The sequence below is a fragment of the Delphinus delphis genome, chromosome 15 (assembly GCF_949987515.2).
Source record: "Delphinus delphis chromosome 15, mDelDel1.2, whole genome shotgun sequence".
Taxonomy (NCBI): domain Eukaryota; kingdom Metazoa; phylum Chordata; class Mammalia; order Artiodactyla; family Delphinidae; genus Delphinus; species Delphinus delphis.
This window is the reverse complement of record NC_082697.1, coordinates 72,131,975-72,194,885: the sequence shown is the minus strand read 5'-3', so window position 1 is coordinate 72,194,885 and position 62,911 is coordinate 72,131,975. Positions and strand designations below refer to the sequence as shown.

At 50.1% G+C, this 62,911-nt stretch overlaps 3 protein-coding genes across 6 annotated transcripts; 2 read left to right on the top strand and 1 right to left on the bottom strand.

The window, feature by feature from the left end:
- The first annotated feature begins 467 nt into the window (after positions 1-467).
- ZNF764 (zinc finger protein 764) lies at positions 468-6,375 on the top strand. Of its 2 annotated transcripts, none has more exons than XM_060032082.1 (3): positions 468-2,141; positions 2,290-2,403; positions 3,195-6,375. In XM_060032082.1, exons 1-3 carry the CDS (start codon positions 1,946-1,948, stop codon positions 4,109-4,111), a joined length of 1,227 nt encoding a protein of 408 aa, XP_059888065.1. In that variant the 5' UTR covers positions 468-1,945; the 3' UTR covers positions 4,112-6,375. The 2 variants fall into 2 exon arrangements, with proteins under 2 accessions (XP_059888065.1, XP_059888066.1); XM_060032083.1 differs by having other exon boundaries at positions 471-2,141; positions 3,198-6,375.
- A 3,710-nt stretch (positions 6,376-10,085) lies between these two features.
- Positions 10,086-12,559, top strand: ZNF768 (zinc finger protein 768). Its single transcript, XM_060032081.1, has 2 exons — positions 10,086-10,350; positions 10,642-12,559. Exons 1-2 carry the CDS (start codon positions 10,263-10,265, stop codon positions 12,237-12,239), a joined length of 1,686 nt encoding a protein of 561 aa, XP_059888064.1. The 5' UTR covers positions 10,086-10,262; the 3' UTR covers positions 12,240-12,559.
- Positions 12,560-17,547: 4,988 nt separating this feature from the next.
- ITGAL (integrin subunit alpha L) lies at positions 17,548-58,767 on the bottom strand. Of its 3 annotated transcripts, none has more exons than XM_060032078.1 (31): positions 58,672-58,767; positions 57,739-57,841; positions 57,017-57,111; positions 56,840-56,907; positions 54,723-54,840; positions 54,468-54,598; positions 52,959-53,104; positions 49,327-49,459; positions 49,017-49,167; positions 45,471-45,544; positions 45,257-45,389; positions 40,818-40,969; positions 40,345-40,482; positions 39,751-39,948; positions 39,477-39,607; positions 37,362-37,522; positions 37,105-37,256; positions 35,185-35,274; positions 32,794-32,850; positions 32,628-32,698; positions 32,159-32,300; positions 30,148-30,258; positions 29,662-29,741; positions 29,460-29,546; positions 27,958-28,033; positions 22,991-23,104; positions 22,694-22,750; positions 22,504-22,602; positions 21,996-22,091; positions 20,895-21,005; positions 17,548-18,924 (listed from the first exon to the last, which is right to left on the bottom strand). In XM_060032078.1, the coding sequence occupies exons 1-31, from the start codon at positions 58,724-58,726 to the stop codon at positions 18,751-18,753; spliced, it is 3,504 nt and encodes a 1,167-aa protein (XP_059888061.1). In that variant the 5' UTR covers positions 58,727-58,767; the 3' UTR covers positions 17,548-18,750. The 3 variants fall into 3 exon arrangements, with proteins under 3 accessions (XP_059888061.1, XP_059888062.1, XP_059888063.1); XM_060032079.1 differs by having other exon boundaries at positions 32,794-32,847; XM_060032080.1 differs by lacking the exon at positions 54,468-54,598 and having other exon boundaries at positions 52,959-53,097.
- Positions 58,768-62,911: the final 4,144 nt, after the last annotated feature.

Here is a 62,911-nt window from a genome sequence, read left to right as displayed (position 1 = left end):
CTTCAACTTGGCCCAGTGCGCTCTGTTTTGTGTTGTTTTCTTTGACCACACCATGCAGCTTGCAGGATCCTAGTTCCCCAACCAGGGATCGAACCTGTACCCGCTGCAGTGGAAGCACAGAGACCCAACCACTGGACCTCCAGGGAAGTCCCGGCGCAGTGCACTCTGGAGAGGGACCCTTTACTTGCAGCTAGTGCAGTACCTCTCATGCTACTTGCTGACTTACACAGGCAAGCAGGCCTACTACTGTCCCCAGTGGCAGGTGCTTCAGCCAGAGGCCACTAATAGACCCACCAGCTTGGTACCATGGCCCTCAGGGTCTGACCCAGGAGTGCAGACTCTGCCCAGGGTTCTTCTCCAGGAGAGTCCAGACCCCTCTGCGAGCTTTCAGCACTACCCAGGGCTCTTCCAGTGTGTGATAGGGATGGGCACTGACAGGTGACAAAAAGCCATTACTCTTAATGGAAATTTTCTAATTTCTTTTGTGTCCTTCAGGGGGCTTGAGAGGCTAAGAGAACTTGCTGAGGTTGAGCCCCTGGGCAACTCTGCACCCTTAGTCCTTACGCTCCACGGACCACCCTGCAACAAGCCTCTCTCCTTGGCCAGGCTGACCCCTCCCAAGTTTTAAGTCTTCCCCTTCCCTCCTGCTGAGATCAACTCTTTACTTGCCCAGCTCCCCTAGGGAGAAGCAGCCACTGGGTACAGGATGTCAGGTGGAAGCCTCAGGGGGGCCTTTGGAAGGAGGCAAACAGACAAGAGCTCCAGAGCAGACACCAGAGCTGCTGAAGATGTGAAGTGCATGTCCATGAAGTGTGTGAAATGCTGTGACTGATTTAAGTGGCCAAAGGAAAAATATCAAGGCTTCTTAGGGCAGGGTATTTATGAAGGCTTGTGGGAAGCACAGACTAGACAGTCAATAAATGTGTCCGGTGAGAGAGAGGGTTTGGAGGTAGAGATGATGGAGAGAGTTGGTGCCATTTGCTAAGACAAAGACCCCAGGAGGGGCAGGTTATGGGAAGAAAGGGATGAGTTCAGTTTGAGCCACGCAGAGTCCGAGGTGCTTGTGGGCCATCCATGCCGGGGCAAGGTGGCAGGTGGCTCTGTGATCAGGAGCTCAGGAGCCAAGCTTGAGCTAGAGGTAAAGAGATGTTCGGGAGACGTCCTGTAGGGCATGTCGGGGGAGCGTAAGCTTACAGAAAGAGGGTCCTTCCGACCTTTTTAGACCTCACCCTACTCTTCCCCAGTCGCCCCCACGATCTCCTGAAACAGAAGCTCCCATAATTTCAGGCTTATCAAGCTTCCAGTAGAGAAGGTTCTTTTACTCGCTCCATTTTTTTTTTTACCCTCAACATTGGGGGAAGCCTGCTGTCACCCAGTGATGGCCAGCGGCGAAATTGAACGTCTGAATTAACAGCGCGGAGCGGCCTGGGGTCTGGGCTGGAGGTCGCTGTTCCAAACCTGGGCGGGGCCGCGGCTGCGCCTCCAGCGCGACGGGCGCGGGGACCCGGCGGGGAAGCCGGGCCGCCGCGCCTCCGGAGCCGGGCGCCAAGCTCTGGGGAACGCCGCCTCCGGGCTGGTGGCAGCGCCTCCTCGGGCGCCTGTAGCCGCTGCAGCCATGTTGGCTGAGGGCTCGAAGACAAAGCCACCTGGAGACACCGGGGCGGCGTCATCTGGGCACGATGGCGCGGGAGCGAAGTTCGCGGGGCCGCGTTGCCGCCATCTCTTAGGAAGGCATCTTCCAGTTCTGGTTCTCGGTGCACCTTCAGCCACCCGCTCTTAGTGTTCAGCCTTCCCCGTGGGCCCTCGAGGGGCCGTCCCTGGTCTCCCGGCCTCACGACGGCGCCCCGACCCTCGGGCCGGGCCACGGAGCGTTCTGGATCGCGGAGGCTCCGCGGACCCCGGCGGGTAGGGTTGGCGCTGGCCCGCCGCCGGGGTGGCACTTACGATGGCGCCGCCCCCGGCCCCGCTCCCCGCGCGGGAACCTAACGGGGCCGGGCGCCAGTGGGGGACACCCGAGTCCCTGAGCTTCGCGGACGTGGCCGTGTACTTCTCCCCGGAGGAGTGGGGGTGTCTGCGGCCCGCGCAGAGGGCCCTGTACCGGGACGTGATGCGGGAGACCTACGGCCACCTGGGCGCGCTCGGTGAGGCTCCACCTGCTCGCCTGCGCCCACAACCCCGTCCACCCCGCCCAACCTCTGGGTCCTGCACGTGGAGTGGGAGGCCCCAGAAAGTCGCGACCCTGGGCGGCGGCTTCCCCCGCAGCGTGGGCTTTGCGTTCTTCTCCCCTAGGCTTCCGAGGCACCAAGCCAGCCCTCATCTCCTGGGTGGAGGAAGAGGCCGAACTGTGGGGTCCAGATGCCCGGGATCCTGAGACGGGAGAGTGTCTTAGAGAAGCAGACACAGGTGAAGTAGTGGTTACTTTGTCCCGTGGGGACTTCCTCTGGGTCTGACCCATCCTGCTACCCTCTGCCAACTCCTTACCTGCTCATCAGTTTCCTCCCTGAATTGCTTTCCCAGCTAAGGTTGTTATGCCTGGTCCCTGCCTAGCTCTGGATTCAGCCTAGAAAGGGGCTGTGAGTGTGACCCTGGCATACCTGCCTCTCCACTCCCAGCTCCGCGGTATCTGAGCCCCTCACATCTAGTTGGTCTCTAAGCTCCTTGGAGCTCCGCGTCACCTCGTCTGCTGTTTGCCTGCTCTCTAGCTCCTCTGCCACCTCCTCTGTTTTAGTTTACTTCCTTTTTGTTGTATTTTTGTAGCAGCCTCCTTTCTCTTGGCTTGCACGGCTTTCTTCCTCCACTTATCCTGTCCAGCTGTTGCACAGTGCCCAGCCCCTCTGAACTTGTCAATGCCAGTCACCTTCATGCCTCTCTTTGTGCTGCATCCTTACCATCCACTCATCCTCCGTGATCAAGCTAAATTGTTATCCCTCTGACCTTCATTTCCCCAGCCCTGGGGTAGAATGTACTGTGCCTCTGTTCCTTCCCTCTCTCTGTCTCTGCAGCTTTTCTTACCATCCTGTGCAGCTGAGGAAAATGTGTCACTCCTAGCTTCCCTGCCTGTACCAAGCTGAGGCCCAGAGGCAGCTGTGGGTCCAGAAGGTGCTTGTATCTAAGAGGCTTCTCTGTCCCCATGTGGGCTGTGGGAATCAGGGACCAGGATAAGCCAGGGTCTGAGCTCTCCCCTTATCTCCCAGCAGGTTCCAGAGACAAGGAAGAGAAAGGACAAAGAGAAGGGACCGAGGCACTGGGGAAGATCCTTTCTGTGGACGCTCAGCCTCCCGGGCTGACGGCTCTCAAACCCTTTTCTGCTGGGTTTTCTTATGGTTGGGAGCAGCCATCGAAGGTGCCTCGCCGGGGTCGCCCACCACTCTGTGCCCATCCCCCGGTCCCCAGGGCAGACCAGAGGCACGGTTGCTACATGTGCGGGAAGAGTTTCGCTTGGCGGTCCACCCTGGTGGAGCATCTGTACACCCACACGGGCGAGAAGCCCTTCAGTTGCCCTGACTGTGGCAAGGGCTTCAGCCAGGCCTCCTCTCTGAGCAAGCACCGGGCCATCCACCGAGGGGAGCGGCCCCACCGCTGCCCAGACTGTGACCGGGCCTTCACCCAGCGCTCCGCCCTCACCACCCACCTCCGGGTCCACACGGGCGAGAAGCCCTACAGCTGTGCTGACTGCGGCCGCTGCTTCAGCCAGAGCTCCGCCCTGTACCAGCACCAGCGGGTCCATAGCGGCGAGACCCCCTTCCCGTGCCCCGACTGTGGCCGCGCCTTCGCCCACGCCTCAGACCTCCGGCGCCACGTGCGCACCCACACGGGCGAGAAGCCCTATCCATGCCCAGATTGCGGGCGCTGCTTCCGGCAGAGCTCCGAGATGGCAGCCCACCGGCGCACCCACAGTGGCGAGCGCCCCTACGCCTGCCCGCAATGCGGCAGGTGCTTCGGCCAGAAGTCAGCCATGGCCAAGCACCAGTGGGTCCATCGGCCCGGGGCGGGGCGGCGCAGGGGCCGGGGTGCCAGTGGGTTGCCTGTACCCCTGGCCTCTGGCCGAGGGGACCTGGACCCACCCGTGGGCTTCCAGCACTACCCAGAGATATTCCAGGAGTGTGGGTGATGGCCTCAACAGTGACAAGGCAAAGGGTGAAGATCTAGACATTGTTTGAGGCCCAGGGTGGCCTCAGGGGCCTGAAACTCTGGCAGCCCCGGGGAGGCCACAGAATTCCCAGCCAGAGTTGGACCTGGGGGAGGAGGACTGTTTCATCTTAGGCCCTCACGAGCTTCATCTGCTGATACCTTGTTCCCTACTGTCCCAGACTCTAGAAGCCCCCTTTGCTGAGTTAGGGCTGAGGTTAGAACCCCCACTAGACTTTCACTGTGGGGAAGAAAAGGCTGTTTCTAAGAGGATTGAGGTGGAGAACTTTGTTTTACCCACTGACTTTACTGCAGAAGTTAAAAACTGATGGCTGGGTACTGAATGTGGTCTGTAGCAGCCTTTAATTTTTTTTTTTAGCCCAGCCAGCATTTTTAAATGTTGTGAATTATTGGTTAAGATTTAAAAATCAGGATATTTCACACAGAAAACCAGGTTTCTGGCCTCTCTTGAAAAATCCGAAGATTTGCCAACTCCACCTGAGCTCCCACAAAACCACAATTGGTGAGAGCTGAGGGGCAGTTGTCCCTTTGGATGGAGACCAGGCTCTCCAGTTCAGCATGCCTGCCACTCCTTGTCACCTCCTGACCAGTGTCAGCTGGCACTCATCATGGCTCGCCAACATCTCTGGCAAAGCAGGCCCTCTCCATCTGGCATTTTTCTACTCATTTACATGACCTGTTGGGTTCCTGTAGTCATTTGAGTTTGCAAACTGTAGTCTACAGCATTCAATTGTTCTTGAATCAGGGATTCAGGTAGAGAGCATATTTGTAAAAGGGTGGCAGGAGAGAAGTAAAAGGAGGCTTTATGTTAGATCTTGGCTCGTATTGCATTTTATGGTTTACAAAGTACTGTCTTGTCCATCAACTCATTTCACCCTCATAATTGCATATGGAAGGAAGCATCTTGCTTGGAGAGGACAGCCCATCAGGAAGAGGCAGTCAGGACTGAATGTTTTGCCCCAAATGGAGTGGTGTCTCCACCTCAGCACCACTCAGCTGACCTGCACTTCCTGTTTTTGAAGGGCAGGGGCCTGAGAGACCCCTCTAGTACTCCTTGGGCCTCCCTCGGAGAGCCCTATGGCTCAGGCTTTGCTATTCTAGGCCCAGCCAGGAGGGCCTCATCACATTTTTGAACTGGAAGAGATCTTAGCTTTTCCATCCTTTTGCATCTGGGGACACTGAGACTGGGGAAAGCTGAGCAACCTGTCCAAGGTCACACACAGAGTGAGATGCTAGGATTCTTTGTTTCCTGCTGTCTTTACCATACCACTCCTGAGTTCCTTGTCAGTGTCTCAGCCAGGGTTCTGGAAGCATCTCCCCCCTCCCTGAGATGACACCCAGGCACTGACCTAGACTAGGGACAGAGCAGCCCAGTGTTAGTGAAGCCCAGGTACAAGATGAGTGACAAAACAGCCACATAGCCAACAAGGCAAGGGAGAAAGCAGCCTTAGATGAGAGTTCCAGGGCCAACAAAAGCAGAGCTCGCATCTTCACTCTCTTCAGGACCTCCATCACCAGCAGAGGGGGACAAGGCCAGGAACATTTGGGGTTAGTAGCCAGAGGGAACTGTACTATTCTATATTCCCAAGCTCTGCACAGAATCCCTCCCCCATCACCCTGTGACTCCATCATCCATCTACCACTCATTCCTTTGTGGTCAGAGTCCAGCCTTGTCCAGGTGATGGAAGCAGCCAGCCATGTGCAGACCCTTTCTTGCCTCTGGTCAGGATGACCCTTCCCCTCAAGTAGAAGTAGCAAAGACTTATGTCCTCGGTGGCCTGTGTGCACTTCCCTTCTGAGAACTCAGCCCTGTGTCTGGCCTTAGGAAGAAACCAGATTTGTCAACCTAAAGAAACTTCTATAGGAAGAGGTACAAAACTTGGGGAAAAGACACTTCAGGTAAAGTGATGGACTGACTTGATTCCAACCTAATCTTCCAATCTGACCCCACCAAGATCTCTCTGAGACTAAACTTCACCAGGAGGATTGGCTCATATGCCACCTGTCACAGGGGGAATGTGGGAGTAAGGAGAGGCACCTTGGCAGTAGTAGCTACCTTTGTACCAGCTTTTATTCCCCTAGAGAAGCCAGTGTCCAACCCATCCTTCCCCTGCCCCTCAGCACTGCCTGGGGGAAACTCAGCCTGCAATACCACTTCTCAGGTCAGCCTCAAAGCCAGATCTGGACCCTGTCTGAGCTTGCCAATTAAAGGTATAATTACTACTTTCTCTGAGTGCGCTTAAGTTTTCAAGACTTGCGTAGGGCCCCCAAACCAGAACCAACTCCTCTGCTTCCTGCCCTCGTGACCCAATTTCCCCCTCACTTAATATTTGAGTATCATGGCACGCTTAAGCCTCAGCCTCACCCCCTTCTTGGCTCCTCACTCCTTGGCACGGATACTTCCCCTAAAGGTAAGGCTCCCTTTTCTCTCCACTACCACAGGTTTTTGAGGCTCAGCTCTTGAAGCAATTTAAGCCAGGAAGAGGGTTTTCCTAGGGCTTCATTGGTGCATCAGGAGAAATGCTTGTCTGCATCAGTGAAAACATGAGCCCCATCCACATGGCCAGAGTGAGAGGTCAAGGCCATGACCACATGGCCCCTTCCTAGTTTGTCCAAGCCATGTAAAGGATAAGTATTGATCTGAGCTCCAAAGACCCCTAAATTTGGGGGGAATATTTGTTTATGTGTATCTTTCTAGGAACAGTGCATGCAAAGACATTTATGACTCAGAAGCTAAAACCTGCTCTAGGCCAATATTTTTCAAAGTAAGGCCTTTCTGCCACAGAATCACATGCAGTTATCTCTTCAAAATGCAGCTAGCTCCCTGGGCCCTGTCCCTAGTTTATTGTATCTCCAGCAATGGAATCTTATGGCTGCTAAAGTTTGAGAGAACCACTGCTCTGAACGTAAAAATGTTATTTTCTAGCTGCTCTTAGCATTAGAAGAGTAGGGGTTGGTGTCAGGGCCTGTTCCAAATGTGTCAGGCCAGCTGATGACTTCGCCATACACAAAGACTCGCATTTCCTTTGTTCTTCGCAAAGGGGCCTGTGTCATGATTGGTCTCTTTCTGGGTACCTCAAAGCTTCTTGAATATACCTGGGCATCTCTTGTAGCATCTGACAGAAGCCCTCTTAGAGGGCTTGTCCTTTGCATGCAGGGAGGAAGCAGATCACACAGAAGCCCCTCTCACACAGAGCCTTTGTCAGGACTCTCTTGGGTGTGGGCCAAGTTGGTTGGACCATGAACTGTGGCTGCACACTGCCCCAGTGCTGCTGCACATTGAGGGATGATGCTGTGGACAAAGTGGCTGCCCAACTCAGGACATGCACTTGGTCAAGTCGGAACCCTCATCAGAGTCTTCCCTGTGCTTAGAGCCTATCCCTGCTATGGGCATGTGGCCGGCAGAGGCTGGCTGCCTCTCGAAGGTCCATTGCATAGAGAGGATAGGTGCTGGAGGAGGCTGCCTGGAAGTCAGCCAGGTACTAGTGAGACTGAATTTCCACATGGAAATACTGGTGCCAGAGCAGACTGAAGCCCTGGCCCAACTTCTGCTATTCGTGGGGCTTGTGGCCCACGCTATGAAGAGTGCAGGCAGGGACCATGTCAGAGCTGGGGCTGGAGGACTCGCCACATACTTTGCAGGGGACGGCTGCTCTCCTGTGGGAATTTTCTGGTGGGTAAGCAGGTAGGAGGTCAGAGAAAAGTGTCTCATGAAGGAGACTTTTGTCTCTCATTTGTGTGCTTTGGGGATGACCAGGAGGTGGCCCAGGTCCAGCTCTGCCCATAATCACTGCAGTTGTAGGGTGTTCTGCCTGTGTGGGCCCTCTAGTGCTGGACCCTGTGAGCCATTCTTCATGAAGGTTTTAGGACAGACAGTGGGATGGGAGAGAGGCATGGAGCTGGAAGCTGATCTTCTGGAGGGCAGAAAAGGACTCCTGCTTTATTTGTAGGAAGGTATCTCTATCTGTCATTCTGTCTGTAAGCCTCTACTGAGAACTGAGATCGCGTCTCTCCAGCCTTTTCTCCTTTGGAATTCTCCAAATTCTTGTTCTCATCTCCTTTCAGGAGAATGGAAGATGCCATCTTTCCTCCTAAGTAGTTTCCTCCTTTCCTTTGTCTGGTAAGGCAACAAGAAAACACAATCTATGGTTCCTGCATCACTCCCACAGAGAGAATTTGGTTCACTAATTGTCAAGAACACTACCAGGGCTTCCCTGGTGGCGCAGTGGTTGAGAGTCCACCTGCCGATGCAGGGGACACGGGTTCGTGCCCCGGTCCGGGAGGATCACACATGCCGCGGAGCGGCGGGACCCGTGAGCCATGGTCGCTGGGCCTGCGCGTCCGGAGCCTGTGCTCCGCAACGGGAGAGGCCACAACAGTAAGAGGCCCGCGTACCGGGAAAAAAAAAGAAGAAAGAACACTACCAACTAGTTTCAGCAGCAAGGGTAGTAGAAGGACAAGAACTGGATCCTATTAAATTGTCTTTCCAGGGTCACTTTTCCTTTGATTCAAAGCTGCACCTAGGGCAGTGTTTCTCAGGTTCCCTTCCTCTACAAGCCTCTATCCAAGTCAGACAGGACTGGAGAGTGGTTCTCTCCTATCCACTTCCACTCCTGAGAAAATCCAGGAACCAGGGACAAAGGCTCCAAGGGATTGAGTTAAACTCAGTCTTTGGGGAAGGTGGAGGGGAGAGGCAGGGTAACAGAAGAGGAAACAACCTTCTTTCTGCGGCAGGATCCCCCCCGACTGGCCACTTCGGCACCTGGAACCTGTGGGAAGAAGGAAAGTGCTGGGAAAGAGAGTGCGAGAAGAGACTGGGGAGTCAAGGGTGTCTTCCTCAGATGCCTTGTCTTTCATTCTTCAGAAAGATAAAACCTAATGAAGGGTAAATGAGGGCGGGAAAATGTCTGAAAGCACAGGCTCGACAAGAAGGGAGACGCCAGGGACGTCCCTCCCACTCCTCCCGCTAGCACTTCTGAAGCACAGAAGAGGTGGAACCGGCCTGCACACCCTGCAACCAATCAGAAAGGTGCCTCGCGTTCCCTGGCGACCATTAACGCCTAGCAGTTGGTGTAGTGGGAGGAGGCGGGACGGTGAAAGCACGCGCTGCACCGACCAATCGGTGAGTTCCCTGGGAGGGAGGGGCGGTGCCTCTGGAAACTGGAGGCAGGCCTGTTTCCTTGGCAACGATCCTAGCCCGCCCAGAAGGGGGAAGGGTGAGATTAGGAGAAACAGCGAGCGGAGGGGGCCAGGAGGACTGGGGGTGGGCGCGCCGGTGTGGGGGAGTGGAGTTCGAGGTGGGGGGTTCGAGACTCAGGAGCCTCGATGAGCCTAAGGGGCGGGGTGGGGTCCCGAGGCGCGGCCAGAGCTGACCCCAAGGCCCGGGAGGGGAGGGGAGCTAGACACCGCCCCCGCTGGCACCGGGAAGCGTCGCTCCTTCTCGCTGACCTTGGTCTCGCTTGTTGCCTCGCCCTTGGCCACAGGCACTGACGGACGCAGGGCCGGGAGACGGACGTATAGGCCCCCGGGAGGACAGGACCTAGGACATAGGCATACAAACTGCCCCAGCTTCTCCCGCCGGCTCCAGGGCGCCCAGTCCTCGCCTACCTCGACGCCGGGGCCATCCAGCCCAGGGTTAATGCCAACGAGTTTCCACCTCCAGTCGCTCCTAGAGAGGCCGCGGCGCTAGCCAGCGGGGGAAACTGGCCGCGGACGGACACTTCCTGTGCGGAGGGAGGGGGACGGCCAGCCGCAGCCCACCCGGGGGCTGGGAGGCCAGACGTCGGGGTCCCGGGCGGGGAGCGGTATCCGGGGGCGGCAAGGGGAGTCGTGAAGTCTCTCATCTCCGAGGTCACGACGTGTGGGGGCCTGTGAGGACCCCAGGGCAAGCCGAGACCTTGTGGGTGGGGGCGGGGCCGCGGATAGGGGAGGGGCCCAGCGGGCCGGAGAGGCCCAGGGTCAAGACGTCCGGCCTCAGGGGCCAGGGCTGGACAGCCGGGTCCCCTGGGTGGCGCTAAGCGGGCGGGCGGCGAGGGCCCGGGTCTCGGGGCACTCAGACCGGGTCTCAGGATCGTCCGCCATCGCCACTGCCGCCGCACTGGGAGCCGGCGGGGATGGAACGGGAGGCGTCGCCGTGGGGCCTCGAGCCCCGGGATGTGCAAAGTCCTGACGAAATGGGGAGCCCCGAAGGGTCTCTCAAAGGTGAGGGAGGGAGCGCCCCTCCGAGGAGCGTGACTGGGAGCGGGAGAGGGGGTTGTAGTGGGTGGGAGGGGAAGAGAGCCGGGGGCTTGGACACCTGGGACTTGGAGGGGGCGGGGGCGAGGACCCGGTGTCCTGGGTTTGCTGAGGGGGAGGTGGGAATTTCAGCACTTGCCCGAGGGCCAGCGACCCTGCTTGAGGAGGAGGGAAAGGTTTGTGGCAACTAATGGTGGGACCCAGTGACCTTCCAGGCCCCACACAATCTGGGTTTTCTGTAATTCTCTGATCCTGCAGGCAACATGAGTGAGAATGAGGAAGAGGAAATTTCTCAGCAAGAAGGCACTGGGGACTATGAGGTGGAAGAGATACCTTTTGGGCTTGAACCCCAGAGCCCTGGGTTTGGGCTACAAAGCCCAGAGTTTGAACCCCAAAGCCCCAGGTTTGAGCCTGAGAGTCCAGGTTTTGAGTCCCGAAGCCCTGGTTTTGTACCCCCAAGCCCTGAGTTTGCACCCAGAAGCCCTGAATCAGATTCTCAGAGCCCTGAGTTTGAACCCCAAAGCCCTAGGTATGAGCCCCAAAGCCCTGGATATGAACCCAAGAGCCCTGGATATGAACCCCGGAGCCCTGGGTATGAACCCCGGAGCCCTGGATATGAATCTCAGAGCTCCAGGTATGAATCCCAGAGCCCGGGGTATGAACCGCAGAACCCTGGATTTGAACCCCAGAATCCTGAGTTCAAAACCCAGAGCCCTGAATTTGAAGCTCAAAGTTCCAAATTCCAGGAAGGTGCAGAGATTCTTCTGAATCCTGAGGAAAAGAATCCCTTGAGCATCCCCTTGGGAGTCCACCCTTTGGACTCTTTCACCCAGGGGTTTGGGGAGCAACCCACTGGGGGCCTGCCCCTAGGGCCCCCTTTTGAGATGCCCACAGGGGCCCTGCTGGCTACACCCCAGTTTGAGATGCTCCAGAATCCCCTGGGCCTGACGGGGACCCTTCGTGGTCCAGGCCGACGGGGTGGCCGGGCCAGGGGTGGGCAGGGCCCGAGGCCTAACATCTGCGGCATCTGTGGGAAGAGTTTTGGGCGGGGCTCCACCCTGATCCAGCACCAGCGCATCCACACAGGTGAAAAACCCTATAAATGTGAGGTCTGTAGCAAGGCCTTCTCCCAGAGCTCTGACCTCATCAAACACCAGCGCACGCACACGGGCGAGCGGCCCTACAAGTGTCCCCGTTGCGGCAAGGCCTTCGCTGACAGCTCTTACCTGCTTCGCCACCAGCGCACGCACTCTGGTCAGAAGCCCTACAAGTGCCCACACTGCGGCAAGGCCTTCGGCGACAGCTCCTACCTCCTGCGGCACCAGCGCACCCACAGCCATGAGCGGCCCTACAGCTGCCCCGAGTGTGGCAAGTGCTACAGCCAGAACTCATCCCTGCGTAGTCACCAGAGGGTGCACACCGGGCAGAGGCCCTTCAGCTGTGGCATCTGTGGCAAGAGCTTCTCCCAGCGCTCGGCGCTTATCCCCCACGCCCGCAGCCATGCCCGCGAGAAGCCCTTCAAGTGCCCTGAGTGCGGCAAGCGCTTTGGCCAGAGCTCGGTGCTGGCCATCCACGCCCGTACCCACCTGCCGGGTCGCACCTACAGCTGCCCCGACTGCGGCAAGACCTTCAATCGCTCCTCCACGCTGATTCAGCACCAGCGCTCCCACACGGGCGAGCGGCCCTACAGGTGCGCCGTGTGTGGCAAGGGCTTCTGCCGCTCCTCCACGCTGCTGCAGCATCACCGGGTCCACAGCGGAGAGCGGCCCTACAAGTGCGATGACTGTGGAAAGGCCTTCTCTCAGAGCTCCGACCTCATCCGCCACCAGCGGACCCACGCGGCCGGCCGGCGCTGACCCGTCGGGGTGGGGAGGTGGTGGGCAGAAGAGAAGGGGACAGGGAGCTAGAGAAACCTTGAGAGAGAATAGGGGAAACGCTGGAGGAGGGAGGAGTCGAGGGTTCTAGGAGAGGGGGCCGGGATGGAGGAAGCGACATGACACGGAGACTTATGGGAAATGGGCTATGAAGAGGGGTTGGAGGGAGGCCAAGCTGGTAGCCGGAGGCTCTGGGAGAGATCCAGAAAGAGGTCAGCAGAGAGCTGGCCTCAGCAGCAGCATGCCCCTTGGTGGAAGCCTGGCTTGGCAAAGTGCTAGGTGGGGGTGGGGGGAGGGGGTTTGGGTTACTTAATTAGAATGGGTAGCTTAGATTGGTAGCTACTGAGACCCTCGTTGAGTCAGGAAGGGGTGAGGGTAGGCGGGGCGGGGAGTGGGGCCCCGAAGCTTGGCCTGGCTTCTGAGTGCAAACCCCAGCCTCCCTTGTCTTCCTCAGGCTTTGGAGCCCCTGAATTTGAGTTCAATAAAAACCTTTATGTGGTAAAAGAGACTCGTCCTTAAAATGTGTGCACGGATAGTGCCCTGGGCAGTGGGAGGTACTAGGTCATCACTACAGCCAGTGAAGCTGTAAGCCCTTGTCTGGGAAGTGCTTTTATATTAAGTGTTTCACTTGAATCTTATAAACTGAGGCTCAGGAGACATGACTTACCCATATCTGTGCAAGTTCACGTCCTGTGCTTTGAATGCTGCACAAGCACAAAGGGAGTCCAGTGTAGGTGTGAGAAAACCCTCAGCCTTGTGGAGGTCCCTATTCCCAAACACGGAGGGTCTGTCCTTGGGCCAGAAAACAGACCCTGATTCTCATATCCAGACCTAGTGCCTGCATTCCAGCTCTCTCAGGCTCCCAGCAGCCAGCTGGGCTGTCCCCTCCCCGCTGCCAGCTGGAACCTCTAGCCACCCCTCTGTGCACACTGACTGACCGGAATTACAGGGATTGTCTGCAGTTCCAACCCCACCCATAGGGGGAGCATACTGGACCCAGTACGAAGGTTGGACAACTTCAGCCTTTAAGACCCACTAGGCTGGTCCTTTTTAGGACCATGTTGTTACTACCCCATCTCTATCCTACTTTCACATCTGAGCCTCAGCCTCCTAACACTTGGCTTCTCAGGAAATGATGGGGAGTTGGTGCCCGCAGCGAGTCTGGGGGAATTCTGGAGTGTGCCCTGTCGTGAACTTAGCTAAGGAGGACAGGCCACACCTCAGGGAATTACTCAGCTGCAGGGCACATCTTGAGATGAACATCTGCTAAGTTCCCTATGAAGGAGACGTTCAGACCATGTCTGCCTGGCTCCACCTGCCCCCAGCAGCTCAGCCTCACAGGCGGGTGGGGAGTCATCGCTCCACAGGCCTCTTGGGCCTCAGGATCCTGACATCACCCTCGGCCCCGCGCCCATCCTCAGGCCTTATAACTTGTCAGGGGCAAATAACCTCTCTAAGCACATTTCAATCCAGCCTCTCATGATCTAGCAACTCTGGAAAGGTGCCCTAGAGATCATGTAGTTCAGTACGGTTTGGTGTGTTTAGTGGTTTTCAAAGATTAAATTATTTTGGATGTAGAACATTACTTTTCAAGGGAAATCTCACAGTCTTTTAAAGACCTTTGTAAACTTTATGCACATTTTTGTACAGCCACCCTACCACACATAATTTCAAATATTAAAAAACTCCAACTCCCGCATTTAATATAGTTCATATATGTAACTATATATGACGAACAGAACTGCACTTGACTACCTGACATATTACATTTGTAGACATTTACTACAACATTTATTTCAATTATACAATTTAATCTCCTTATTTTGTTTTTTTAAATTTATTTATTTATTTATTTTTGGCTGCGTTGGGTCTTCACTGCTGTGTGTGGGCTTTTTTAGTTGCAGCGAGCAAGGGCTAGGCTTCCTTGCAGTGCGTGGGCTTCTCACTGCGGTGGCTTCTCTTGTTGCGGAGCACAGGCTCTAGGTGCATGGGCTTCAGTAGCTGTGGCTCTTGGGCTCTAGATCACAGACTCAGTAGTTGTGGTGCATGGGCTTAGTTGCTCCGAGGCACATGAGATCTTCCCGGACCAGGGCTCAAACCCGTGTCCCCTGCATTAGCAGGTGGATTCTTAACCAGTGGGCCACCAGGGACGCCCTAATCTCCTTATTTTGGAGTTGAAATTTTCTTCGGCTCTCAACTGTAGGCACTTGAAAGCTAGAAGGACCTGGGTACAGTGCCTGTGGTGCTTAATTGATAAAGTAGCCTTGGTATTTGGGGTTTTTTGGCCACACCATGTGGCTTGCAGGATCTTAGTTCCCTGACCAGGGATTGAACCCACGTTCTCAGCAGCGAAAGCACAGAGTCCTAACCACTGGACCGCCAGGGAATCCCAGTAACCTTGGTATTTAATATTGGTTCAAATGAGGGTGGGAACTTAGCTGCTCAGCCTCTACCCCTCTCTTCATGACAGCTCCTTAGGTACCTTCAGGTGCCAGGTGGAGCAGACCAAACCCAGAAAGGACATGTGTGTTCCCCAAGGTTGAGGTGGAAGGGCTAATGGAAGAGCTCCAGCACCAAGTCTCTTGACTTGTGGTCAGCCTGCTGCTTTTACTACACCCTTCTCCTGCACAATAGACCAACCATTTCTGTCTACCACCATTAGCACTTACACGCTAGGAACAGTGCTAAGCAGTTTACACGTGTTATTTAACGCTCAGAGCGACTCTGAGGTATAGACTGCTATTATTCCTGTTTAACAGATGAAGAAATGAATCCCAGAGAGGTTAAGGAAATTGCCCCACATGACACAGCTAGGAAGCAGCAGAGCCTGGTTTCCATCCTAGGGCTGACTGGGTTTTGACCATTTTCCTAACGATACTAAGATGTTATTTACTTTTTTTTTTTTCGGTATGCGGGCCTCTCACTGCTGTGGCCTCTCCCGTTGCGGAGCACAGGCTCCGGACGCTCAGGCTCAGCGGCCATGGCTCACGGGCCCAGCCGCTCCGTGGCATGTGGGATCTTCCCGGACTGGGGCACGAACCCATGTCCCCTGCATCGGCAGGCGGACTCTCAACCACTGTGCCACCAGGGAAGCCCTTATAGCTTTTTGTTTTGTTTTGTTTTGTTATTTACTTTTTTTCACTCTGTTTCTCCCATAAAGAACTGTTTTCTAGAAGCTGCACGACATGTGATGACATATGTCATCACTCTGATGGCTTGCGTGGAATGTAGGCATGGATGTTCTTATGTTTTAAGTTTTTCTCCGGTTTAATTTCTAATTGGGTAAAACCAATAGGTTTAACCCATATACATTTAGGGCCACTGAATCAAACATTTATTGAACAATACCTTTGTGCCAGCCCTGGTGAGGGGTCGGTGTTGGTAATGCACGTGAGGCCTGAGTCCTGCCTTCCAGAATCTCCTAGTCTTGAGAGAGGGGCCCACAGAGTCAGCATCACGTGCCCCGATGAGCCATAAACAAAGTGGTGATGAATTGGGTCCTTTGTCCAGGAACCAAGGGGATGAGAAAAGCTTGGAAGTATCAATACTTTGAAGTAGAAAGATTTTAAAGGATAGAAAACAGGTGGAAACAACAAGGACCTACTGTATAGCATAGGGAACTATATTTGATATCCTGTAATAAACCATAATGGAGAAGAGTTCAAAAGAAAAGGAAACAGGTGGAGGTGGACAGGCTGGCAAGGGGAACAGCACGTGTGAAGGCACAGAGGCAGGAAGGATGCATAGGTGTTTGAAGACAGTGCTCTTTTTTTTTTTTCTTCTTTGTTTTTCCTTTTTTGGCTGCACAGCACGGCATGCAGGATCTTAGTTCCCCGACCAGGATCGAACCCGTGCCCCCTGCAGTGAAAGCATGGAGTCCTAACCACTAGACTGCCAGGGAACTACCACAAAGACAGTACTCTTGAGCGAGTTGGAAGAGAGATTCCTTGGCGTGATGATAGCAGGTCTGTTCCTGAAATGAACCTCCCAGATTTTCTGTGTTTTGTTGCCAGCCTTGATGAAAATATTCGCTTTTTCCTCGTGTCACAGAATCTCGCTTCCTCAGAGAGACTTTCCCGCCCACCTATGTAAAAGGGCCCTCTCCATCACCCCCTACCCCTTGTCCCTCTTCACTTTCTTTACGGCCCTATCACTACCTGGAATCACATTTCTACTTTTTCGCTCTGTTTTCCCACTGAAGTGAAGCTTCCCGAGGCCAGGGACTTGTCTGTCATGTTCACAAGCAGGTCCTCAGACACAGCACAGGGCCTGACACAGAGTGCTCAAGAAATCCTGCAGGAATGAATAACTTATGAATGAATAACTTATGCTTCATGAGGCTTACAGATCATTTCATGTACTTTTAGCAGTTCAGTGATACTCCTGATGGTCAAAACATTTTTTTCCCCTCTCTAGGAAAATAAGCCTCACTTCTTCCTTCCTGATGTCTTGCTTTGGAGCCAGCCCCATGGTTCCTTGGAGGCTGGACCAGAAGTGGGTGATGAGGTTGGAGAGGCCGGTAGGCTTTGAAAGCCTGTGTGCCCAGCTCAGGAATGTCCACTTACTCCGCTGTAGGCAGAAGGGAGCCATCAAAGGTCACTGCTTGGGGGACCAAATGTTGCTTCTCACCTCCCACTGCTGGACAGGAGCTGACCTTAGAGTTACTCAATACTCCCCTGGTGTCCTACTGACCACAAGAGGGCAGCAGTGACTAGTCCCCTCTGTTCCTTCTAAGGCAGGGGTGGGGGGGGTGGGGGGAGGTGGTTTCAGGGTCAAGGCCCAACAACCATTTCTTTAAAAAAAGGGGGAGGGCATAAATCGACTATACCTCAATTAAAAAAAAAATTTAAAGCGGGAGTATCAGAGAAGGTCTATTCTCACAGCTTAATAAATTGTCAATGCCTCCCTAACCTTTCCTCATTTTCTGTGTCTCTCTCGCTGCTTCCTTTGAATGAACTGACAACGTCCTGTACATGTCAGTTTCTGAGGGTCATCACGGCAAATAGAAAAAGGAGAAGGAGAAGGAGAAGGGAGAAAGGAAAGAAAAAAAGATTTGACTGTTTTGGTCCCACTTAGTGGGAGGGTTGAGAAGGAAATGTTCTTTTTTCTTTGGCCACGCCAGGTGGCTTGTGGGATCCTAGCTCCCCGCTCAGGGATCGAACCTGGCTCCTTGGCAGTGAAAACTCCAAGTTCTGACCACTGGAATTCCCATTTAATTCCAGGAAATTTTCATTTAATTGAGCCAGGCTGGAATGTCGCACCAGCACAAAAACATCACAAAATTGGGCAGAATTCTTAATTTATTTGGTAAATATGTACAGGTGCTGTGCTTGGCACTGGGAGCCAGGTAAACGGACATAGTTTCCATCCTTGATGGTGGGGGCCACAGTGGGATGTGATGGAGTACCGGGGTGGGGCTGTGGAGGGAGGGGGCAGGCGCCTGGGGCAGACTGAGCCTTGTTGGATGGGGTTGCCCTGGGGCCCATCAAGCTTTTTTCTCTATCTTCCCACAGGCACCCTCACAATTCAGTGAAATTGTCTCAAGTACTTACTATGTGTCTGGTTCTGTGATACCACCAGGGGTCCCAAGGTGAACAAGAAGTATGATCCTTACCCCGCTGGAGTCCACTGTTTAATTTAAGTAAATCACTTAACAATTAACGAATATAAGCAGTGCTATGCAGGACAAGTGCGGGCTAGTGTAAGCGTGTATAATATGGGAACCAAACTGAGTTGGGGTTGGGGGGTTGCCCTGCAGAAGTTATGTGTGAACTGAGATCTGAAGGCTGAGAGAGGGTTAGGCAGGAAAAGGAGGCAGGAGGAATGTTCCAGGAAGTGAGAAGAGTCTGGGTGAAGGAAGGAGCTGGGCAAGTGAAAAGGCTGGTTAACTGGCGCTTAGAAAGGGAGGCGGGCTGTCTCGAGAAGAGGCTGGGAAGGGAACAGCCCAGTTTTGCAGACGTTGGAAGGCCTATTAAGGAACCTGACTGTTAGCCAAAGGGCAAGGGGTTTCCAGGAGCAATGTAGTGACACAGATGAGATTTGCTCTCTGGTAGGAGAATTGAAAGCTGACTGCATTCCAGGCAGGAGAGGATGCAACGCAAGTTTCTGGGGGCTTGAGGCCTCTGCGGACATCCAAGGGCAGGTGGGTATGAGGGCCTGGAGTGTCGCTAGGTCCTGCGATGACTGTTTCTCCAAAATTTAGATCAGATGTTCTCTTCCAGGGAAGGAAACTCACAGGGGCCGGTGGGAGCCAGGACCACATGATAATTACAAGGCCTCACCTCTGTGGCCTTCCTGGCCCATCCCTCAAAGGATCCTCACCATAAGCCTGCAAAGGAGGCAGGCAGGAATGGGCCCATGTTCAAGATAGGGAAAGTGAGGCTCACGGAGGGGCAGTGACTTGCCCAACGACACATGGTGAAATTCAGGTAGAGGCAGGCTGGCACCAGGCATCCCGAGTCCAGTCCTGGGCCTTCTGCATCCAGCCTGCACCTCAGTCCCTGCCACCTCCATCCTGGGCCTCCTTCTCGTGGAGGGGCTCCAGGCAGCCCGGGTCCTTGGCTTCTTCCCCAGACGCCGGCTGCCCAGCATCTTCTCCAGTGGTTTCATTTGAAGCATCTACGGTCGCCTCCATCCTCTCCTTCAGGTTCCGTTTGAAGAAACCAACCTGTAGGAAGACAAGACTTGAGTAAACAAAGAGTCCACACAGCCCTTTGGACCCTTCGGCCCCTGCAAAACATGAAAGTACCGTTTATAGGGATAAGTCACACATGCCACAGACAGGTGGCATCTGCTCTGGGGATGGGGCGAGGGGATCTGCCACACCTGCTTCTTGGCAGTATGTTAAAAAGCTGTACGTTTAATAGTTCATTCCTGAGGCTCATCAAAATGTCATGTACCATTATTGCGGGTGGGTGATTTGACAATATCTAGTAATACTAACAGCAAAAGCCTGCACTTATATAGGGCTTATTAGTAGGGGCCATGCACTCTCTGGTGAAAGCTCAAAAGATATATATTCTTTGGCTCAGTAATACCAGCTCTAGGAATTGATTCTAAAAAACATCTGGACAAGTGTGCAGAGATGTTGGTAACAAGAGCCTTTTGGGACTTCCCTGGTGGCACAGTGGTTAAGAATCCGCCTGTCAATGCAGGGGACACGGGTTCGAGCCCTGGTCCGGGAAGATCCCACATGCTGCAGAGCAACTAAACCCGTGCGCCACAACTACTGAAGCCCGTGTGCCTAGAGCCCGTGGTCCACAAGAGAAGCCACCGCAATGAGAAGCCCGTGCACCGCAACGAAGAGTAGCCCCCGCTCACCGCAACTAGAGAAAGCCTGCGCGCAGCAACGAAGACACAACGCAGCCAAAAAAAAACTAAATAAATAATAATAATAAAAAAAGCGCCTTTTGGCACACAGTTTGAAAAAAAGGTCAATTCCAAACAATCTAAACATTCGTCAATAAGGATCTTGTTAAATAAAAGGTGAGGCATCCAGACAGTAGAAAACCACCCGGGTTAAAAAGCAAGAGGCAGGGACTTCCCTGGTGGTGCAGTGGTTAAGAATCTGTCTGCCAATGCAGGGGACATGGGTTTGAGCCCTGGTCCAGGAAGATCCCACATGCCGTGGAGCAACTAAGCCAGTGCGCCACAACTACTGAGCCTTTGCGCCTAGAGCCCGTGCTCTGCAACAAGAGAAGCCACTGCAATGAGAAGCACGCCCACCACAACAGAGTAACCCCAGCTCGCCGCAACTAGAGAAAGCCCATGCGCAGCAATGAAGACCCAACGCAGCCAAGAAAATAAATAAGTTTTTTAAAAAAATTATAAAAACAAAACTAAAGAGCAAGAGGCAAATCTGTTTGTGCTCAGACAGAAAAACATCAAGATATAATATCCAGGGGGAAGTACAAGCTCCCAAGCAGTATATACAGTAATGTTTTGTATACATCCACACATCCACTGGCTTTTCTCTCTCTCTCATGCTCACACATTCACATATATGTTAACAATAAAATTAGAACATGGAGGAATATAAACAAAATGGTTGTTAATGACAACCCTCTGGGGTTGCAATAGGGAGAAACTTTGATTTTCTATGTTTTCTTTTCTGGAATATTTGAGTTTTTCACGTGGAACAGCTGCCCTCCAGCACTCTTTATCTGGCTAACTTCTACTCATCCTTCAAATCCCAACTCAAAGGCCACCTCTCTTGAGATTCCTTTCTGGACTCCCCCCAACCTCAGTTAGGTCCCTGTATCATAGGCCCAGAGCACATAGTATAGCCCCCATCATGTTCATGTCTGTGTCCCCCACGGACTGTGAGCATCTCAAAGCCATGGACCATGTGTGTGTTCTGTGCCCCTGTATCCCAGTGCCTGGCCCTCGATATGTGGGACAGTCCTTCTCCTTCCTCTCCCTGGGTACCCAGGTCTGGCTCTGCCAGTGCTTGTTGAGGGATGCCGGTAAAGTCTTGCTTGCCCTTTGGGTCTCAGTAGCCTTATCTGTAGAAGGAGGAGTAGGCTGAGGCCCCTTCTGGCTTTAAAGCCCCCTCATCTTGGTATTCTGCTCCCTGACTCCTGCCAATTCCACTCTCCCCAGCCTGGCTGGGTGCCCGTTCCTCGCAGAAGCTCCTACCTTGTACAGAGCTAAGAAAATCAGTAGCAGCAACAAGAGTCCCCCGATGCTGCTCAGCACGTAGAGATAGACCATTTCCTTCTCATATACAACGTCGACCTTCATGATGACCTGTGGGGAGAGGAGAGGTGGGGAGTGCAGGGAAGAAGCCGTTCCCACCCCTGACATTTCTTGTGAATCTGGCCTCAATCCCTAGGTCTCCGCATTTCCCATCTGGACTGTGTCACGCACGACATGGGGCTTGGGCCAGACCCCCTCTCCAGTACACCTTGCATTGCAGCCACCAGAATGAACAGGCAAATATGCACCACGGCCCCCTTAAACCCTTAAGAGTCTTCCCTTAGCCCCGGGATGAAATGCCAGAACCCCAGCTCAGCACGCAGTGCCTTTCAGAATCTGGCTTCTGCTTACTTTTTCAGCTGCCCCTTCCCTTCTCCTGCTCTGAGCTTCCTGCTCTTAAACCCATCTCGCCCACTCTCTCAACGCCAGGCTCTGCACGTGCTGGGTCCCTCCCATCACGCCCTGCGTGTGGGGTGGGGGCCCCTTGGCTGAGTTGCCATCAAACCCATCTTGACCTTGTGGTCTGCTTGTGCCAAGGCTGATGGCTCTGGCTGTGGGGAGGTTCTTTTTGTTTCTTTTTAATTTATTTATTTTTGGCTGCACTGTGTCTTCGTGGCTGCGCACGGGCTTTCTCTAGTTGCAACCAGCGGGGGCTACTCTTCGTTGCGGTGCGCGGGCTTCTCATTGTGGTAGCTTCTCTTGTTGCGGAGCACGGGCTCTAGGTGCATGGGCTTCAGTAGTTGTGGCTCACGGGCTCTAGAGCGCAGGCTCAATAGTCGTGGCGCACGGGCTTAGTTGCTCCGCGGCATGTGGGATCTTCCCGGACCAGGGCTCGAACCCGTGTGCCCTGCGTTGGCAGGCGGATTCTTAACCACTGTGCCGCCAGGGAAGCCCTGTGGGGAGGTTCTTACAGCACTAAAGCCCAAACCTCCTCTGTGGCTGCCCACACTCCCAGCTCCAGCTCTCCTAGCTCTGCCCTGGGTTCCTCCCATTCCTCTGCTGCCCTCTGTTCCCGGGTCTCCTGAGGAGGTAGAGAGATACCTGGGCCAGGGAGGCGTTGCTGCCGTAGAGGTGAAAGTGCTTGCTGCTGCTGAAGGAGATGGAGAGGGAGCTGCAGAGGCTGAACATGGAGGAGGCCTGTGGGAGGGAGGGGCGGGGGTGGGACGTCAGGCCAGAGGGAACAAGGACCCAGACCCCACTGACTTCTGCCCCCCAGTACAACTCAAGGGGCAGAGGCAGAGGAAAATGGGTCCTAGTGGGTGCGCCATCTCTACCCCATTCTCTCCTGGAGCATTCTAACGTGCCGTTTGCCATTGTTGGGAGGACATTTTTCCTATAAAGAACACCTAGGAATTATCTGTAGGCCCCTGAAAACTGTCCTGCGAATTTTAAACAAATCGTGGTGGTCCTCTTTCATCTGCAACTGTGTAAACATTGGGGCTATTTCCTCAAGACAGAACAAAAAATGCAAGGAGGCTCTCTGGGGGGGAAGCCCACGCCCCACCCCTCGAGGCCCACCCAGAACCACTTGGAGTCTGTTGCCAGCTACCTTGATCTCCCCCACCAGCTCCACCGTCCCGATCACTTGGACGAGGATCTCCTGCCTGAAGACCACTGGGCAGCGGAACTCGGCTCCAAGTGAGCAAGGCTGCGGGAAGGACAGCGGGGGGTCAGGGAGGTTTCCTCCCACCTGCCCCCTGGCCAGCCCCCACCCCAGTTTCTGAGGTCACGGCCCACACCTCAGCCACATCAGATGGACTCTCCAGTTCCTCACGGTGGCAGGTGACAGGAGGCTCCTGGGAAGGATGAGGCGAGGTCTTCAGTTAGTCCAGAGCTGAGAGGGGAGGCCCGCCCCTTGAGGCCAGACCTGCATTCTTCCCCACTCTCAGATACCACCTTGCATCCCAGTTCTTCCCCACCGGCCCCTGGCAGATTCAATCATGCTCACTCTTGTCCCCACACATCTCCCCCCACCCCCACATCATGAGCTCACCCCCAGAGACCTGCACGCCCTTCCCTCTGAGGCCCACACTCACCGTCTGCACGCTCCACTTGTGCGTGATGGGCCCCTCGCCGTGAGGCTGTGGTACCCTAACCAAGGCCTCCAGGGCGGGCACATTGTGGTCATAGACAGAAGGCTGGATCCTCACCTGGTACAGAGGACAAGGGGCTGCAGAGCCCTGAATGCTACCCCAATGGCCACCCCAGATCCAATCCTCCTTGGCTGGGACCCAAGGGCCCGCTCTTCATTAGGCAGTGGGCAATGGTCAACCATAACCTTACAGCCTGGGGTCCACGCGCTTCTCTGCTTCCTCCATGTGGCTAACCCTTGCCCATCCTGCAAGGTACTGCTCAAACATCATCCTGAAGGTTTGGCTGACTCTCCCACAGCACCCTCGTTCCCCAGCAAGATGGCAAAGCATCTGCTTGTGTGCGTTTATCCCCCCTAGACTGTGAGCTGTGAGAGGGCAGGAGCTGTGGCTCATTTCACCTGCAATTCCCTACGGCCTTGACACACTACCCAGCACATAACCAGCCTCGCAAAAAGTAGTTTTTTGAATGAGTGAAAGAAGGAAGGACATTTAACAAGGATAGATGCAAAAATTATTTGGGAAAAACATTTTGGCAAGTACACTGAATTTATTTAAGAAACATTTCCTGGGGGTTCCCTGGTAGCTTACTGGTTAGGATTCCAGGCTTTCACTGCTGTGACCTGGGTTCAATCCCTGGTCGGGGAACTGAAATCACACAAGCTGTGCGGCGCAGCCAAGATTTTCTTTAAAAAAGCATTTCCTAAGTGCCTTTTATAAAAAAGATCTGTCTGTGCTAGGGCTGGAAGACCCAGAAATGTAGAAGGTGACACAGGAGTAGCACCAATGAATCACAGGTCAAGCAGGGAAATACATATCCAGTTTGTGGGGTTCTATCATTTATTCATTCAACAAACATTTGTGGACACTTTAAAAGCATCAGTTAAGTTAAATTTAAATGGCCTAATGTTAAAGGCAGCATTTGAATTTAGCTGTAAAAGGTAGAGAGGGGATTAACAGATGAAGATGGGGGAAGCCAGCGGGAAGAGAAAATGCAGGGAATTAGGAGAGCACCAGGTGAGTGTGATGTGGCGGAGGGTAGGGTGCCTGGGAAGGAGAGATAGGAGATAAAACTGGGAAGGAGACTTGGGATGAGATTCTGGTGTCCAGAGGCTGGAGGGCCAGAAGTTAGGGACCAACGACTAAGCAATGGGCAGTCCTGGAAGGCAGCCAAGGGGAAGATGGCTCCAGGGGGTTGCACCCACTGCAGGCATGGAATGGAAAGAAGTTGGGAGCCTGTGCCATAGTCCAGCTGCAAGAAGGTGAGGAACTCAGTCCGAGCAGTAGTGAGGTCAGAAGAGAGAAAAGGATATAGACAACAGGACCTGAGGAGACAGTGGAACCAAGTACAGAGGAAGGAGACGTTCACCCAGACTTGGAAGTTTTGCTTGAGGAAAAGGTGGTGCTTTTAAAGGATTCTAAGCAAACCAAAGGAGATGCTGGCTTACAGGAAGATGATAAATTTGGTTTCGAACATCCTGAGACCAAAGCTTCAAGAGGAGCAACTGTACTCCTAGTTACATATCCAGGAGAAACAAAACATATGTCCACACAAAAACCTGTACAGGAATGTTCTAGCAGCATTATCCATGATAGCCCAAAATGGAAATAACCCAAATGTCCATAGACTGAAGAATGGATAAATCAAGTATGGCCTGTCTTACAAAGGAATATTATTTCGCAAAAAAAAAGAGAATGAAATACTGACCCATGCTACAACATGGATGAACCTTGAAAATACTATGCTAAGTGAAAGAATCCAGTAACAAAAGACCACATGTTGTAGGATTCCTTTTATATGTAATGTCTGGGATAGGCAAATCTATAGAGACAAAAGTAGTGGCTGCCAGGTGCTGGGGGAGGGAGGAAGGGGGTGTGACTGCAAACAGGTACTGGGTTTCTTTCTGGAGTAATAAAAACGTTCTAAAATTAGATTATGGTGATGCACAGCTTTGTGAATATACTAAAAGCCATTGAATTGTATACTTTAAATGGGTAAATTGGTATGTGAATTCTACCTCAATGAAGCCATTAAAAGACAACAACAACAACAAAAGATGCTAGGAAGACATCCCAGAGGACATCAGTGACCAGCTGCAGGCACAGGTGCATTGGAGGAGCAAGAGGGACACAATTCCAAGTTGTCATTTGGAAGGGGAACACTTACCCTGGAAGTGAGACACACCTAGTGTAGACAGACACAACAGAACAATCAGTAGCGCAAGCCCAGAGCCCTGAATCTGCTAGGAAGCAATAGCAATGGTGACAAAGCAGAGGACGGAGGGTTAGAACACGTAGGTGGTAACAATCCCCACTAGATGAACACTTAGCATGCTAGGCCTCGTCTGAGTCCCACTAAATGCATGATCTCATTTAGTTCTTTCAATATTCCTATGTGGTGGGCAGTACTATCATCCCCATTTTACAGATGAGAGAACTGAGGCTCAGGGAGATTCACTAATTTGTCTGAAGCTATCAAGTAGTAGAGCTGGCATTTTAACCCAGGCTGTGACTTCAGAGACTGGAACCACTCTGTTCTATCACCTTCCTTGGATGATGGAGAAAACAACAATGCTAAAAACAGCCAATATTGACAGATACCGTTTGTGTCAGCACTGTGCTAAGTTCTTAAACTGCATTTTCTGGGAATTCCCTGGTGGTCCAGTGGTTAGGACTCTGCGCTTTCACTGTCGAGGGCGCGGGTGCATGGCCAAAAAAAAAAAAATTAAATTAAATTGCATTTTCTCATTTGTGCCTCCTGACAACCCCATAAGGTAGGTGTTATTATCCCCGTTTTACCGAGGCTCAGAGAGGTTAAGTAAGCTGCCTAAGGTCACACAGCTTTAAGTGGCAGAGCTTCAAAAAGATCTAGGGTCTGGCTGAAGCCTATGTTCCTAACCAGCCATGGGAGCAGAAGACCACGAGGAAGGAGATCCGGTGGCCCAGCTGGCCAGCTCTCACTGGGTTTCCATGCCTATGTAGCCCACAGTAAACCTTAGTTATTAGAGCTGACCTCCTTGAGGCAAACAGGGCCTGACTAATGGGACAGCTTCAGGAAGGAGGGACAGGATCACACATGACCCATGCCGTGTTGGGTTTAGCTAAAACGGAGACCATTAGGGCCTTTAGCAAGAGTGGCTACTTGGCAAGCCAGGCAGTAGTGAGACAAATGCACGGCTGAAGATGCTGGAGGCATCTAGCCCTGGTGACTATTCAGAGGCGGAGAGAGAGAGAGAGAGAGAGAGAGCGTGCCCAAGGGGTTGAGCTGGTTCCAGGCAGAGTGAGGCAAGAATGTAAGGTTTCCAGGTAGCTGGGAAGGCCAGGGCTGCAGCACGACACCCACGTCACCCCTGTGGCGACCTCCATGTCCTCAGGCACTGCGCCAAGCACTCTAGAGGAAGCAGGTGACCCATTTAAACCTCACGACCACCTGTGAAGTTCTTATCCCAAACCTCACTTGTCACAGTGGGGAACTGTGGCATGGACAGGTGAATCCTTGGCCCAAGGTCATACAGAGCGCAGGCGACAGAGCTGGGGTTTGTCGGACTCTTTCCGCTCTTCTGGTGGTAAAAGGACCGGCCTGGTCGACCCAGTAGGGAGCCCAGAGCCATCCCAGTGAAAGACACTGGAAGCCAACTCCACTGGTCACTCAGAACGTTCTATTTCAATGCAAATGGGCATCTGACCTTCCCAAAGGCCCCTCCTCTCCTGACATCGAGGTGTCAAAGTGAGATGGCTCCCACCTTTGTTCCGCAGGGAATTGAACTGCCCCGGGTCCTTCCCCGCTAGCTACTGCCCAGTCGGCCCTGACTTCAGTGCGGCCTTGGGGAAGATGGTGCCTCTTTGGGGCCTCAGTTTCCCCCACGGTAAAATGAAAATGCTCTTGGCTTGTTCAGAGCCTGCTCCTCTCTGAGGTTACCTCAAGAAAGCCCTAGACGCCTCAAGGTTTAGACTCAGGGGGCGGCCTCCCTCTTCTGAGTTCCCATAATGATGACTCTACTACAGCACCGAGCATTGCAGGAGAAACGAGGACCACTAACTTAAACACATGGATTTTGTATACAAGTAAGTGTTTGAATCTGACCTGTTCCCCTTACTAGCTGGGTAACCAGGGCAAGTTACTTGACCTGTCTATGCCTCAGATTGCTCATCTGTAAAATGGGAATGACACTGCCTGTCTTACAAGCTCTCACGGTTGGGTGTGAATTGCGGGGCTTGCATGTATAAAGGTCCAGGCTCAGAACTTGGGTTTGGTGAGTGGTTGCAGACCCTGTTTTATTTATTGATGCCCTACCACCTAGGAAAGTACCTAAACTGGAATGGTAGCTCATTAAATGTTTGAATAAAAACTAGGTTCTCAGGAATGCCCTGGCAGTCCAGTGGTTAGGACTTGGCACTTTCACTGCTGGCCCGAGTTCGATCCCTGGTTGGGGAACTAAGATCCCAAAAGCCTCACAGTGCAGCAAAAAAAACCAAACTAGGTTCTCTCCGGAAAACATGAATCTGATTCTGTACCTAACTGAGAACGCAATTAGGAGATCAAATGTCTATATAATTGAATCCTAAAATAAATGGGAACTTTCTACTTCAAAAAACAAAAACACCCCACGACACTGTAAATCAACTATACTTCAATAAAATAAATTAAAACAACAACAACCCCAAAACTAGGTTCTCCCTCAGAGCCCTTCTGGCTCTCAAGTTCTGTGATTCCAGAAATAATTTATCCAGAGTTGGAAAGGAGCTGGTGAGTATGCGCCACTGGGAGCATTTCAGGGAAAGGATCACAGAACGAGGTGGAGGGCTAGGCCCTTTGAGGATGAGACTGAGTCTAGTTGGTCTCTGCATCCTTGGGCCTCAGGATGGGGCTGAACGTGAAACCTCTAAGGACCCTTTCACACTGAGGTTCATACCTGATAGATGTGCTTGACATGGTGGATCTTGGGACCCTTGGGGGTGAAACTGATATAGAGCGTGGAGTTTTCCTGGCTGTGGAGAGAGAGGAGCAGCTGTAGAAGCCAGAGAAGACAGCAACCCAGTCACCCAGGGGGCCCCGGGCCAGGGGAAGCCTCGGAGTTGCCAGCCACTGTGCTAGAGACGGCGCAGGCACGATCTCATGTCATCCTGACACTGCTCTGCTCTTGCCCTTTGGAAACTAGGGCTCACTGAAGGGGTCAGTCTTGCCCAAAGTCCTGCAGTGGGGGACAAGGACTGGAACACAAGTGGATGGCTTTTGGAGCTGTGTTCTCCCCACTAGACGCCACCTCGCCGGAGCCTCCACTGTCCTTGGGCCCCACTGCTCATCTCCTTGAGAAGTGCACCAGCCTCTGGCTCGCTCTCCCACCCCATCCGTCTAATGACCTTCCTAATATCACTCTCTGATCCTGCCACGCTCCTCCTCCAAATCCATCAATGGCTCCCTGCTGTCCCCAAGGGTCAGGTCCAAAGCTCCCCGACATCCAGACCTGCCCACTTCCGAGTCTGCCTGCCCACTGCTCCCCACAGATACCTACCATCCTCTGGGCCTGCCCACCCCCTGCTCCCCGGATCTGCCCCACTGTTTGCCGCCCCCATGCCTTTCCCTTTGCTAGTCTCTCTGATGAGAATGGCTGCCTTTCTTCCTAGCCCTTATCTGAACCTCCTCATCCTCCAGACCCCAGTTCAAGCCCCTATTCTGCATGACTCCTTTCAAGTCTCCTCCAACTCACATCATCTTTCCTGGCTCTAGTTTCATATCACACCTCAGACAATATTGTGTTTGGCATTTATGTTCAAAAGCACCGGGGACCCCGGCTCAGACATGGTCCCGCCCTTATCTCACTGAGCCGACTTAAAAATGCCACTTCCCTTTTCTGGCTTCATCCTCTTTTCTGTAAATGAGAAAACCCAGCTAGTGATCCCCATGGGTCCTTCCTGCCACAGCATTCTAAGACACTCACTCTGTGTGTCTGGGTTCTCCAACCTGACCATAAACTCTCTGTGGGCAAGAGTCACTGTGAAAACTTTTCTATCTCTTCCAGCACTCTTGGCCCCGGGGAAGAGGGAATCTAGCATGGCTGGAAATGTTCAAGAGCTTGGCTGGAGTTTGGAGTAAGACAGATTTAAGTTCAGATGCTGGTGTCAGTACTTCCTAGCTGTACTACTCTGGGCAGATTCCTCCCTTCTCTGAGCCTTGTTGTTCATCAGTAAATCAGAGAGGCAAGGTGCCTCGCGAGGTGTCGAAAGCTCCAGGGGAAGCCCTCAGCTGCGCAGTGCAGCTGGAGCAGAAGCTCACATCAGCTCAGCATTCAGTCACATTTTCTTCTACCATAAGTATCGATCTGACTCAGAGATCGATAGCCCCGGGAGGAAGGCTGGGGCCCTGGGTGGGGAGGCTGAGGTGGGAGGAGAGGGGGGACGGCCGCTCAGGACTCACTCCTTGGTGAGGATGTTGATGGGGTACATGACTGGGATGCTGGTGGTGGCCGAGTTGTCCCCCAGGAGGCCTGAGTCCTCATTGTTGCTGCAGGGGGCAAGGTAGAGGGCAGTGTTAGGAGACAGTCTGGCCAGGACTGTGTGACAGTCTGAGGCCAGGGTGGGAGGAGATGCTGGCAGGGGCCTGCCTGGGGCCTGCTCACCAGCTCACATTGGCGTGCACCTCAACAAAGTCCCCCCAGGAGCCGTTCAGCAGCGTATGAAACATCACCTGGATATCAACCTGTCAGGGGAGGAGACGGGAATGAAGAAGGAAGGCGCCTGGCCCTCAGGGGGCCGCCTTAGCCCCTCACAGCCCCCATGGCCCCACTGCCATAGTCACAGTGACAGCTTATCTCAAGCCCTGGGCTGGGTGTTTTATCCCCATTGTAGAGATGAGGATACTGAGGTTCCGAGTGGTTAAGTCATGTGTGTAAGGTCACAAAATGAATGACCTAACCCTGGGTTTCTCTGATTCCAAAGTCCAGGCTCTCAAACACGACACAGGACACCTCTGCACACATTCTCCTGGGGTAGGGATAAGCCCTGCCTTTCCAATCACCTTCACCTTCCCCAGAGCCAGGAGCTCCCTCCCCTCCTGAGCTTACAGCCCCTTGGCTGCTTGACTCCTGGGGGCTGGAAGCACTCACCAAGCTGCCTGCTTTGAAGATGGGAGAGCTCACGTTGCAAGAGAGGGCCCTGCTCTGAAGCTTGGTCTCCTCAGGAAGCTCCTCGCAGCTCACAGGTATCTGGCTGTGGGGCTGGGGGTGAGAAGAGAGAGAAGGAGCGTTTTAGTGGGCAAGGCTAAGAGTTCCCCAGAGGCCACCAACCCTCAGGTCCCCTCCCCCCGGCCAGGGCACATTTGCAGAAAGGTGGGGCCGAAGAGTCAGGGGTACAGCCAGGGGTTCAGTACAAAGATGTTCACTGCAATCCTGTTTCTCACAGGGAAAAACTGGAAGTGATCAAACAATCCAAAGAGGTGGGAATGGTTCAGTGAATTGTGGTACAATCACAGGAGAGAGTTAAAATGCTGCTACGTCCACACATTCAGCAACCATTTACAAAATGAACTTGATCCTGGGCTAAAGAGGACAAAACCCTTCATCTTCATCGCTGTCTGGAAGCCACAGATTTCAGTTCAGATTGGGAAGAAAATCAGATAAGGAAATAGAGGCTCAGAGCAGTCGAGAGACTTTCCCCCAGTCTCACAACTGGGTAACCCGGCAGGGATCTGGTAGGAACTTGAATCCAGGTCTGTTTGACCCCAGATCTCAAGTTCTCAATCACTTTACTAGATACCCCTTAAGAAAGCATTTAATGTTGCTGTATAAGAATAATTCAAGGATCCATCCACAGATGAACGGATAAGCAAAATGTGGTCTATCCATGTGATGGAATATTAGCCTTAAAAAGGAATGAAATTCATACCTGCTATCACAGGGATGAACCTCAAAAACATAACGCTAAGGTGAAGAACATCTTGCTAAGCGATGTAAGACAGACACAAAAAGACAAATATTGTATGGCTCAACATTTTTGTTTTAAATTTCAAAATTCAAAATTTTTTTAAAAACATGGAGGAGGGGCTTCCCTGGTGGCGCAGTGGTTGAGAGTCCACCTGCTGATGCAGGGGACACAGGTTCGTGCCCCGGTCCGGGAGGATCCCACATGCCACGGAGCGGCTGGGCCCGTGAGCCGTGGCCGCTGGGCCTGCGCGTCCGGAGCCTGTGCTCCACAACGGGAGAGGCCACAACAGTGAGAGGCCTGCGTACCGCAAAAAAAAAAAAAAAAAAAAAAAAAAAACATGGAGGAAAAATAACCATATGGAGAGCAAAATGCCAATTAGTTAAAATATAGAATAAGTATACAATGTATCAATAATTTGTACCTATGTGTATAGAAAAACAGAAGGATAAACACCAAAATATTAAAAGTCATAATTGTGGGTTGTATAAGTACGGGTGTTTGTCTTCTTTAAACTTCTCTGTAATTTCCAAGTTTCTGCGGTGATTATGTATTACTTTAGTAACAATAATTTAAAAAATAAAAGTTGCACTTAAAATAACCCAGCTCAAGAGAGTAAATCCTAGGAGTTCTCATCACACACAAAAATGTTTTTTCTGTTTCTTTAATTTTGTATCCATACGAGATGATGCATATGCATTAAACTTATTGTGATGATCATTTCATGATGTATGTAAGTCAAATCATTATGCTGTACACCTTCCACTTATACAGTGCTGTATGTCAATTATATCTCAATAAAATTAGAAGAAAAAAATAATGAAATAATAAAACAACCCAGGCCATCCCTCAAAGACAAGTTGGTCACCTTTAGGAGGAAGGTAGCTCAGTCTCCCTGAACCTGTGCACAACTTCTTGGTCACCAGGTCCATGAGCCTCTGTCACACTCTCCATTTCATGCAACCCTCTAACCCTGTGATGTCCCCAGCCTCATTTCTTGGTCGCGAATCCGAGGCTCACAGAGGATGAACCTTGTATCTCAGCTCACACAGCTCGAGGGTGGCCATCAGGCTGAGAACCCAGAGGTGGTCCGAAGACCTCCGCCCACATCTTCAGGCTGTCCTGACCTCCTGGGGCCCCAAGAGGCAGGACAAGCCTGGCACGTGGTCTGCGGGCAGACCCCACCCTCTCGCTCACCTTGAGTGTCTCCACTTTGCGGAAGGAGAGTCCCCGAGGGAAGCTCAGGCTGAGGTGGACCCAGTAAGCGTCTTCTCCCAAGTTCCTCAGTGTCAGCCCCACAGAGAGGCTGGCGGAGGGGGTCAGACGCAGGACTCTGGATCTGGGGGGAGGATCAGGGCAAAGTTATGGGGGCCAACAAAGGAAGCAGGATCAGAGGTGGGGACTTTCAGAACTGAGGGATCCGGTAGGCCAGAAGAAAGAAATACACAAAAATAAGCTCCTATGCACAGGCTTTAAGTTTTGCGATCTCGTCTATTCCTGATAGGAGAGCTGCAAGGCACCAGCATTTCTCAGAGGGGGAAACTAAGGCCCAGACGACAAACGGAGTCAGTGGCCGTGGGGGTCTTCCGACCTGAAGTCCTATGTTCTTTTTATACACAGGAGCTGCCTCAGGAAAACATCGAGTGAAACAGGAGGCCTTACAGACCTTGCAGTGGAGGTCAGCCCCAGGTTAGCCTCACACTTCTTGTCCTCTCCGCAGTTCTTCTCAAAAGGGATCTGGAAGGCCAAGAAGAAAGTACCAGGAGGCTCAGATCCCCACACCCAGGAGGACTGGACCTTGGCCTCTCTGTCTGCCCCTCTTCCCCTCTTACCTCCTTGGTCTCCGAGTGTGGTGAGGGCCTCAGGATGGGCTGGATGTCCTTGCCCTGCTGAGCACGGAGGAGGGGGAGACAGGAGAGAATAGTTGAGGCAGCAGAACTGATGGAGGAGAGCTGGAGGGGCTCAGAGCTTGGTGCTCAGCTGGGCTGGCTGTGGTCGGGGCCCTCTCAGGAGCCAACGCCTTCCCGGGGCAGGCCCCAACCTCCCGACTCAGCCCAAGGCTGTCTGTGCCACACTCCTCTGGTGGCAGTTCCTTGAGGGAGGCTCAGGGTGTCCACTTCCTGTCCTGGCCATGAGATCTGGGTCTTGACAGAGCAGCTCCCCCAGGTTCTCCCAGGCTTTGCTGGGAGCAGCACCTGGCCGCGCAGCCTCTAGACTCCCCTGCCTGGGACTAGCTCCTCCTGTGCTTCTCCTCTGTGAACCCCAGCTCTCCATCTCTTATCAGATCAAGGCCAGTTTTTTCAACATTTCCAGAATTTCTGCTCTGGGCCAGACCCCCCCAAGCAGAGATCAAAACAGACACACTGCCCGTCCTCCCAGGCTGGTGGGAGAAACGGCCCGGCATCCTCAAGTGTGAGGATGGGACAGGTACAGGGTATGTTTAGAGGATGTAGAAGGGGATCCTATCCTACGCTTGGAGATCAGGGAAGCTTCCTGAAGGGATGGCATCTCAACTGAAATCCACAGGGTGAGGAGGAGGGAGCCAGGTGAAGAGAATGGAAAGAGACGAAGAAAGAACAGTTTACGTGAAGGCCAAGGCAAGAGAGATTGTGCCCGTGTAAGGAGCAGGAAGATGCTCGGACTGGCGGGAGTGCCGCGTGTCAGGAGGGGCAGGAGAGGGAAGCAGGGTGCAGCTTCCCCCCAGCCTCGCAAGCCATATTCAGCAGTTGAGGGTAATGGTGACACAGGAGTGTTTTATGGGTGATCAACGGTATGTTCTCAAGAGACTCCAGCCCCCTCCACTTCCAGGCCATCTGCCAAGCAGCCTCCAGACCCTCCCCTAAGGGCGGGGCTCCTGGCAGCTTCTGCTGACTGCTTGCAGCCACCCCAACATTCCCGCACAGATTTCCCACCACCCACCAGACCACAGCCTGTCCCCAAAGGGGCATCCAGGGCCTCTGTCTTGTTCAGTTGTCCTGCCAGAAGCTAAGCCCACCTCCCCATTTCCCCCGAACTTAAAATCGTGCCTCTTCTCTCTCAACCTACGCAAAATCTACTCATTCTGCGAGATCCGGAACAAAGGACACTTCCCCCAGGAAGACTTTTTGACAACTGTGACCTCAGGTCTCTCTCTCTCTTTTTTTTAAATTAGCCTTTAATTTGTTTATTATTATTATTATTATTTTTGGCCAGGCGACACACCTTTCGGGATCTTAGCTCCCCAAACAGGGATCGAATTCGTGCCCCTTGTAGTGGAAGCTTGGAGTCCTAACCACTGGACCACCAGGGAATTCCCAGGTCTCCTTTGAAGCCTGAGTTGCTGCACCACACAGTTTGACTTTTTTATTTTATTCTTTTAATTAGTGCCGATGGGAGAAACTGCTGGCTGTCCCTATACATCCTGAGTGGGTGGCAGGTTGCGGGGCAGGGCACTCAGCGCAAGCTGCCAAAAACCACAAGAAGGAGTGTGTTTATCAGTCACGGAGCTCCGGCCCTGAAAGCGACCTCAGAATGCAGAGATGCAGAAACCGTCCCAAAGAAAGACAGACCTGCTTGTGCCAGAAAAAAACAAATCTGCATCTTCAGGCTTCCAGGCCCAGGTTCTTTCCATCAGACCCTGCCGCCTTCCGACAGAAGCCAAACCACCAGCTGAGTGTCAAGGATTTCAGAAGAGGAAATTAGGCTTTCAGGCACTGGGTAGGGAGCGTGGGATCCAGGAGACTAGGATAGAGAGTGCTTTCCTCTTCTTTTACATAACAAGGGCACCCCAATTAGGCTTTGAGGGAACTACCTGCCCTCAACGGAATACCCTTGGGCGAGAAGGCTAATTAGGATACCCTGTCCTTCCACAGATAAGGGATGGTCCTAGGCTTTCTGGTGTTCTCTCCCTGTAATTTGCATCTGTTAGTATTCGCCCAGGTTAGAAGCCTAATGAGGTCTGAAGCTGATGCACAGAGGGACGCGTGGAAGGGGCCGTGCCCTGGGAAGTCCATCCATTATTTCTTCCTCTTGAGAGCCCCCAGAGCCTCCACCTACCCTGGTCCTCCATCTTCCCAATCCCAGTTTTCCAAATTTCTCTTAAATACAAACTCCCATAGACTCCTTTCTGCTTAAGTAAGCATATTTCATTTCTATTGCTTGAAGCCAATGTAATACAGTCCTGACAAATTGAATTTCTATTCTCTCTTATTTCCTATCAGTCTCTCCAGCTGATCTCTTCTTACCGTGCTTTGGTCCCTCGGTGTCCCTTCTTCCTCCCAGAGAGAGTAATTTAGGGAGACATTGATGGGAGAGATGAGGTCTTGAGTGCACACCTGAGGGCAATAAGAATACACCCTATGTCATGAGTTTAACCTGTACCACACTTCCAGTTAAAGGCACAACTTGTCCATACTTTATAAAGGATGAAATTCCAGTAGCTAGTTGTCTGAGACCTTACCAGGAGTGGAGGGATGTTTACTATACATCAGGTGTTTATGATATGCCCAGCTTGCTTCTCAGTACGAGTGTTATCCCTCAGCCCCAATCCCAAGGCAGACATCAGTCATCAACCACGGCACTTTTCCCCACTGAGTCCTAACAGAAGTCCCCGAATCTTTGTCAAACTCCTCTAGGCAACCATTATCAAAGTTTGCACAAGAAAAGAATACTCTAGAATAAGTAGAATATCCCAGTTCCTTGACAACAGGGGTGGATCTCAGTCTTTTATGTTATTACCAGTGCCTGACACTTTGGAGACGCTCACTTGGAGGACTTTTTGTCCTCACCTAAAGGTTCCCCCAATTCGAAGAGGTCGGCATTATTATCCCCACATCAGAGACGAGGAAAGTGAGGTGTACAAAGGTGACACAATTTTCCTAAGGGCTAGAACTGGGAAGCGAACCCAGATCTGTCCAACTCCCAAGTCTAAAGTCTTTGCATCATGTCACAGTGCCTCTTCTCTGGCAAATTTATGTTTAAAATTTCCAAATCTTGTAATGCGGGTTACGGGTATGAGGAGGCAGAGAGGCTCTGAACGAAATGAGATCGTGAGCTGATCGTTGTTGAAAATGGGTGATGGCTGTTTGGCGGTTCATTAAACTCTTTTTCTACTTTTGTATGTCTGAAATTTCCCATAATAAAAACTTGAAAATAAACTTCAAAATCTTATACTGAGTATACCAATCACGTATTCAGTCTCTTATGAAATATTTGAGGCCAGAATAAAATTTAATATCAATCTTATTTCATACAGAACAGGTATAAGCAAACGGAATTTGGGTATTTTGGCAGTTATCTAAACTAACAAGAACTTAAAAAAATTCTTTCTGGAGTGCATTTTTTTTTAATACATTTAGTTATTTATTTCTGGCTGCATTGGATCCTTGTGGCTGCGTGCAGGCTTTCTCTAGCTGTGGCGAGCGGGGGGCTACTCTTTGTGTGGTGCGCGGGCTTCTCATTGCAGTGGCTTCTCTTGTTGCGGAGCATAGGCTCTAGGCACTCAGGCTTCAGTAGTTGTGGCACTCGGGCTCAGTAGTTGTGGCACACGGGCTTAGTTGCTCCGCGGCATGTGGGATCTTCCTGGACCAGGGCTTGAACCCATGTCCCCTGCATTGGCAGGTGGATTCTTAACCACTGCGCCACCAGGGAAGCCCTGGGATGGATGTTAATAATAAAACACCCACACGGCAAACGAAGATACCGAGTGCCGCAACTAAGGCCTGGTGCAGCCAAATAAATGAATAAATAAATATTTCAATAATAATAATGAAAAATGACCACGTGTACCTGGCAAATAGTGACACACCACCGTGCCTGAATATTCCATAGGACCGAATATTCTGTGGCCATTAAAAATAATCTGAAAGCTGGGCTGCAGCATTAATATATGATGTGTGAAAAGAGTAGGGAAAAAATGGTAAGTACTTTACAATTGTAATCATGTTTAAAATGCCTATGGATGTGGATTAAGGACTAGAAGAAAATATGCTGAAGGTATTGTTACTACTGTGATACAGAAGAGGAAACGGTAGGACCAGGAGATCAAGGTGACCTGTGACCTGTGCTGGACAGCGATGGAGCCGAGCCTGGCACTGGGGCTGCCTCCCGCTGCGGTCAGCTCGTCCGCGCCTTCCCTCCCCTGAGCAGACTTGCTGGCTCCTTACCGGGAAGTGGAACCAGAACCCAGTGCAGGACTTGACTGAGGTGACAGCTGTGTTCCTGCTGAGCTCATGTTTCCCTTCTGGGAACAACCCCCGGCTTCTGGTCCGATGGCCATCCAGCTGCAGAGTGTAAGTGAGGTTGGCAACCAGGTGCCCTGGGCAGGGTGGAAAGGCAAGAGTTGAATGATGGCGGATCCTGGGGCCGTGAGCCTGGATTTGGGGCAGGCAGCTGCGCTGGGAAGCAGGAAGGTAGCACTGACCTTTGAACTGGGAGATGAGAGACTTGACCTGGAAACAGACTGTGATGTTAACGCCTTCCTTCTTCTTGTCGCTGGAGGAATGCGAGCACTCGACTTCATGCACTGGGATCTCGGCCGGGGAGAAGGACATGGTTGTGATGATATCCACCACAGGCCGGGAGCTTCAGGGAAGGAAACAACCGACGCTCTCTCTCGGCCTCAACTGCCATCCCCAGCCAGACCTGGGGCTCCAGCTAGCAGAGGCCAGAGGACTCCCCTTCCCTAAAGCAGACCTCAGTGTCACTGTCTCTTTGCAATGAAAATAATAATGATAATTCATTAGGGCTCCCCATAATGATAATTCTTCCTAGCAGCCTTCTGACCCATTTCTCACACAGAAGAATGAGCTTTTAAAAAGAAAACTCGGGACTTCCCTGGTGGTGCAGTGGTTAAGAATCCGCCTGCCAATGTAGGGGACACGGGTTCGAGCCCTGGTCCGGGAAGATCCCACATGCTGCGGAGCAACTAAGCCCGTGCGCCACAACTACTGAGCCCACGCACCACAACTACTGAGCCCGCACGCTTAGACCCTGTGCTCCGCAACAAGAGAAGCCACCGCAATGAGAAGCCCGCGTGCCTCAATGAAGAGCAGCCCCCGCTTGTCACAACTAAAGAAAGCCGGCACGCAGCAACAACGCAGCTAAAAATAAAAATGAATGAATGAATGAATGAATTTATAAAAAGAGAAGTCAGGGAATTCCCTGGTGGTCTAGTGGTTAGGACTCCGAGCTTTCACTGCCAAGGGCCCAGGTTCGATCCCTGGTCAGGGAACAAAGATATTGAGCTTCCATGCCAGTAACCTTTCAAGGATGCCCCATGGTATTCAGAATAAAATCTAAACTTTTCACTGTCTGTGCCATACCATCTGCCTCTCCAGTCTTCTTTTTTTTTTTGGGCTGCACTGGTTCTTAGTTGTGGCACGTGGGATCTTCAGTGCCGCATGCGGGGGGATCTTTAGTTGAGGCATGTGGGGCCTAGTTCCCTGCCAGGGATTGAAACTGGGCCCCTTGCATTGGGAGCATGGAGTCTTACCCACTGGACCACCAGGGAAGTCCCTCCTCTCCAGTCTCACCTCCTACCACACTGACCCTATTTCCGTGCCTTGAACACGTCACACTTTTGCCTGCCTTACGGCCTTGGCACCTCCTGGGCTTTCGAAATGGAAAGCTCTTACCCCAGATTTCTGCAAGCCTGGCTCTTTCTCATGTTTCAAGTCCCAGTTCCTCAGAAAGGCCTTTCTTGGCCACCAGCCTATAGTAGGTCTCCCCTGCTATTCTCTCTCACAGAACACTGCTCATGTCCCTCATGGCACTTATCACAATTGTAATGATCTATTTATTTGCTTTACTTTTTTATTATGTTTCCCCACACATACACTGTAGCCAATGACTTGTTCCGTATTGAAGACAGTATCTAGTCACTAGATGACGTTACATGAGGCTTCCAGTGACTCTAAGATCTGGGTCAGGCAGGAAATGCCATCACCATTTCAAAGATGAAGAAACTGAGGTCTTGAGAAGCAAAGTGACTGGGGTAAGATCACCCAAGAAGTCAGCGGCAGAGCTTCGACTTGAATACAGGTCACCAGGTTCTAAAGCCATCCCACGTCTCTCTAGGAGGTTTTAGTGTTAGACAGGCCTGGGTTCAAATTCTAGTCTGTCACTGAATAGCAGCTGTTTAACCTGGAGCCAGACACAAAGCCGGTATAAAAGGAGAACCAGGGCTTCCCTGGTGGCGCAGTGGTTGAGAGTCCGCCTGCCGATGCAGGGGACACGGGTTCGTGCCCCGGTCCGGGAAGATCCCACATGCCGCGGAGCGGCTGGGCCTGTGAGCCATGGCCACTGAGTCTGCGCGTCCGGAGCCTGTGCTCCGCAACGGGAGAGGCCACAACAGTGAGAGGCCCGAGTACCGCAAAAAAAGAAAAAAAAAAAAAGGAGAACCAAACTCACAGGGTTGAGCCGAGGAGCAAATGCGCCGAAGTCGATAAGCATTTAGCACGATGCCTAGTGCATCGTAACTGCTGAAACGATGAGGACTGGAATCATCCCCAGGTAGGACTCAGGAGTCCCATCTTACCTCAGCACGATCACCTGGCTCTCAGCCCCTACAGCCACATCTACCAGGCCGTCCCCGCCAAGGTCCTTCACCCCGTGGATGGAACGTCCAAACCATCGAATTCCAGGGAGCATCCGGGTCCCTTCTATCCGCTGAGACCAAGAGAGAGTTTCATGCTAAGCTGGGGAGAGGGCGGGTGGAAGGGTGGGAAGAGTCGGGCTGAGGAGTGGGGTTGGGGCTTGGTGGCTGCCAGCTGCCTGGGAATGGGTTCTGATTGGCAGGCGGGGTACCTCACCTGACTGGGCCAGGGGCTCAGCCCCGCTTGCTGCCCATTGAAGATGTACACAGCCCCCTGCTCTTCCAGAGGGGCTCCCACGGCCACGTCCGTCAGCTCATCCCCATTGATGTCCGTCAGGGCAGCGATGACTGCTCCAAATCGCCCAAGGGGGTAGCCGGGATCCCCGTGCAGCTCTGACACCATGGCGAACCCCAGCTGGGAAGGAGCAAGGCAACAGGTCCCACCTCAGTCACTCAGCACTAACCACTGGACCGCCAGGGAACTCCCCACCTTTGTTATCTGTGTGACTTTGTGCCTTTGGAAAGTTGCCCAGCCTTGCTGAGCTGCGATGTTCCCATTTGTAAAATAAAGCTCATAGTATCCCAGAAGGTGATTACGAGAATCAAACGAGGTATCCTATATATAAAAAGTTTGGCACTGGGCCTTGCACACATTTTTAACCACCTCTGCATATTTGCTAACGTTTGTCGTTGTTCTAAAGGTCTGATTAACACAGGATCAGGCAGGGAAAGGCTTTCAGAATAACTGAGACCAGAGAAGGCACGGGAGTCTCTTTCTCCCACAGCCTCCACGCATTGTCCTGGTCCCCACCTTTTTTCTCTGGTAGATAAACACCCGGCCTCCTCTCTGCTCGCCATAGAACAGGGGGGCTCCAACCAGCAGCAGCTCTGTCTCCCCATCTTGGTCCATGTCAACGCCACACAGCTCGCCGCCAAAATAAGAGCCAATCTGCAGGGAGAGGAAGACGTTTGAGGAAGAAACCTAGAGCAGGACACCTCCCTCCCCATCAAGGGCACCTTATCCGTCCTACTCTAAGCCCTCAAATGAAGGTCCAAGTCCTGGGTCCCACTCAGAGCCCGTATGAATTCAGACAAGTTGGGATCTTAAGTTGGCAAGTGGGGATGACAAGGCTAACCTCAGAGGCTTTGCAGGGGAACATATGCGACAGTGCTCGGCACAGGGCGAGTGCTCAGCAAGTGCATGCGTGTTCGGAAGACAGCAGGAAGCATAACTAGCGTCACTCCAACCCCCTCTTGGGCGGACGCCCCTGCAATCACGCTCACCTGGATCCCATCTATTTTCTGGATTTGGCTCCAACGTTCTCCTCCCTTTGGCTCTTGGAACAGCAACACCCGCCCCACGTGCTGGTATCGGGGGGCTCCAGCTGCCAGCAGCGACGTGGTCCGTCGGGAGGGCAGCCAGGTCACCGTGTAGCCTGAGGAGAGAGCGAGCGTGGGCCTTGGAGTTAGGAACACAATGGCTGCTGGACGAAGGTAAAACCCAGGGGGAAAGGCGGCAGAGACCCTGAGAAGCTGGGTTAGTAGCAAAGACACATTGAGACGGCCAGAAGACCTTCTCCCGAGAAGAGCAGCCACGTGCTCCGAGGAGTACAAATCCTGCCGTCAGGGTCTAAGACTGCATTTCTCGAACTGTGGACAACACGCATACGCAGGACTAAGCGGCCGCGAACTGCAGGGTAAACATCTTCCTGAGGTTCAGTTCACCTAAGGGTTTATAAAGGAGACTACCTTCTTCTTCTTCTTTTTTTTTTTTTTGCGATACGTGGGCCTCTCACTGTTGTGGCCTCTCCCGCTGCGGAGCACAGGCTACGGACGCTCAGGCCCAGCGGCCATGGCTCACGGGCCCAGCCGCTCCGCGGCACGTGGGATCCTCCCGGAACGGGGCACGAACCCTCGTCCCCTGCATCGGCAGGCGGACTCTCAACCACTGCGCCACCAGGGAAGCCCCTACCTTCTTTTTAAAGAGTAAAATGAAATGGAATATATTAGTAAGAAGAAGGCAAAGTTTGCATGAAGATTAAAAATAAAGCAGCAGATGCCTCAAGACTGCCAGCCTGCCCTGTTTCAGACTTGGCAGCCCCTACATTGCATGACCCAACTTCTTAAAACCAATCTCTTTATAGGTGATAGATAGATAGATAGATAGATAGGAAAAGAGAGAAGAAGAATTATGTATCTATATAGAGATACAGATACAGATATACATATAGATATATCCTATGGGCTTTGTTTCTCTGGAGAATCCTGACTGATAAAATAATATATACATATGTATGTTATTCTTTACATATATGTGTATATATAAAGAGAGATAAACAAATGTGGCAAATGTTAACAACTGATAAATCTAGGTGAAGTGTATATGGATATTCATTGTACTATTAACTTTTCTCAAAGTGTGAAAATTTTTGCAGAAAAATTTGGTAGAAAAGATTAAAGATGCATTTCAGTGAAAAAGTTTGGTAAGGGAGTACAACTCAGTCAGCATGGAGACACAGCCTAATAAAAATACTGAAATTTAAACATAAGGAGTGGTGGACTTCCCTGGTGGCGCGGTGGTTAAGAATCCACCTGCCAATGTAGGAAACACGGATGGGTTCGAGTCCTGGTCCAGGAAGATCCCACATGCTGAGGAGCAACTAAGCCCATGCACCACAACTACTGAGCCCGTGCACCTGGAGCCCATGCTCCGCAACAAGGGAAGCCACCGCAATGAGAAGCCCGCACACCACAACGAAGAGTAGACCCCGCTCGCCGCAACTAGAGAAAGCCTGTGTGCAGCAACGAAGACCCAACGCAGCCAAAAATTAATTAATTAATTTTAAAAAAACCCATAAGGAGTGGTGATTGTACAGCACAGAGAATATAGCCAATATTTTATAATAACTATAAATGGAGCATAATATATAAAACTTTTGAACCACTATCTTGCATACCTGAAACAAATGTTATTGTAAATCAACTATACCTCAAGAAAAAAAAAAAAGCAGGAGACTTGAAAACATCTCTGCTTCAAGGTATCACTGAGGTTATCTACATACTTCACAACTCCTGTGGTTTAGGTTCCCTGCCCTCTGTTCCTACACCGATGAAACGCTGGAGGAAATGCCGCAGGAAATTGGACCAGGGATTGGGCGGGAGCCAGGAGCCACCTCCCAGGAATGCTCTGAAGATGACCCAATTTGAACTTCTTTGTTTATTTTTTTTGAATTACTTTTTATTGGAGTACAGTTGATTTGCAATGTTAGGTTAGTTTCTACTGTACAGCAAAATGAATCAGTTATACATATACATATATCCACTTTTTTAGATTCTTTTCCCATACAGGTCATTACAGAGTACTGAGTAGAGTTCCCTGTGCTATACAATAGGTTCTTATTAGTTATCTATTTTATTTATAGTAGTGTGTATATGTCAGTCCCAGTCTCCCAATGTATCCCTCCTCCGCGTGACCTTCTTTGCTCAGAGCAGTTGGAAGTGAATGAGAAAAACAGATGTCTGGGACTCTATAGCCCATGAGGGGAAGGGTGAAGAGGCTGAATCACTCTCCTGCTTCTTCATGTATATTCCTGAAGTACAAGGGTTAAGAAATTGCCCTTTGAAATCAGAGAGACAAGGTTTTAATCCGAGTATTACTTCTTCCTGGCCGTATAATCTTGAGTAAATGACTTCATGTGTCTGAGCCCCAGTCTTCTCGTCTAAAAAAAAAACTGGGACAATATCAACCTTATAGGGGGTTTCTAAGGATTAAATAAGACCGTGGATGTAAAATGCTTAACACCATGTTAGTGAGATCTAAACTAAGATCTAAACTAAGATCAAGATTATATTTACTTCTACACGTACACAGCACACATACATCTGTGTGTGTGTATATAGTGGTATGGCTGCCTAACTAGATTCAACTTTGGGTTATTTCTTCTTATTCAGTGAGCAAATTTGCCAGCTATTTTGCAGTACAGTCATCTCTACGTATCCGCAGGGGATTGGTTCCAGGACCTGCCCCGATACCAAAATCCACCACAGACGCTCAAAGTCCCACAATTGGCCTTTGGTATCCCCGGCTTCCAAATCTGGGGATTCAACCAACCATGGATCATAAACGTGGAACCCGCAGCTGCAGAGGGCCAACTGGATACTGAAGAACAGAAAACCACCTTGAAGGCAGTAGTGTAGGTACTGCAGTGTAAGTGCAGTGGTTACTAAGCACAGATTTGGGGCTGGGACTACCTACTAGTCTATGACCCTGGGGAAGTTATTTAAAGTCTCCTGGGCTCAGTTTCTTCATCTGTAAAATACAGATGATAAAAATACCTACTTACAGGGTTGTTGGGAGGATACAATGAGATAAAAATAAGTTAATATGTGCCATGTGCTTAGAACAGTGCCTGGCACATAATACTTGCTCAGTAAAGAAAAAGAAAAGGAAAACAAGGAAAAAATCAGAGGGCAGTCTCCCTTAGAAGGGTAAGAGTAGATGCACGATGAATAGCACCAATTTTCCCGAGGAAAGTATTTAATAAGATCTTGTGTTTTGAAAGTTTAATAATAATCTTTGTGTACTGAGCCCACCCCCAGCCAAGGGTCATGGGTGAGGCAGGGTGGAGGGTGGTGGTTCTAGATCTATGAGGAGGTAGAACCTGGAAGCACTCCTATCCCAGGGCTCTTGGAGTCAGTTCGTGCCTTGAGACAGGCTGACTCTTTGAATGTGAACTAGAAGAGCTATAACCCCAAGCGCAAGGGTGAGGCCGTTCTGCTCCTGAGACTGGCATCGGCTTGGATGGACAGCATCCCCAGGACTGTGCGGGACAAGACACCACGAGGCAGAGAGAAGCAACAGCAGTTGGTGGATTGACCAGCCTCGTTTCCTCTGTGCTTGGTATCTGAGAACTCTTGAGACTGAACCAACCCTGGAGTTCCTGGACAATTCAAGGGGAGGAAGCCTCACGGAGGAGGGGCTGGTCCTCCCACCGATGAGGCAGGTTGTTTTAAAGTGGACTCGGGATTTAATTTATAGGTATAACTGAGTAACGACACAGAGAAGTCACTGCCATTGAAAAAAGTTTATCACTCACAGCTCCCCAAAGCAGGTGTCACAGCAGGCCATGCAGGGCCACATGGGAGAAGCCCCAGGGTGGAAGGAGCAAGGGGAGAATGGCCCAGAGCTGTTACTGCAGTTTCGGTGGGAAGGAATGAGGGAGGCAAGGCAAGTTGGAACAAGCTTAGGACTGGACGGTTTGAATGATGTTGGCAGGCTCTGGGCTATAGAGGTGGTCTTCAGTTATCTAGTACCTGGGCCTGGGGTGATTTACGTCAGGGTGGATACTGGCCTGGTGTGTGAAAGTTAGATAAAAGGGTGGTTGGGATGCAGTGTCTGGATTGGCCAGTTGGCCTATGGAAGGCCTGCTCCCAGGCAAGTTGTTTTCTACTGGTAGGAATTAGCTGGCCCTGGGAGGAGCAGTCTCTCCAGGATTAGCAAGGCCACACGATGTCAAAGCCTCATAAGGTATAGAAAATAAAAACATGATTAATACACAGGTGAAGGGTTAGTAAGGGAAAAATGAAGACTATTATAACCATATTTAAACTGAGTTTGTTCATGTTGTTGCTTAATTGCTTTCATTATTATTTTGAAAGTCAATCTGAGTGACTCCCTGGTTCCCCAAAGCTGAAAGAACCCAGCAGAAAAGAGAAGTACTCACCCAAATATCCTGCCCTCACTTCTGGTGTCAATGGTTCATTCCCAACAAATGTATCACCCTGCAGGTCTGTCTTCAGATCGAGAAAGCCCCCAGCCCAGTCCTTGGCTCCAGCGGCCCCTACAATGCCATGGTCCTGCCCAGGGAGGGAGATGAGTGTGGGTCAGCTGCGTTCCCACCACATCCCTCAGCCGGTAGTGTCAGGCCCGCCACTCACCCTGCTGAGATCCGCGCTGATCCCGCTGGAGGACAGCTCCATGTTGAAGGATGTCAGGTCCTGTTTGCTTGTGCCTGAGGGACGAGGTAGGGAGAATGGGCCAAGACCCAAGGAGCCGTGAAAACAGTGTTGCTCAAGAAAGGACTGAGGAAAAAACACAGCATCCACCCGTAGGCAAGGTAGAAAGAGCATGAACTGTTTTTTTTAGGCAGCTCTGTGCAGCTTATGGGATTTTAGTTCCCCGACCAGGGATCGAACCCGGGGCCCTGGCAGTGAGAGTGCCAAGTCCTAACAACTGGACTGCCAGGGAATTCCCAAGAGCATGAACCTTAGCGTCAGACGGGGAAGCGACTTATGCCCTGAGTCTCCCGCGACTCTCCACGCGCCCCAGGTATGGATATTCCGTTCCCCGACTCAGCACGTCTAAGAGGCAGATCTTGATTTCTGCTTCTACTCAGCCTTCCCCTCTACAATGAATAGCACCCCACACCCACCTAATGACACGCTAAAAGCCCCGGAAACAACCTTGATTCTTCCCTTTTCCCTCCATTCTACCTCCAACACATGACCAAATCATGATAGTTCTACCTGCAAAACACATCTGCCCACTTCTGTGAACCGTCTGTATCACCGCCACACTGGCCCAAGCCATCCTCCTCTTATGCCTGACGAAGGCAGGAGCTTGTTAATTTGGTCTCTTTGACTTCATTCTTTTCTTTTTTTTTTTTTTAAATTAAATGTATTATTTTTTTGGCCGTGCTGCACAGCACATGGGTTATTAGTTCCCTGACCAGGGATCAAACCCGTGCCTGCTACAGTGGAAGTGCAGAGTCCTAACCACCGGACCGCCAGGGAAGCCCCTTTGACTTCATTCTTCCTCTTTCTATGCCTTTTTTCACAGAGCAAGTTGTGTACTCTTTTTTAAAAATGTACATCAGACCTCATCTTTCCCTTTCTTAAAACCCTTCGTAACTTCTCATTGGTCTGAAGACTAAAATCCAAACTCATGAGGAGCTGGGAGGCCCCTGCCTTCCTCTCCAAACTTCTGTCTCCTTTACTCCCCACACTGCTATTACACTGACCTTTTTTCCTGTTCCTCCAGCACACCGAGCCCTGCCCCATCTCCTGGCCTTTGCACTTGATCTGCTCTCTGACTATAATGCCCTTTGCCCACACTTCTCCCATGGCTGTCTGATTCTCATCTTTCATGCCTCAGCTCAAAAGTTATCTCAGTGAATTTTCCCTCACTTTAAAAAAAAGCACCTCACGGGATTTCCCTGGTGGTCTAGTGGTTAGGATTCTGGGCTTTCACTGCTGGCTCAGGTTCAATCCCTGGTCAGGGAACTGAGATCCCGCAAGCTGCGCGGCGTGGCCCCCAAAAAATTGCATCTCAGAAAGGCCTTCCTTGAAAAGCTTATTTAAAGTGGCTTCTTCCAATTAAATCTGTCTTACCACTTTACTCATTTTCTTTATAGCACTTACCACAAGCTTGAATCATCCTGTTTGTTTACTGACTTTCTTTATCCAACCTGAATATGAGTTCTATGTTGGCAATATCCCTGAGAGTCTGAGTCACAGCGCCTGCTCCATGGTTGTTGCCAGCATGAATAAATAAAATGAAAATAATACCACCAGCCTTGCAAGGATACTGAGAAGAACCGATTCAAGGATATAGATAAAGTGCCTGTTACCTGTAAGCTTTCAAGAACCGTAGCAATTATTATGAAGATTTGTTCATCCAATCAAAGATTTGTTCAACAAATCTCATGAGTGAGATTTGTTCACTCATTTAGAGTCACTAAATATTTGGTGCCAGGGATACAGGGGTGGGAAAGCAGGCACAATACTTGTCACTAAACCTCTCAGTTTAGTGTGGGAGACAGACACCTAATAGAGAGCTCTTTTTTTTTTTTTTTTTTAAATTTATTTTTTTGACTGCGTCAGGTCTTAGCTGTGGCATGTGGGATTTTCCGTTGCCGTGCTCTGGCTTAGTTGCCCTGCGGCATGTGGGTTCTTAGTTCCCTGACCAGGGATCAAAACCACGTCCCCTGCATTAGAAGGTGGAGTCTTAACCACTGGACCACCAGGGAAGTCCCCTAATAGAGAGTTCTAATACAATGTATGTCACAGGGGCTGTGACAGGGAATGTACAGTGGTTAAAGCAGCACGTGGGAACCCAGATCAGCGAGAACTTATCAGAGGGAATGACATCTAAACTGTGATCTGAAGGATGAGTAAGGGCAGGGAAGGATAGAGGATAAGAGCTATGATTTATCAAGAGTCTACAAGGTACCAAGCACTTTGCTAAGCAGTCATTAGGGCTTGAATTGTGTCCCCTGAAGAAAAGATGTCTAAGTCCTAACCCCTAGTGCCTCAGAATGTGACCTTATTTGGAAATAGGGTCTTCTCAGAGGTAATCAAGTTAAAATGAGGTCATTAGGGTGGGCCCTGATCCAATCTGACTGGTGTCCTTATTAAAAGGGGCAATTTGGACACAGAGGGACAGACACAGAGAGAAGATGATGGGTAAACACACAGGGAGAAGACGGCCAGGCGACCAGAGTGATGCAGCTACAAGTCCAGGAACACCAAGGACTGTTAGCGAACACCAGAAATTAGAAGAGGCAGGGAAGGATTCTCTCCGAAACCATCACAAGGAGCGTGGCCCTGTCAAACCTTTAATTTCTAACTTCTAGCCTCCAGAACTGCAAGACAACACATTTCTCTTGCTTTTTAAAATTTTTTAATTTTCATTTCTCTTGATTTAAGCCACCTAGTTTTTGGTACTTTGTTACAGCAGCCCTAGGAAATGAATACAGCAGTTAAACCTTACAACCCTCTGAGACTGGTATCACTACCCCCCTTTAACAGAGAACAATGAGGCTCGGAGAGGGAAAGTGACCTGGCTGAGGTCACACAGCACAGGCAGAGTGAATTCTTGAGCAGGTCTGCCTGGTCCCATTAAATATAATCCATTGCCTCTTCAAGTGAACTGAACACCAAGGCTGTGTCCTAGTGAAGGGGCTTCCTGGGGGAATCAGGTATCTTTCAGCAGACTAAGCCACCTGGGGAAATACTCTCCCATAGGCAGTCCTCCATCTGGCGACTACAATCAAACCTCTTATTCTGGGCCAAAGAAGAGGGCCTGTGGGCTCCTTGCACTTGGCCCCTGCCTGCTTGCCTGTCTTAAATAATTTGAGGCCCAGGACAAGTGACAATGAGGGAGCTGAGTGAGGAGAGGAAGGGATTATAGTCATTCTACAGGGCTCAGCTGATGCCTACAAGATATAGGTCAGCTCGGGGACCCATCCTGGACCAGGCTGAGCTTCAAGAGGAAGACAGACTTTCAGAGGGAAATAGAGGCTGCTCCTAAATTACCCTCCCTTAAATTCCTACCTGAGGGCTTTTAACCGGAGAGCTCTTAACACAGTGACAGACGCTCTGTAAGCTCCAGTGATTATTATTCCGCGTGTCCTTAGTCTGATGTCCCAGGTGAGGTTCTGTATACATCCCCCTGAACCCTCTCTTCCAGGGTCTGCCACTCACCTTCAATGACATAGATCTTTTTTTGCAGCTCGGTGAATAGATCTTTCAGCTTCTCAAACGTGTCCAGAATCTTTACAAACTCCTCCGCAGGTTTTGAGGCAAATTCATGGAGTGTCTCCTGACTTTCCTTGGTCTTAAAATACTTTCCAATCTGGAAGAAATGGAGAGTGAAGAGCTAGCATCCCCAGAATGGCAGACGAATTTTCTGTTATTTTCACAAGACCCTGGCCCCAGGGAGAAAAGGAGTGGGGTTCAGGAATAGGAGAGGGAAGATGGGTGGTAAGAAGAGGCAGGGACCTGGAGCCCGTACCCCAATGATGTAGCGGATGATGTCTTTGGCCGCGTCAATGTTGGCTTTGTCAGTGGCTTCCCCGTCAGTGATGATGATAAGCACTTTGGTGGCATCTGGCCGGGCCCCCAGCTCTTGCCGGAACACCTTGGTCCTGTGTCCAGGAAGGAGGGGATGTGAGAGACTCCCCGCAAATCACCTAAGGTCTCCCTCTTACCCTGCTCATTAAGTCACTGTCCTGCTGATTATGCCAAATCCCTTCTCACAATTCCCAGACAGCTATTCCCAGCCTTCAAAGCTCTCCTCTGAAGCTCCTTCCTCACCCTGGTTGCCATATCCCTCCTTCTGGACCAGTGGTCTTCAACTGAATCCTGGGCAGCCACGAGGCTGTCCCAGAGTCTGTGGGCAGTGAGGGGAAACTCTGGGCTTCCTACTCTTCATTTCAACCACGTGGCAACTACCCTTTAATCAGTTAGATATGCTGGTGATCTAGGTGAGATTCCAGTGGAAGGATGGGCTCCATGGCAGAAGGAAATTGGAAAGCCACTCTTCTAGAGAAAGCTCATATAACACCCCCTTCTGCCTCCCCTACCATTGCCAGACTACTTGTACATCTCTGCTGCAGCAAATCTCCTAGGTAATCAAAGAGACTTGTTTCTGTGTCGATTTTTCCCCAAACCAGATTTGCTGCTGTATCTCTGGCTCCTGACTCAGAGTAGGTGCTCAGTGCACGTGACAGAAGAGAAAGAAGGAAGGAGTGAATTCTGGACAGGCCGAGGCTCCAAATTCCTGCCCTGCCCACAGCCTCCTTCTGAAGCAAGACAGGCTGCCCACAGCTTCCACTGGGACAGCCGCTCTATTTGAACATCCTCCCCTCCTCACCCCACAGCTAACCAAAGATGGACAATTAATCCAAGAGCAGCCAGTCCACAACCCCTGACTTATGGCATGACCTGTACTGGGAACAGAAGCTGAAAGTCACCTGGAGAGGCCACAGTGGGAGGTGAACAGATACAGAGAAGAGGGCGGGCGAGCTACTTGGAAGCTGCCACAGACAGAGGAACCTGATGGGCGGGGTCAAAACCACATCTTGTTCTATCTCGGATGCAAATGTTTCCCCAACTTCCATCCACCTGGACATGGCCTATCATGGATCCTCCTCATGGATTTCCACCCTGGTTTAAACCACTATCATCTCTCACCTGGATTTTTCAGTGTCTGCGAACTGGCATCCCTGTTTCCACCCTTGCCCCTTCCACAGTCTAATATCTACCCTGCAGCCAGGGGGATCCTTTTAAAAACATAAATCAGATTATCACTCCTTTGATCAAAACCACCAATGGGGCTTCCCTGGTGGCGCAGTGGTTGGGAGTCAGCCTGCCGATGCAGGGGACACGGGTTCATGCCCCGGTCCAGGAGGATCCCACATGCCGCAGAGCGGCTGGGCCCGTGAGCCATGGCCGCTGAGCCTGCGCGTCCGGAGCCTGTGCTCCGCAACGGGAGAGGCTACAACAGTGAGAGGTCCGTGTACAGCAAAAAAAAAAAAAAAAAAAAAAAACCACCAATGATTTTCATCTCACTCAGAGGAAAAGCCAAAGTCCTCACTAGAGCCTCATCCAGACTTCGATGGTCTCTCTGACTTCATCTCCTACTACTTGAACTCATCACTTACTTCTCTCTAGCCACACTGGTGTCCTGGTTCTTCTGTGAACATCCCAAGCATGGGATCAGGGCCTCTGCTGTTCCCTCTACCTGGAATGGTCTTCCTTCAGGTATCCACATGGCCTGCTTCCTCACCTCCAACAAGTCTTTGCTCAGATGTAACCTTCCCTGATCTTCCCATTGAACATTGCTTTATTTTTCTTTGTAAAACTTACATCTTCTACTATATGATCCAATTTACTTATTTATCCTATTTATTACATTTCTCTCCCCTACTAGAATGTTAAGCTCCAGGAGGGCAGAGACTTTTCTTTGTTTCGTTCACTGTTAATTCCTAGCACCTAGAAAATGGCAAACAAAAACCTGCAGACCAGAGCCAGCCCACAGCTTGTTTTTGTATGGTCTCTGGGCTAAAAATGGTTTTTATATTTTTGTTTTTAAAGAGTTACAAAAACAAAGAAGAATATGCAACAGATAACTGTTATGTGGCCACAAAAGTCTAAAATAGTACTATCTGGCCCCTTATAGAAAAAAATCTGCCAAGTCCTGACCTGGAACACTGTCTGGCACACAGCCAGATGGTCAAGAATTATTTATGAAATACATTTCCATGACCGCTTCTTTTTGTTCCCACAGTTGACACCTTTTGGGGTATCTTCCCATCCTGTGGGGACCCAGTTCTCTAAGAACTGCCCCCTTCCCAATGGAGGTGGGACCCCTGAATCCATGTTACTCTACGTCATGAAGTAGAACAAGGCCTTAGCTGGGTTGACCCATGGACACACAGTCTAGGCTCAGCCAATCAGATTTCCTCTCTCCTGGAGGCTAGAATTCAGGTTGTTCACCTGAATTGAGGAACTGAGGCTGCCATTTTTTCAATGGACATTGTTTGATCATGTACCCACCAGAGCCATCTACAGAGAGAAGAACGAAGTAGACACGACAGGTCAAGTAAGCCCCAGAAGAAAAGAGCTGGAAACACATGCAGAGTCTTGAGATACATCACATGCATGTTTAACTTATGCAAATCCAACTATACATGCTTGGCAAAGAAATATAAATGAAAAATACAAGTGTAATAGTACAGGAGATCCTTTCTGCTATTTCACTCAATCTGAGCGTATGCCCCGGGGGAGCATGAGATAGGAGATGTAATTCTCTTATTCCCCAAAGTGGTCTCAGTTTCCATGGCCACTCTAATGTTTAAATACAGGTATTTAAAAAATACACAATATGGCCCTTTAACACAGTCCAACTACATTCATCTAGGTCTCAATTTAAACACAGTAATCTGATCCAACTCTGGGTTAGTAGGTTTAGAAAATCAGGATATGCTAGTTTCCAATATGGGACTTGGATATATTGACTCTGATGAAAAATTCAAAGAATAATTCAAAAGTAACTTGACTCTCTGAGATTTGTATTCATACACTGACTTCAAAAGCTGATCCCCAACTAACATGTGACTCTACCGTGGCTGCCATCATTCACAATCTCTTTTCAAGTTCTGGTTCTAATCCCTCACGAGGCCTGGAAATATTCTCTGTCCCAAAGGTTCATGAGCTATCCCTGCATCCTCTCACGAATTCCCCTTTGGGATTTAGCTGGTGTAGAGTCCTGTTATAATCAAAAGAACCCCGGAATTCCCTAGCGGTCCAGTGGTTAGGAGTCTGTGCTTTCACTGCCCAGGGCCCGGCTTCAATCCCTGGTTGGGGAACTAAGATCCCACAAGCCACATGGCGTGGCCAAAAATAAATATAAAAATAAACAATAATCAAAAGAACCTGGACTATAACACAATATTGTAAATCAACTATATACTTCAATAATAATAATAATAAAGAACCTGGAATAAAATTGCTCCAGTAGAATGCTTACAATAACCTGCCCCTTGCTGAGCCCACCTGTTGAGTTCCTACAGCCTGCAACTTGAAGAAGCTAGTGCTCACAGAACAACCGACGGATGGGCTCTCTCACACAAGGGAACTCACGCGACATAGTTGATGGCACCGAAGGTGTTGGTCAACAGGCGCATGTGTTTGACTTTGGCAAGAAGAATATCAGGGTCCTTCCAGTTAACATAATCCAAGAAAGTAAATTCTGTTTTGTAGTTTGAGGAAAACTGAACAGCTGCAAACTAGAAAAAGGAAAGAAGACAAAAAATGACGTTACATAGTCCTTCCCACTTGTTTGCTCCAATCTCTACATTTTTTTTATAAGTTTATTTTATTTTATAAATTTATTTATTTATTTTTGCTGCGTTGGGTCTTCATTGCTGCGCTTAGGCTTTCTCTACTTGTGGCAAGCGGGGACTACTCTTCGTTGTGGTGCGCGGGCTTCTCATTGTGGTGGCTTCTCCTGTTGCAGAGCACGGGCTCTAGGCACACAGGCTTCAGTAGTCGTGGTGCGTGGGCTTAGTTGCTCCGCAGCATGTGAGATCTTCCCGGACCAGGGCTTGAACCCGTGTCCCCTGCATTGACAGGCGGATTCTTAACCACTGCACCACCAGGGAAGTCCCACCCATCTCTACTTCTTTTGTTTTTTTTTTTTTTTTTTGCGATATGCGGGCCTCTCACTGTGGCGGCCTCTCCCGTTGCGGAGCACAGGCTCCGGACGCACAGGCCCAGCGGCCAGGGCTCACGGGCCCAGCTGCTCCACGGCATGTGGGATCCTCCCGGACCGGGGCACGAACCCGTGTCCCCTGCATTGGCAGGCGGACTCTCAACCACTGCGCCACCAGGGAAGCCGTCTACTTCTTATCCAGGACCTGGGCAACCCAACTCCACATTCCTGCCTTGAGTCGTTCTTTTGTTTTATTTTTTCGGTCACACCTCTCAGCATTCGGGATCTTGGTTCCCTGACCAGGGATGGAACACATGCCCCCTGCAGTGGAAGCATGGATTCACCAGGGAAGTCCCTCGAATCATTCTTTTGAAAGTGAGGCTGTATATAAACAAACACAGAAATAAATCAACCTGGAACCCGTTATGGAGTGCTGTCTGCTGGGCTCCGGTTCTCTGGGTTCTGCCTACCTCACCAATAGAGGTGGTTCCCAGCAACCATATTTCTGCTGAGTGACCCTGCTAAACAAGATACAGTTGGCTGGGACTGAGGTGAGGCCAGTCAGAATCTCTCCTCTGAGAAACTGGAATTTGCAGAGGGAGGGGTTGCTTGAGAGGAAGATTGGAAAAAAAACAACAACAAAAAACAAAAAAACACCTCCTGAAACTTTAACATGTGAACTTGGGAGCTTTCCACAGGCCCATGTGATCCAAAGAAGCTGAGAGCCAGTCTACAGAGAGAAAGAGAAAGAGAGAAGGAAGCAAAAGCCAAAAAGAAACAGAAATGAGAATTAGGGAGAATTCTGGAAGCAGAGGTCCAGTAATAGCCATGCCCTTAGGTTCTAGAGAAAACTTGTACTAAATTTTCCCTTTATGCCCTTAGCTAGCTCAGGTAGGCATCTATTGCTTACAACCAGGAATCCTAACTGATATATTTACCTGGTAGGAAGAGTTGCTGAGTTTCTTCATCACATCCTTCATGAAGTCCAGAATTTTCTGAAATTCATCTTGTTGCAAGCTCATTGAGCCATCAAACAGAAATACCAAGTCTACGTTGCCCTTTATACATTCTACAGAGGCCAGACACAGAGGGACTTGGTAAAGAGTCTCTGGGGGTTGGCCTGCCCATGCCAGTTCCCATGTATGGGCAAGCACTTGGAGGTATTTTTACCCACTGGATCCCCCGTTCCTTACCCTGATAACCAGGGTGCCCTTGCAGCACCGGACCACTCAGATTCTGGTGGAAGAGGTAACACAGGCCACTTAGATAGATGTTCTGGTCACATGTCCGAGACAGCCCAGGGTCACAGGCCTGAAGGAATCAAAGATTTTTTAAAAGGTTGGGGCTTCCTCTTGCTGTGTGTCTTTAGGGCATCATCAACCAAGAACAAAAGCCTTCAGGGTCATCATCCCCCGACCTCATTCCCATCATCCAACTGGTTGCTAAGGCAAGGTAATTCGGCCTCCAGGTATCTTGTATCAGTCTCTCCATCCCCACTACCAATGTTATATGCCAACGGATGCTCGCTGCCTATAGGACAAAGTCTAAACTCCTTAGTTTGGCATTCATATAGTTCACAGTAGGCACTATCCTACATTTCCAAACCCATCCCCTTCTATTTCCAATTACACATTCTGTGTTTAAGCCAAATCAAATGACTCCCTATTCCCAGAATATACAATGATGTTTCTTTCATTTATGACTATCTTTCCTGCCAGACTGTAATTTCTTGAAAGTCAGGGCTCACGTCATGGTCATCTTTGCATCTCACTCCCCTTCCCCCATCAGAACCCAGCACAATGCCAGGCATGTAAGAGTAGCTAAGTAATCAAGCTCCAATTAAATACTGGATAACTATTTCACTCGCTTAGCCTTCTATTTCTTATATACCTGTGTCAGAAGGATGCTGCTGGGATGAACTGTAAAGAGTAATGGACTTGTAATCAAATAGGAATTATATTCAAATCCTGGCTCTACCTCTTTAAAACCATGTGACCTTGACCAGGTCTTTTAACCCCTTTGGTTCTGTTTCCTCATGTGTAAAATCTGTATACTGATCCCTATCTCACCTGAGTGTCTTGAGGATTAAAAGAGATAAGGCAGTGTTTCCCAAACTTTAGGCGTTTGTGTACCAGTTCACAATTTCTGTCATATGGGCATATCATCCACACTATTATTAATATTTTATTTAACTAAAATTTACTTTTTTTAAAAAATTGAAGTATGGTTGATTTACAATGTTGTGTTAGTTTTTGGAGTACAGCAAAGTGATTCAGCTATATATATATATATATATATATATATATATATATATATATATACATTCTTTTTCATATTTTCTTTTCCATTATGGTTTACGACAGGATATTAAATATAGTCCCCTGTGTTGTACTGTAGGACCTTATTGGGGGAGGGAGGATGGAGGAGGGAAGGATTGGGAGTTTGGAATTAGCAGATGCAAACTATCATATATAGGATGGATAAACAAGGTCATACTGTACGGCACAGGAAACTATATTCAATATCCTGTGATAAACCATAATGCAAAAGAATGTGAAAAAGAACATATGTATAACTGGGTCACTATGCTGTATAGCGGAAATTGACACAACGTTGTAAATCAATTATACTTCAAGAAAATTAAAAACAAAAACAAGAAACAAAAAACAAAACCCAAGAGGAACTTGTTTAAAATTTACTGTTTTAAACTTTAGCCTCATCCTATGCAATGCGAGGCAAGAAATCATGAATTTAACGTACCTGGTGAATATTTTTCTAATAAGCCATTAAATAAATATATGACTATTAAAACATTAAAAGTTGTGTACCACCACAAATCACCTTGTATGTTAACGGTCACAGATATTGTACATTTGGAAAAAACACTGAGATAACTAAGGTCTCAAAAATAGCTGACTGATAGATGGCTCTCAATAAACACTGACTGAATCTGAACCTTTCTGATGCCTATAATCTTCTATAGCACGGGTCCCCACCCCCTCGGTCCGCTACCCTTCTGGGGCCTGTTAAGAACTGGGCCTCACAGCAGGAGGCGAGCGGTGGCGAGCAAGCAAGCAAACCTTCATCCGCCTCTCCCCATGGCTTCCCTTCACCGCCTGTACCATCCCCCACCCCCACCCCCAAGCCCGGTCAGTGGAAAAACTGTCTTGCACGAAACCAGTCCCTGGTGCCAAAAAGGTTGGGGACCGCTGTTCTATAGGATCTTTAATCCATTTTTTTCTTTTCTTTGTCTCCCTTTCCTAGCATCAATCTTCACAGGCGCTGATATCACACTGTACAGAACTCTTACCAAAAGGCTGTCACTTGTGGGGTCTGTCGCCAAGGTCATTCCCAAGTACTTGGAGGTATAGTTGGAACCTGCAGGCACCAGAAGATTGGTCTGGAGGAACTTAGGCAATCCAGGTGTGATGGGGTCAGCCTCAATTTCCCGATACCATTCCTCCCAGCTCCCAAATCAGTTACTCACTACTCAGTCTGACTGGCAAGCAGTGTCCAGTGCCTGGGTGGCACTGATAGAGGTTTCCCATGTTGTTCCCCTCACCTGGAGCTCCCACGACAACCCTGATGAGAAATCGCATCTGTGAGATGGAGTTGCCCAGGCCTTTACCCCCCCCTCCCAACTCCTACCTATTAAGGGGGTTTGGACCCCCCACAAGATATCTCAAAGCAATTCAGCCACTCCTCTTCTGGGTGACTCCTCAGCCCCCATCTCGTCCCTATTGAATCCCAGATAAATAATCCGATGTGACAGAATTCTAGAAAGTTAAGGATCTTTTCCATTTACAGTCCAGAAAAACAGAGGCCCAGAGAATGGTCTGCTGGAACGTCACAATACGAGCTCATTTAATCAGCCAACAATTCAAAAGTCGTTTATGGCTTACCTGCTATGTGCTAGGCTGTGGTATGTACTAGGGAGGGGTGGGGATTAGAGAGAAAAACCAAATCTCTGCCATCGAGGAGCTCACTGTCTAGTCTGGGAAAGAGTCTGGAATCTAGGAAGTATGGCCAAGTGTTTTAGGGGTTGTGATACATATTCCCTTCTATTAGGCACTTATAAGGTGCTTTAATGATGGATGGTCCACATCGTACTATCTGATGGCCTTGCTCCTGTTGCTTGGGTCCCACCACGGACTCCTCAAAACCGGAAGGTCCTGGCCAGGGCAGGGAGGACCTGCGGCGACAGCTCACCCATTTCCAACCTGCAAGACGCGGTACCCAAAATGCCTCCCGGCGTCTGGGATGGAGAAGTTTTGCACGTGTCGCACATCCAGGTTGTAGCTCCAGGCTGGGGCTGAGGGAGACCAGGACCAGGTCAGCCACTTCCGACCAGGGACCCCCCACGACCACCTCAGAGCGGCGGGCGTTGATTGGCCTCAACCCACGTGCCCGCAGTGGGCGGCCTCACCCGCAAAGACCTCGCTTCCTTCTCCCCAGGCCACCCACACCCCGGGCAGGGCTGGCAGCCCATTTCCTGGACTCCAGGAAATGTGAAAGCAATTCCCTACTACCCAGAGCTCTGGCAGCGCCAGGGCCTGGGGAGGACACACAACTTCCCGATTGGCCCATCAGCAAAGAAGGAAGGATGAGAAGGCAGAGGCCCCTAAGAAAGGAGCAGTCCGAAGGGCCCCCCCCAACCCGAGGCGGTGGGGATGCCCCAAGGCAGGGTGTATCTCCCCACACACACCCACTTCTCCCCTGGGCTTGGGGCCCCGTCGCCCTGAAAACTCAGATAATTAGCCTCAGGCTCCCTCCCCGTGAAAGTTCAAGATCCCCTGATCCTGTGAAGCTGCCTCCTCACTCTTGTACTGCTCCCTGCCTCCCCACCCCACCATGGACCAGTCTCTGCCATAACCATTAGATCTCAAATTCCCCCATCACATCCCCCACCTAAGCCCCAAACTGTTCTTTTTGGCCTTGCTTTCCCTCCAGGCCTCAGGCTCATTTCACATCTTAAGATGTCATTTCTTTCCCCCCTTCTCCCTCCAGAATTCCTGGGCCCCACGTTACCTATGGCCAATCCCACACTTAAAACAGCTGCTCATTTACTCTGGTTCCACAAAGCCCTGCAGTTTCCCTGGTCACAGACACATGTCCCCTCCCCTCCCCACCTCTCTTGCCTACCAAAGAGAAAAGGCCCAGACAGCAGCAGCCTCATCACCATGATGCAGGAATTCATCTTTCAAGGGGCTGGAGGGACCCGACCTAGGTGCAGTCTCAGAGGGCTCTTGGGATTTACTGGCAACCTAGACAGGGTGAAAGAGGGAAATGATAATGCCTCAGGGCCGCTTGCAGTGGAAATTTCTCACAGAGGCGCCAGGCTGGTGACACTGCACTGGGGGAGAGAGGGTTGTGCCTGGAGGGGTTGTGAAACCGCATGGGTTCAGAGAGGAAGTGTAAGCAGGTTAAAGACACTTCCTGTGCCTGCTTGCATTTTCTTATCATCCAGCGGCAGGCAGCACAGTAGTGCTGCCCGAGAGCTGCTGTGTCTCAATCCTTCACCAGCACACAAACTTAAGATTCGTTAAAGCTCAGTGGAGGACTGGTCAGATGAACTGTGGTACGACCGTAATGGAATGCTATGTAGCCACAAAAAAGGAGGATTGAAAAAAAATAAGATGGGGGGGAAGAATGATGTAGCTTTCTCTTGATGTTGAAAGATGCCCATGATACACTCACCATCGAAGAAAAAAAACAAGTTACAGAACAGTATATTTAATAATTCGTTTTGAGTCTAAAACACAAACAAAAAATAATAATTTCCACAGAATGGGAGATATATGATTTGCAAGTCATCTGATACAGGACTTGTATCCAGAATATATAAAGAACTCTTGTGGGACTTCCCTGGTGGTCCAGTGGTTAAGACTCTGCACTTCCCCTATAACGGTCGCGGGTTCCAACCCTGGTCAGGGAACTAAGATCCCACATGCTGTGCAGCACTGCCAAAAAAGGAAAAAAACAACAATGACAAAACAAAACAGAATATATAAAGAACTCCTGTAACTCAATGGTAAAAAGACAACCCAGTTTTCAAGTGGGCAAAGAATTTGAATAGACGTTTCTCCAAAGACAGTATATAAAATGGCCACTCCGTACACGAAAATGTTCAACATTATTAGTCATTAGAGGAATACAAATCAAAACCAAAAGATACCACTTCACACCAAAGAGGATGGCTAGAGTAAAAAAGAAAGAAACTAAGTGTTCGTGAGAACGTGGAGAAATGGGAACTCTTGTGCTTTGCCGGTGGGAATTTAAGCTGGTGCAGCTACTGTGGAAAACAGTTTGACAGTTCCTCAAAAAAGTTAAACATAGTTTCCATGTGACCTAGCGATTCCTAGGTCTAGACCCAAAAGAATTGAAAATATGTTCACCAAAAAACTTATACATGAGTGCTCATAACAGAATTATTCATATTAGCCAAAGACTGGAAACAATGCAAATGTCTACCCACTGATGAATGGATAAACAAAATGTGGTCTATTCATACAGTGGAATATTATTCAGTCATTAAAAAAAGAATGGAGTATTGGTACATTCTACAGTGTTTGTCCATGTAGAATGTTTGTACATTCTACAAACATTCTACAATGTTTGTCCATGGACAAACCTTGAAAATCATGCTAAGTGAAACAAGTCAGGCACAAAAGGTCAGATATGGTATGCTTGCATTTACATGAAATGTCCAGAATAGGCAAATCTATAGAGACAGAAAATAGATGAGTGGTTGTCAGGGCGGGGGGAGTGGAGAATGTGGAGTGACTGCTCTTGGGTATAGAGATTTTTTTTGGAGTGATGAAACGTTCTGGAATTAGATAGTGGTGATGGTTGCACAACTTTCTGAATATATTTTTAAAAAACACTAAATGGTATGTGATTTATATCTGGAAAAAAAAGAAAGACAAATGGAAGTTGAAATTATGGGTGTGTTTGTAAAAAAAAAATCTGAAACGACACACAACCAAACTCTAAACAGTGATTACCTCTGCAGAATACGGATTACACATTTCTGCATTATCTGGAAGAGGATGTATAACTTGGGTAATTAAAAAAAATAAAAATATTAAAAACACAACAGAATAGAGGAAGTGTATTTGTTTATGGGAAAACAATACTGATACACTTCTTATTCTCTCTGTTGTGAGGAAATCCTGCTCAACCAGCAAGGCCACTTCCAGTGTCACTGCCCTGCAGAAGGCTTTTGCAGTCAGATTACCCATAATCTACCGCCAGGCAGTTACAACTTGACGAGCTGGCTCTTGTTAATTAGATGATATTAAACAGTCTTTTTCAAATTCAGTTAAAATCAGATAAGTCAGACTGATTTCTTTGATTCTCTGTACAGCAGTTTCAATTTACAGCTAACCAAATTCTTTTGTTTTTTCCTGAAATTACAAAAAGAATATACATTTTAAAATTCAAACATCACAGAAGTGTATAAAGTAAAAGGATAAAAACTCTAGAATAACCATGGTTACCAGTTTGGAGCCCTACGTTCTTCATGACAAAAAATTATTAGTTCTAGTAGTTAACCATACAGGTTTGATCTGTTTGGAAAAACTATAATTCTCCTCTCACCACGGAACATCTAATCCAGAATTAATAGTCAAATTAGCCATCTCCAGTGTGAAGGTTTTCCTTTACACCAGCTTCAAATTTTAGTTGCTTGAGTTAGGGCTTAAGTTTATAGAAACTTTAAGTGTATCAGTAGCAACGAATAGAACACCTGGGATGAAAGGATTCAGGAAACACTCTCAGAGTCTCCATTGCTTGGATTATATTAGTTTATGTGTATGTTTCAGCAGGTGGGTATACTCATTTGTGTATTTATCATGTTCAGGTTTTCAGTTTAAAAAAACAAAAGAATTATACATATATATATAATATATATATTTTTCCCCCCACTTCTTTTCAAGGTTTATAAGGCTGAGGAACTATAAAGTACAAGTAAGCCCCAAAGATTCTAGGAAGTCAGGGGCCCAATGCAGGAGAGAGCAGGTGATTCCCCTGAAGAGCTGGGCTGCAAGGATCTCAGGCTGAGACCACATGGGGAAGGCCTGAGGGGCAGGATACACCTTACACACACACACAGACACACACACAGACACACATACACAACTTCTTCCCTAGTCATGTTCGCCAGCTGTCTTCATCATAACTGAGACTGTCAGTTCTCTGAGGGCCCAGATCCTCTGAACTGTCTCTCCATTCCATCCCTTCTGTTAGAACCTCCATCAGTTTTCACCTGAACAATTTATTGCCACTGCAGCTCTTCTTTCCCTCAGTCCCCTCCCCCTAGAGAAGGTTCTACCTCCCAGCTACTCGCCCAGTAGCCTTGAGAAACCTGAGCATGTCTCTCTCACGCTTTAAAACCCCTGATGATTCCCCTTTTGCCCACACAAGATTGAGTCTGAGCTCCTTGGTATGGCTTTCAGGGGCCTTGTTGCCTCTCTGTGCCCCATGGTCTAACCTACTGAATGTCTCCTCAGTGGGCAAACAGACCGAGCATCTAGAGAAAAGTTTATGAAACACAAAGTGTTGGCCATACTCGCACCCCTTTCTGAGGAAAGCAGCTTCAATAGGTGGTTTCTGTATGATGTCATATTGACTGCATCAGATGAACAGTGTGGAACGGATTCTGTTGGTGTGGTGATGGCTGAATGGACCTGAGGTGATGCCTGGGGCAAAGATGGCCACGGATAGACTGGACCCAACACATGCAGCTCTCTCCAGGATGACTTGGTTTTTCCACTTATGAATTGTTCCCCACAGGGTCGTGAAAATGGACTCAAACATATCACGTCACAGAGGAGTGACAAATGAGATCTCAGATTGGGAAGTTCCAGGTTACACAGAATCCATGCAACTAAGACTGAGCCAGTGGGCTGGATGCCTCAAGTCTGTGTGTCCTCTGTGGGGTAAAATGATCTCAATGATGTCTTATTTTTCTGTAGGTTCATCTGAAAACGATGAGAGAGAATTTTTTCTTGCTCCACTCAAGAGAGCAAACAGGACTTTGTATCATGCTCTTTTGTATCTTCATCACTGCTCATTCCATGGTCCAAGCCATCACCATCTTGTGCCCAGATTTTTTTTTTTGGCAACAGATTATTTTATATTTTTTGATAAATATATCAAGGCAAATAATACTGTAATCCATGTTCCCTTCTCCTCATGCCCTAGAAGCAATAATTACAATTGTTTGAGGGTAATGATGCTTTTATATTTTAGTATGTATAAGTATCACAATATATATCTATGTATGTGTGATATTTATGACTTTTAATTGACATAAAATGATTTCAAAACTGTATAAAATGTTCTGCACTTTGGTAACTCATTATTATGTCTATGAGATCAA

Bases quoted from the DNA above. Each gene is read 5' to 3' on its own strand.
- ZNF764 (XM_060032082.1), top strand. From the start codon at position 1,946: ATGGCGCCGCCCCCGGCCCCGCTCCCCGCGCGGGAACCTAACGGGGCC. The intron at 2,142-2,289 runs GTGAGGCTCCAC...CTTCTCCCCTAG, and splicing joins CGGCCACCTGGGCGCGCTCG to GCTTCCGAGGCACCAAGCCA. The intron at 2,404-3,194 runs GTGAAGTAGTGG...CTTATCTCCCAG, and splicing joins TCTTAGAGAAGCAGACACAG to CAGGTTCCAGAGACAAGGAA.
- ITGAL (XM_060032078.1), bottom strand. From the start codon at position 58,726: ATGAATTCCTGCATCATGGTGATGAGGCTGCTGCTGTCTGGGCCTTTT. The intron at 39,608-39,750 runs GTGAGGTACCCC...TCTTGGTCTCAG, and splicing joins TGAGCCCCTGGCCCAGTCAG to CGGATAGAAGGGACCCGGAT. The intron at 37,523-39,476 runs GTAAGATGGGAC...CCTTCCCTGAAG, and splicing joins AGCCAGGTGATCGTGCTGAG to CTCCCGGCCTGTGGTGGATA.
- ZNF768 (XM_060032081.1), top strand. From the start codon at position 10,263: ATGGAACGGGAGGCGTCGCCGTGGGGCCTCGAGCCCCGGGATGTGCAA. The intron at 10,351-10,641 runs GTGAGGGAGGGA...CTGATCCTGCAG, and splicing joins CCCCGAAGGGTCTCTCAAAG to GCAACATGAGTGAGAATGAG.